This window comes from Nicotiana tomentosiformis, chromosome 3 (assembly GCF_000390325.3).
Source record: "Nicotiana tomentosiformis chromosome 3, ASM39032v3, whole genome shotgun sequence".
Lineage (NCBI taxonomy): Eukaryota > Viridiplantae > Streptophyta > Magnoliopsida > Solanales > Solanaceae > Nicotiana > Nicotiana tomentosiformis.
In genome coordinates this window covers 89,392,113-89,464,201 of record NC_090814.1, presented here as the reverse complement: position 1 = coordinate 89,464,201, position 72,089 = coordinate 89,392,113, and the positions used below count along the sequence as shown (strand labels likewise).

General features: G+C 39.8%; 2 protein-coding genes across 4 annotated transcripts; one reads left to right on the top strand and one right to left on the bottom strand.

The window, feature by feature from the left end:
- The first annotated feature begins 9,783 nt into the window (after positions 1–9,783).
- On the top strand, positions 9,784–22,248 carry LOC104109800 (probable plastid-lipid-associated protein 14, chloroplastic). 3 transcript variants are annotated; one of them, XM_009619163.4, is made up of 14 exons: positions 9,784–9,939; positions 10,151–10,481; positions 10,598–10,641; positions 11,264–11,342; positions 11,439–11,555; positions 11,830–12,012; positions 12,103–12,189; positions 17,647–17,753; positions 17,844–17,931; positions 18,006–18,086; positions 18,893–18,969; positions 19,772–19,907; positions 20,949–21,011; positions 21,401–22,248. In XM_009619163.4, exons 2-14 carry the CDS (start codon positions 10,164–10,166, stop codon positions 22,040–22,042), a joined length of 2,022 nt encoding a protein of 673 aa, XP_009617458.1. In that variant the 5' UTR covers positions 9,784–9,939; positions 10,151–10,163; the 3' UTR covers positions 22,043–22,248. The 3 variants fall into 3 exon arrangements, with proteins under 3 accessions (XP_009617458.1, XP_009617459.1, XP_033515483.1); XM_009619164.4 differs by lacking the exon at positions 9,784–9,939 and adding an exon at positions 10,021–10,038; XM_033659592.2 differs by lacking the exon at positions 9,784–9,939 and having other exon boundaries at positions 10,062–10,481.
- Positions 22,249–32,409: 10,161 nt separating this feature from the next.
- On the bottom strand, positions 32,410–33,081 carry LOC138908148 (uncharacterized). Its single transcript, XM_070198792.1, has one exon. It carries the CDS (start codon positions 33,079–33,081, stop codon positions 32,410–32,412), a length of 672 nt encoding a protein of 223 aa, XP_070054893.1.
- Positions 33,082–72,089: the final 39,008 nt, after the last annotated feature.

Genomic DNA, 72,089 nt, shown 5'->3' with positions numbered 1-72,089 from the left:
ATCCATACCCAAGATGACATCAAAATCTACCATATCAAGAAGTAAAAGATCCACACTAGTCTCAAGACTACCAATAGTAATCACACACGAATGATAGACATGATCTACTACAACAGAGTCTCCTACCGGTGTAGATACACACACAGAAGCACTCAGAGAATCACAAGGCACAACCAAATATAAAGCAAAATAGGATGACAAATAGGAATAAATAGATCCTGGATCAAATAGAACTGAATCATCTCTATGGCAAACTGGAATAATACATGTGATCACAGCATCAGATGACTCGGCCTTAGGCCTAGCTGGAAAAGCGTAAAATTAGGATTGGGCCCCATCACTCTGAATTGCGTCTCTAGGACAGCCTTTAACTGGTTGGCCTCCACCTCTAACGGTCTGACCTCCACCTCTAATGGCCTGACCTCCACCTCGAATGGCCTAACCTCCACCTCTAGCTGCCTGACCCATACCTCTAGCTGGCTGAGCAAGCGATGTAGCAACCGGTGCCGGTATGATGGTACGAGAATCCTGCCGAGATCTGTTACTCGCCAATCTAGGGCAATACCTCCTGATGTGACCAATATTCCCACACTCATATCACCCATCTTGATGTCGTGGCTGCTAAAATTGAAGCTGACCCGAATGGGCTGGATCACCGCTATAGTAACTATAGAGTGGCGATGCACTGATAGGAGCTGAATGTGCACTAAATGATGGTTGTCCATAGTAAGGCATAATAGGACCGTGACTCCCTAAAACACTGTGAGATGCATGAAGTGCTGAATGAAACGGTCTGGGAGGATGACCCCTACCAAAATTACCCCTGCCTCCAGACGAGGCACCACTAAAACCACCAAACTGACGAGGCCTCTTATCTGACCTTTGCCCTCTCTCTTGTGCAAGAACCATCTCGATCCTTCTCGTGACATTAGCAGCCGCCTGAAAATAAATCTCACTTCCGGTCTCCTTGGCCATCTGAAGCCTGATAGGGTGAGTGAGTCCCTCAATAAACCTCCTCACTCTCTATCCCTCAGCAGGTAGTAAAAGGAGAGCATGACGAGCCAAATCTATAAAACAGGACTCGTACTGAGTAACAGTCATACTGCCCTACTGTAGACGCTCAAATTGCTTGCGGAAGTCCTCTCTCAGTGTGATAGGAAGGAACTTCTCCAGAAATAGCTGAGAGAACTGCTCCCAGGTAAGTGCAGGCGATCCAACTGGTCTAGTCAATGTATAATCCCTCCACCACCTCCTGGCGGAACCCGTCATCTGAAATACAGCAAAATCAACCCCATTGGTCTCAACTATACCCATGTTCCGCAGCACCTCATGGCAGCGTTCAAGATAATCATGTGGGTCCTCAGAAGGTGTACCACTGAAGTGAACTAGAAAGAGCTTAGTAAACTTATCCAGTCTCAATAAGGCCTCAAAAAACATAGAGAGCATATCGCTGGTTTGTGCCGCAACAACTGGCTGAACTACCCCAACTGGCGGGGCTGCTGGAACCTGATTTTGGGGAGCCATCTGCTACGGAGCAGGAGTGGTGGGAGTTTGTGCTCCTCCCCCAGCCTGTGAAATGGCTGGCGCCATTGGAAATGTACCATTATGGGCCAAGCCCTCCATAAGACTCACCAAACGGACTAGAGCGTCCTGAAGTACTGGAGTGGCTATGAATCCTTCCGGGACCTGAACTGGTCCAACTGGTACATTCTGAACTAGAACTTCCTCCTGAAGATCCACCTGAGGTTCTATAACAGGTGCAGCTACTCGAGCTCTGGACTGAGCTCTACCTCTGCCTCTGCCTCGACCTCTAGCACGACCTCGACCTCGACCTTTACCCCTGGCCATAGTTGCCACTGGGGGCTCTGGTCCCTGTCAATCAGTAGAGGTATTACGTGTTCTCACCATCTGCGAGAGAATAAGAGTAGAATGATACAATCATCGATGATAGAATAAATTCGCATGACAGAATAAGAAAGAAGTGATATTATTCCTAAAATTTATAGCCTCTAAGAGATAAGTACAGATGTCTCCGTACCAATCCTTCAGACTCTACTAAGCTTGCTCTTGACTCGTGAGACCTATGTAACCTAGTGCTCTGATACCAACTGTCACGACCTGAAATTCCTGTCTTCGGACCGTAATAGCGCCTAACATTTTACTTGCTAGGCAAGCCAATGTTAGAATAATATTATCCATTTTTAAAACAATTTTTTTAATTTATTAATAATCAAAGAAACAAATGCGGAAGTAAAGTCTAAAATATAGTGAATAATCCATAAAAACAACAGTGTCTAAATACCATCCCAGAATTGGTGTCACAAGTGCACGAGCTTCTAGAATAATAAAAATAAGGGTCTGAATAAAATAAAGTTTTCTAGAAATAAACACACAGCTAAAGTAAAGTAGATGGGGACTTCAGAAACTGCGGACGCCGTGCAGTTATACCTCAAGTCTCCTTTAGTAGCTGAAATCCGAGCAATTCTATGGTACGCTGCTGAGACCAACTCCGAAATCTGCACAAAAAGTGCATAGTGTAGTATCAGTACAACCGACCCCATGTGCTGGTAAGTGCTGAGCCTAACCTCGACGAAGTAGTGACGAGGCTAAGGCGTGTCACTTACATTAACTTGTACGCAATATTAGTAACAACAACAAATAATAGAAATAAATCAGATAACTCATTTATAATAATTGAAGCCAACTCAGCAATCATAACCAATTATCATTTTTATCAATTTCCGTTGCAGCTTGCAACCCGCTCTCACAATATATTCATATTCAATTCTGTTGTAGCGTGGAACACGCTCCTCCAATATATTCATTTTAATTAAGTTTGTTGCGGCGTGCAACCCGATCTTCCAATATATATATATATATATATATATATATATATATATATATATATATATATATATATATATCGACTTTTTATATAAGTCTATTGCGGCGTGCAACCCGATCCACCAATATGGACTTTTAATAAGTCTGTTGCGCCGTGCAACCCAATCCTCCAATATGGACTTTTAATAAGTCTGTTGTGGCGTGCAACCCAATCCTCCAATATATTCATTTCAATCAATTTTGTTGTGGCGTGCAACCTGCTCCTCCAATATATTCATTTACCAATTCTTATAGAAGAAATTACCCCAATGAGTGCAACAATTAATATAAAATTTTTAAGACATCAAGCATACAATAATTATGATTTAATTATGAAACAAACAATGACAAATAGCAATTTATTGAGGAAATCAGGGAGAAAATAGGCAGTTTAATGTTAAATATGCTAAATGTCAAGTAGCAATTAACACACATAAATCAAATAGCATGTAACAATTATTGCAAGAATTCAAGAATTAATATTTGTCAAACAATAGGAAAGAAGCAATTTTTATAACAATTAATTCATGATTAAAATAATTTATGATTTTTTCAAGTAAATATGCAAACAATTAATTTGACGACGTATAGACACTCGTCACCTCGCCTATACTGTAATGACCCAACCGGTCATTTTAACTTGTAGAAACTCGTTCCCTAAAATAATACTCTTCGAACATGCTTTTAATGATTATTGACTTGCGGGAATGGTTGGTTCGGTATTTGGAAGCGTTTAAGCCTTGTTGACGGCTATTTATGGGCCGTATCTGCCCTTTGTTTATATAGGTTAGATATGCATCTTTATTTAGATTAGGTTGATAGGTGTTATTTGAACTTGGTTGATTTTGGTCTTTTGCCAAGTTGGGACCGAGGGCCGAAAGGTGTTGTTCGAGTTGGGTCAAACTTTACCTTTTATTAAATTACGGCCGATGGCCGATAGGTGTTGTTCAAGCGTGGTCGAACTTATCCTTTTTTTAAATCGTGGCCGAGGGCTGATAAGTGTTGTTCGGGCATGGTCAAACTTACCCTTTTATTAAATTACGGTCGAGGGTCGATAGGTGTTGTTTGCGCGTTATCAAACTTAACCTTTTGTTAAATCGTGGCCAAGGGCCGATAGGTGTTGTTCGCACTCGGTCGAGCTTAACCTTTTATTAAATCGTGACCGAAGGCCGATAGGTGTTGTTCGCGTGTGGTCGAACTTAACCTTAACACAAGAAGGTGTCCTGATAAATGTAAGTTTATTATTACTTTGACGTTGTTGCTCTTGTTACATTATTGGAGAGAGTTACAGATTTTGGGCGTTGGCTGGCATTCCAATCCCAGTTCCAGTCTACCTAGTCCCTTCATTGTTTGACTTGGAGAGTATTGAGGAGTCGGGCAATGAAAGATAAAAATAGTCCTTCCTTTGCGTACTTTGACTCGAAGCATTCCCTTAGCCGCCTCGTTAAAAACCTCTTTGAGAAAACCCTAATGGGACAAAACTCAAGTGAGGGAAAAAGAGTACGACTTGGGGACACTTCTTCCTCTAGAAGTTGAAGTATTTGAGGTGGTTGATGTTCCAATTGCTCGGTAGTTGCTTTCCTTTTATTGTCTCTAATTGGAACTAACCTTTGTTTGCTTTGGCTGTGATTTTGTACGGGCCGTCCCAATTGGTTCCCAACTTGCCTTCTTGTGGATATTTGCTCACTTGAGTTTTGGCTTTGAGCATGTAATCCCCGACTTTGAGCGGCCAGACCTTTGCTTTCTTGTTATAATAGCGTTCTGCTTGCTGTTTTTGGGCGGCCATCCTTATGTACGCCATATCTCTCCGTTCACCAATTTCATCGAGTTCCTGCCTTTTACTTTGATCATTACTAGTACCGCTTTCGAGGGAGTACCTTAGGCTGGGTTCTCCGACTTTGATCGGTATCACTGCCTCGGTCCCATAGACCAAAGAGTGGGGCGTCTCTCTTGTACTCGTCTTCGGAGTAGTTCTATACGCCCATATTACTTTTGGAAGTATATCCGGCCATAGTCCCTTGGCGTCTTCGAGCTTTTTCTTCATGATGTTTAATATGGATTTGTTGGAGGATTCTGCCTGACCGTTACCCGCTGGGTGATACGGGGTTGAAAGTATCCTCTTAATATGCCATTTCTTGAAGAATTTGGCGGTTTTCTTCCCCATAAATTGGGGTCCGTTGTCACAACTGATCTCCTTGGGTAGGCCGAATCGGTAGATGGTTTTCCTCCATATAAAGGTGATTACCTTTTGTTCGCATATTTGAGCGAACGCACCTGCTTCCACCCATTTAGAGAAATAGTCAGATTAAATCAAAAGGAATCGTACGTTACCTCGCCCTGTTGGGAATGGGCCTACGATGTCCATTCCCCATTTGATGAATGGCCATGGAGAGGTGACTGAGTGGAGATGTTCGCCTGCTTGGTGAATTATTAGGGCGTACTTCTGACATTGCTCGCATTTCTTCATGAGCTCTGAGGCGTCCTTTTTCATTGTGGGCCAATAGTATCCTGCCTGTATGTAACACCTAATGAATGCTCGGTTGCTAGAGTGAGCACCGCAATGGCCTTCATTCACTTCTTTGAGGACGTGCTGGGTTTGGTTTGGGCCCAAACATTTTGCCAGAGGGCCGCCGTATGTCCTCTTATACAGGTCTCTATAGAGGAGACTGTATCTAGCTGCTTGCATTCTCAGTTTCTTGGCTTCCTTTTTGTCGTTTAGGAGTGCGTCGTCCTGCAAATAGGCAATAATACGATTGCGCCAATCCCAAGTTAAGCTTACAGTTCTTACCTAGATTTGGTCTAGCGATGAGTTGAGGAGGTAGACTACACTTTTAACCCCGGTCATGATTCTTTTGGTAGCTGCAACCAATTTGGTGAGGCCGTCCGCTTCGGCATTCTGTGCACGCTGGATCTGGTCGAACTGGAATTCGTCAAACTCGGGTAGCAGCTTACAGATCTCGGTCTGATATTTTTGCAACCTTTGTTCATTGATTTGGAAAGTCCCTGTGACTTGGTTAACTACGAGCTGGGAATCACATCGGAGTTTCAACCGCTTCACCCCATACTTGAGTGCTAGCCTCAATCCTATAATTACGGCCGCATACTCGGCCAATTTGTTAGTCATATCCGAGAATCTTATGGACTGGCGAATTACTTCGCCTGTAGGGATCTCGAGTACAAGTCCCAGTCCTGATCCAGAAGCGTTGGATGCTTCGTCGGTGTATAGGACCCAAAGGTCTTGTATTTGGAGGGAAGCTTGGATGGCTTCCTTCTCGACTTTAGGCATTATCTTTGCACTGAAGTCTGCGAGCACTTGCAACTTTATCGTCGTTCGCGGCTAATATGTGATATCATTCTCTCTTAGCTTGATGGCCCACTTGTCCAGCCTCCCCGATAGCTCGGGTTTATGCAAAATGCCTCCTAGGGGAAAGGTGGTAACGACCGAGATAGGGTGGCACTGGAAATAGGGCCTAAGCTTTCGTGAAGCTATGACTAGTGCCAGGGCTAGTTTCTCGAGGTACGGTTACCTCGTCTCAGCGTCGACGGGTGTTTTGCTAATGTAATAGATAAGAGATTGCGTACCTTTGCTTTCTCGGATCAGGACTGCACTTACTTCTACTTCGGAGACGGCTAGATAGACGAGGAAATGTTCCCCGGGTTCGGGCTTTGCAAGCAGAGGTGGTGATGACAGATATGCCTTCAGTTCTCGCAGAGCTTGTACGCACTCGGGTGTATTTTCGAGACCATTGTCCTTTTTTAGCACACCGAAAAATTTGTGACATCTATCAGACGACCGCGAGATGAATCTCGATAAGGCGGTGATTCGACCAGTCAACCTTTGGACTTGCTTCTTGGTATTCAGGAGCTCCGGTATCCCTTCGATAGCTTTGATTTGGTCTGGGTTGACCCCGATCCCCCGTTGTGACACTAAGAAGCCCAAGAACTTCCCAGAGGCTACGCCAAACGCGTATTTCTCCGGGTTTAGCTTCATTCCGTACCATTTTAGTATGTCGAAAGCTTCCTCAAATGGTCGATATGGTCCTCTGCCTTTACGGCCTTGACTAGCATGCCATCGATATATACTTCCATGGTTTTGCCGAGCTAATCTTTGAACATCCTCCTGACCAGTCTTCGATATGTAGCCCCCGCATTCTTCAGCTCAAATGGCATGACCCTATAACAATATGTTCCTTAGTAGGTGATGAACGTAGTTTTCTTCTGGTCCTCTTTTTCCATAAGTATCTGGCTATAGCCTGAGTACGTGTCCAAGACACTCAACAACTCGTGCTCGGCCATTGCATCGATGAGTTGGTCAATGTGTGGTAACGGGAACGAATCCTTCGGGCATGCATTGTTCAGGTTCGTAAAATTCACGCACATCCGTCATTTTCCATTTTTCTTTTTTACCATCACTACGTTGGCGATCCATTTGGGGTACTTCGACTCCCTGATGGAACCATTTTCTAATAGTTTCTCCACCTCCCCACAGACGACGCCAAACTGTTTGACCAAAAAGTATAGATCTAGGTCCAACCAATCAGATTTATGCAAAAATGAGTTAATCTTAGTTAATAATAATATCCTAAAGACAAAATTGTCGTTGCTGTGATAAATAACTTGTATGTTTGTTCGGATGGAAATAAATGTAAACAATAACAACAGTATTCAATGATCCAAAAAGATGGAATATGGCATTAAATAGTAATAAATAGCAATAAGTGACATTCAAGTAAATAAAGCGTGTGAGTCACCCGAAAAGGGATGAGATCAGTGGATATTCTTTTTGCCAATGATGAATGATTGATGAGCCTTTGAATACTTAGGTTGCTCTTGGATCCAGTGAAAATGCTAGACAAGAATCTTGGTGAAAAATGTTCTTTTTGTATCCTTGTGATAGAATCAGATCTGCTCTATAAAGTCAAAGTATATTTTACAAATGAATATCTCATGTCCCCTATCATTGTGTCTCTTTTTATTTATAGGGAACATGTTCCTAGAAACCCTAATAGTATATGTGCAGAGAATATCCACTAGAATATTTTTTTTATGTCATATCTTAGTATTAGCCGTTATAATTCTATCTAAGATGCTCGACCTCGACCTTGAACTATGGTGACTTTTCGACCGCATCTTTCATTGCTTCGAGGCTACTTCGCCCCGATGCTAATCTTGGTGGGAACCTCACTGATAGCACGTGGCGGTCGATGAAGGCTATAATAATACTGATGTGGCTAGCCCATATCAAAGATATTTTTTAGCCCATACACCTAACATAACTTGTGTTAGTTGTACGAGCCACGTAACAAAGCTTCACGAGAGAAAGAAAGAGAACATTTTCATAATTAATTATAGATTAAGTTTATTTAGTTAGACAAAAATAATCAAAACTTGTGATGATTATAAGCGATGATAGTGTCTTATTTCCTTTGCTTTTCCATCTTGAGACATCCAAATTAGGAGTTAAAGTAGAAGTAGGCAAACCCGAAATGCAAAACTTTTGGATTTTTTTTTGGATTTTAGATTTAATTTAAAAAAAAATTAGATTTCAAAATTTGGGACTTTAGATTTTCGGATATCTTATCCATTAAATATTAGCTCATATATCCAATACTAATTACTAAGTTCAATAACATATACCCTACTAAATTCAATATATGGTTTTTTTTCTTTCTTATTAGCGCCAATTTCCATTTTCTGCATTTGTGAACACATACGGCTGAAGCCGCGTTACTATCTAATTTGGTATGGTCTTATTATATTTAACTTGTTAATTCGTAGGGCCTTATTAATGTTTTATTGTATTTCCTTAGTAATAAAAGTTTCATTACTTGCATGAATACTTTATCTGGATGATTTTGGTAAGAATGATGAACTATTAAGCAATTTGACATGAATACTTTACATGTATGTTCCTTTTTTGTACGAAGAACGTATAATTTTAACTTATCGGTTCAAAATTAAAAATTTAAAATATCCAATTCGATTAATCCGAAAACGATCGAATCCGATCTTACTTGGATTGTAATTTTTTCAATTCGAAAATCAAATATTCAAATCAAAATTTTCATATACAATCCAAATTAAAGTGATCGAAAGTAAAAAGTTTAATTGCCATTCCGGCTTGACGAGTCCATTCCCGAGCGAAGTGTAGCAATAGCCACTTTTAAACCCTCTATTTAAAATATATCCACAATTTATAATGTATTTAAAGACTAGCTAATTATTTTTGAGCTGCTAATTTGTACTGAATTTCTGAACTATTAATTTAAAATTCAGGACATAAAATTCGAACTTTAGGACACAATTTTCGAACTTTAGGACACGATGTATTGAAATTTGAATTTTGAGGTTTAAGGACGTCATGTCATGAAGTTTGAGTGAAATTGGCTAATTTTTAAATATATTGTAAATTGTTGGTATATTTTAAACAATATACTTAAAAGTGGTTACTGTATATCATTTCCACTCCATTTCCATCTCCTCTCTCGATCTAATCCAGACAAAAGATATATCTCCTAAAAAAAAGGGATTGTTTTCATTTTCATCCTACAAGTCTATTACTCCCTCCGTTTCAATTTATGTGAACCTGTTTGGCTGGACACGGAGTTTAAGAAAAAATAAAGACTTTTGGAATTTGTGGTCCTAAACAATTCAAACAGGGGCTCAGAGTAGTTGTGTGGTTATAAAAACTTCTCATTAAGTGTAGAATTATAAATTTAAGCAAAACTATTTCTAAATTTAAAAATGAATATTTTTTTTAGAACGGACAAAAAAAAATAAGTTCGTGTGAATTGAAATAGATATAACTAAAACTTACATAGTAGTACTAGTCTAGTATAGTTAATATGGTTAGTAACTTGAGAGAGCATTTTAATATAGACTAGTAGTGTAGTACTAGATATTTGGGGAGGCGGACGTAGACACACGGTAGACTCGTGTCGAAATGCCTCGAACTTAGTCTTACACGCCACTCTCACAAGTTTCCTTTTCTTCCCTGCAACTCTCTCCTACTATTTATACACACAATTTCTACTTCCCTCCTCCTCTCTCTATTTGGTAAGTCAAAACTTTCTTTTTCTTTTTCCTTTTTTGTTATTTTTTTTAATTACTGTACGCATATGATACAACACTGTTGCATCAGCTCAATCTAATTTAGTTCTGTTCTATTTTCTTTTGTTTTTTTCCTAATTTTCACTTCAAATTCTTTTGTTTATTTGTTATTTTGCACTTTGTGATATAACTATTGGTATATCTCTTTGATGTTTAGGATTCGACGTAAAATGGCGTGTACGGAAGTATATTCAATTTCAAGTCCAAAAATGGAATATGTTGAAGGACGGTGCTTCAGTTTTATTAATTCGTCGACTAGTCTAAAATTATGGCCTATGATTCGGAGAACGAACTCTCCAATTCGGAGAAAAAGAAAATTAGGTGTGAGTTGTTCATTGCCAAATACTTTGTCTCCATTAGGATCGGAGGAGGATGCAAGTGCTGTACCTAGCAGTCACTCCTTAGAAGATGAGTTTAGCCACGTCACGAAGTTCAAAATGTCCGATTTTAAGATACGGAATCGTGTCAGCATTGACCTTGGTGGCAGGGTAATTAAATTTCCTATGATTATTCTGTTGGAATAATAAGGGAGTCTTCGTCTTGAAATGAAGATGTAATAGCTATTTGATGTTTAATCTTCGCTTGCATTTTGCAATTGTGGCAGGGCGATGAGATAGTGTTTGAAGCTATGGTGAATGATTCTCATAGGTGAGTATTTCCGTGTATTCCCTCCTTTTCAATTTATGTCAGTCAAACAAATCAAATTTTGAAACTTGTGGTCTTAAACATGTTACTCCCTCCGTTTCCAATTTAGATAACTCCCTCCGTTTCCAATTTAGATGAGTTAGTTTGAATCGACACAAAGTTTAAGAAAAAATAAGAAGATTTTTGAAACTTGTGGTCTTAAAAGCTTAGGTAAAAGTTTTGTGGCGCCATGACATTTGTGTGGCTATAAAAACTTCTCGCTAATGGTAAAATAGGTAAAATGAAGAGTTTAAAGTTGAATTATTTCCAAATTTAGAAACGTATCATTTATTTTGGAACAAACTAAAAAGGAAAGTACCTCATCTAATTTGAAACGGAGGGAGTATAACATACTTTTGAAACTCGTGGTGTTTATCATGCTATAACATTTGTGTGGCTATACAAGTTTGTCATTAAGGATAAAATGATAAGTTTAAGTTAAATTGTTTCTAAATTTAGGAAAGGGTCCTTCTTGGAACAACTTAAAAAGGAAATAGGGTCACATAACTGGTACATGGAGCATAATTTTCAGCAGACGACCAAATTAACACAAACTTACTTTTCCTGATTTCATCAATACATGCAGTCCATTGTATAAGACCAGAGTTGTACTTAGGCAACTTATTAGTGCTCGAGCAAAGCGGAGAGGACGTCGTGCGATAGAGGTTTGTTGCACCTAGCCATCATTTTTTAACTCATGCATCGGTTCTGGAAATGTCCGTGATTTGTCCAATATTAATGATTGCATTTCTGTGTGCTAGGTATTGAAGAGACTGGCACGTCGTAAGCTCATGTATCATTCATACTCGATGCAAGTTCATGGGTATATCTGCTCATCCATGATAGATGAGAACAGTTCATTCACCTTAGTCCTTGGGGTATGCTGATTTTGATGTTAAGCTGATCCTTTATTTTCAAGGGACTATTCTGACTTGATAACATTACTATGATAAGTATAACTAGCTTCGCATGCTTGTTCTCTTAGGTGCTTGAGGAATAACTTAATGCAAGTACTATGGACCTGTTTCAGTGAACATCAGAAGCTTTTTTTCTTTGCGTACAGTTAGCAGTAGTAAATAAACTATCTATGTGTTCCTATGTTAGACCTTAAAATAGCTGACATCTTTGAGGACCTTGGTTTTGTTCTCTCAGCATCATGGAAGTTCTTCACTGAGACATTGGCTTCAACGATCTGATTGGCTTCCAACTCTAGAAGCTACTCTTTCTCTAGATCAGGAGTCTGTTAGAAGGGTGGGGGATGATACAATAGGAGGGCCAGCTATTTCTCGACAACTGCGACTAATCCGGATCTTAATGAGGGATCTCTTGATTGGAGTATGTGTTATGTGTCTTTCATTCTTATCTGATCAGGTACCAGATAGCAAGTTCTCTGTTTGCTGATTGATCCTTGATTCTCTCTCTCAGGTGAACTATGTGCACAGTCATGGTCTTGCACATACAGAGTTGAGGCTTGAAAATTTGCACATCAGTCCAGTGGATAAACATATTAAAGTGAGTGCCCCTTCATCTTACCTGTTGTAGTAGGAATTGGACGGTACCGGTACATTAGGGGACAAAGTACCTGCTGCTAATGTTACAATACTATTCAACATGCTTAACCTTGGTGATAGGCATATAACATAAGACCTTCACCTTCTACTGTAAAGGAAAATGTTCAATTACCATGAAAATATTAGTCCCGCCAATATTGCTGTATTTGTAAATAATAATTCTGCAAAATATAAGTTAACGTAATGAAAGAGTATTTAATTCGAGCCCACTGAATTCACAGTGTTTCCTTAAGGAATTTAATCCCCTCCTAGTACCCAAGGTAATGGATTATTTTCTCCCAGGATAGAACGAATCATACACTGGTGTAGCGGTACTTCAAACCCCAGTGTTTCAGCGAATACAAAGTTCGGTAGCAAATCACACTTACAGTTGCTTTGTTTGAAGTTAAAACAATGCAGAACGAAGGAGTAGAAACTCAGAAAATCGTATGGAAATGCTGAGAGGAAGGAGTGCAATGTATAGCCAAATTTGTTGAGCGATTTCAGTTCGTGTCTTTTGTGTTGTGTGTGTCTTTCTTCAACAGCTGCTGCACATATATATAGCAGCCAGTGTTGAAGAAGACCAATCGTCCACCCTCCATGGTGGAGCAAGCATTAGCTTGTTTGTGGAGCAAGCACATTCATGGTGGGAAGAGCATTAGGCGGCTGCCAAATGGTCAATACACGGATTAGAAAATATCCGTTACAAATGCGGATAATCTTACGTTAATATTTACTATTAACAAATAAATTTGGTCCAAAAAATTAATCAATCAATCGATCATTTGACCAAATCCGAATCCGAATCCGAATCCGAATCCGAATCCGAATCCGAATCCGAATCCGAATCCGTAGCCGTAGCCGTAGCCGTAGCCGAAGCCGAGCCGAGCGAGCGACGACGACGACGGCGCGAGGCTTGCTTTCTTCTTAACTCTTTAAGAGCTACAAGAAGAGCAATTATATATATACCCACCAAAAATCTTTTCCTCTTCCAATATGGGACAATGTCTCATTGTCAAGGGGGAAACTTAAAATTTTACTCAAAATTTTATTTTTCCTCCATTTCCCATTCACCCTCATTTTAAGACTATTTCATCTTAAAAACAAAACCTCAACAATCCCCCACATGAATGAGAAATGGCTATATCACGGAAGTATGCATGGAAAAACTGTGTGATTTACAAGCAAGGATTAATCGCATTTGGATAAGTAGGTTTCCCTTTGAACTTTCCGTAGTAAACTTATGTCGGATATACTCGGTCAATCGGTAGATTTGATATCTTTGAACCGTCGATCTTTGGTGTACACCTAGACAACCATAAGTCACACAATCAACCCTTAACCGTCTTTGGTTCTCATTGTTGTGTTCGTTTCAGCCATGAACACCGCCTGGTTTCATAAGTGCGTAGAGAACTGGCCTTACAAAGTTCTCCTTGAAGCGGCTAACACTTCACACTTACATAGGTGATTCCTAAACGTGTCATCCTGTAGATACACTATTTGATATACCCCGTATCAAATTTAGAAATCATTAAAAAGCCTTAATGCTTTATCCTTGGTACTGAACATTGTCTCATCACGAGAACGGACTAAAATTTTATTTGACAATGTTGAACCGTCATTAATGACTTTGTTTGATCTCCTTGAACCTAGATCTTGGGATCTCCAGTCTTCTAGGTAGAGTTACCGCCACAATGACTTGTTCTCGGCCATAGCCCCATTCCCCTTGATGATTTCTCAACTACCTCTCTAGTTAGGCCTTTTGTAAGTGGATCCGACACATTATCACTTGACTTTACATAGTCAATCGTGATAATTCCTCTAGAGAGTAATTGCCTAACGGTTTTATGTCTTCGTCGTATATGACGAGATTTACCGTTATACATAACGCTCCCAGCCCTTCCAATTGCCGCTTGACTATCACAATGTATGCATATTGGTGCCAACGGTTTGGGCCAAAATGGAATGTCTTCCAAGAAATTCCGGAGCCATTCAGCTTCTTCACCGGCTTTATCTAAGGCTATGAATTCAGCCTCCATTGTAGAGCGGGCAATACATGTTTGTTTGGACGACTTCCAAGATACCGCTCCTCCACCAATAGTGAATACATATCCACTTGTGGACTTAGAATCAGTTGAACCGGTGATCCAATTTGCATCACAGTATCCCTCAATCACCGCAGGGAAATTACTGTAGTGCAATTCAAAGTTTTGGGTATGTTCTAAATATCCCAAAACTCGTTTCATTGCCATCCAATGAGATTGGCCTGGATTGCTCGTATATCGACTCAGTTTACTTATAGCACAAGCTATATCTGGTCGTGTACAATTCATGATATACATTAAGCATCCCAACACACGAGCATAATCCAATTGTGATATGCTTTGGCCTTTATTCTTTGCTAATGCAAGATTCACGTCAATTGGAGTCTTTGCAACTTTAAAGCCCAAGTGCTTGAATTTTTCAAGTACTGTCTTAATATAATGAGATTGTGACAATGCCAGACCTTGAGGAGTCTTATGGATCTTAATTCCCAGAATTAAATCAGCAACTCCCAAGTCTTTCATATCAAACTTGCTATTGAGCATACGCTTAGTAGCATTTATGTTGGCAATGTCATTACTCATTATCAGCATATCATCCACATATAGGCAAACAATGACTATGTGATTTGGAACATTTTTAATGTACACACATTTATCACATTCATTTATCTTAAAACCATTTGACAACATTGTTTGGTCAAATTTCGCATGCCATTGTTTGGGTGCTTGTTTTAGTCCGTAAAGAGACTTAACAAGTCTACATACTTTCTTTTCTTTACCTGGAACCACAAACCCTTCAGGTTGTTCCATGTAAATTTCTTCCTCCAACTCTCCATTTAAGAAGGCCGTCTTAACATCCATTTGATAAATTTCAAGACTATACACTGCAGCTAATGCTACTAACATCCGTATGGATGTAATTCTTGTAACTGGAGAGTATGTATCAAAGTAGTCTAGACCTTCTCGTTGTCTATACCCTTTGACTACGAGTCTTGCCTTGAATTTATCAATAGTGCCATCATCTTTGATTTTTCTCTTAAAAATCCATTTAGAACCCAAAGGTTTATTTCCAGGAGGAAGATCAACCAATTCCCATGTATGGTTGTTCAATATGGATTCTATTTCATTATTGACTGCCTCTTTCCAAAACAATGATTCCGAAGAAGTCATAGCTTCTTTAAATGTTTGAGGCTCATTCTCCAATAAGAAAGTCACAAAATCTGGTCCAAATGAAGTAGACGTTCTTTGACGTTTACTACGTCTTGGATCCTCCTGATTATATGTACTTTCTTTTGTTTCTTCCCGAGGTCGTTTAGATCCTTCACCAAACGACTCACATTCCTTTTTTTACGGATATATATTTTCAAAAAACTCAGCATTATCTGATTCTATAACCGTATTATTATGAATGTCGGGATTTTCTGATTTATGAACCAGAAATCGATATGCTTTACTATTTGTCGCATATCCTATGAAAACACAATCAACGGTTTTCGGTCCTATCTTTACCCTTTTGGGTTTAGGAACTTGCACTTTTGCTAAACACCCCCACACTTTAAAATAATTCAAGTTGGGCTTCCTTCCTTTCCATTTTTCATATGGAATGGATTGTGTTTTGCTATGGGGCACTCGATTTAATATTCGATTAGCCATAAGAATGGCTTCCCCCCACAAGTTCTGTGGCAAACCAGAACTTATCAACAACGCATTCATCATCTCCTTTAATGTGCGATTCTTTCTTTCCGCAATCCCATTAGATTGGGGCGTGTAAGGGCTGTTGTTTGATGAATAATTCCATATTCTAAACATATTTCTTCAAAAGGAGATTCATATTCACCACCCCTATCACTTCTTATCATTTTTACTTTCTTGTTAAGTTGCGTTTCAACTTCATTTTTGTATTGCCTGAATGCGTCTATTGCTTCATCTTTACTATTCAGTAAGTAAACATAGCAATATCGAGTACCATCGTCAATAAAAGTTATGAAATACTTCTTTCCACCGCGAGATGGTATTGACTTCATGTCACAAATATCTGTGTAAATTAAGTTTAAAGGATTTGAATTCCTTTCAACTGACTTATAAGGATGTTTAACATACTTAGATTCCACACATGTTTGACATTTTGATTTTTCGCATTCAAACTTGGGCAGTACTTCCAAGTTAATCATTTTCCGCAAGGTTTTATAATTGAGTGCAATGTATAGCCAAATCTGTTGAGCGATTTCAGTTCGTGTCTTTTGTGTTGTGTGTGTCTTTCTTCAACAGCTGCTGCACATATATATAGCAGCCAGTGTTGAAGAAGACCAATCGTCTACCCTCCATGGTGGAGCAAGCATTAGCTTGTTTGTGGAGCAAGCACATTCATGGTGGGAAGAGCATTAGGCGGCTGCCAAATGGTCAATACACGGATTAGAAAATATCCGTTACAAATGCGGATAATCTTACGTTAATATTTACTATTAACAAATAAATTTGGTCCAAAAAATTAATCAATCAATCGATCATTTGACCAAATCCCAAGCCGTAGCCGAGCGAGCGACGACGACGACGACGACGGCGCGAGGCTTGCTTTCTTCTTAACTCTTTAAGAGCTACAAGAAGAGCAATTTTATATATACCCACCAAAAATCTTTTCCTCTTCCAATATGGGACAATGTCTCATTGTCAAGAGGGGGAAACTTAAAATTTTACTCAAAATTTCATTTTCCCTCCATTTCCCATTCACCCTCATTTTAAGACTATTTCATCTTAAAAACAAAACCTCAACGGAAAACAGATAGGCTTTACTCTCTGTAGGTTCCAACTTGTCTAGTGGAAGAGACACGTGATGTCAATATTGGGGTTTTAGGCTGTGTGAATCCAACTCTACCCAATCCCGATAGTGTGGGAGCCTCGTGAACTATCAACAGTTCCACCTAAGAATCAATTAGATAAACCTGGCTAAACTTCCTCAGAAAAGCACGATGTCTTCGGTGAAACTAGAGCTATGAAACATGTCTTAATCATTAGATATAGAATACATGCATAATGCATACATTTGACAATGCTTCATCCATATTGCTTAGTTATGCAAAATCCTTTTATGAGTTCATCGAGATGCTACTTTTTGTGGTATTACAAGAGTGCTTTTTTAGATCAGGCTAGTCTCTGGTTTTCCCAAAAGGAAGCGCTCTCTACATTTTGTTTTTCTTCCAATAGGGGCACTGATGGCTACGTTGGTAGTTGTGATACTTTTTGCTAATATGGTCCAGTTTGGAATCACTGTGAACCTATCTATGTGTTTTCGGAGGTTAACAACTCAACTATACCTCCTTGGGAAGAAGAATTTATTTTGATTTGTCTTGATTGTTCAATTGATCACTTCTTATCAGGTAGGTATATTGGGAAATGCTGCTGACTTTAATGAGGCTGATACTGTGGATGGCACATCATATGACAATATGGATAGGAGGAGAATGATGATTGCATTTGACATGAGGTATGACATGCATGCTTAAATATTTATGTTTTTTGTTTAGCGTGAAGCAAGTTATTTATGATTTTCTATCTGCTTTTACCTGTTGCAAAGATGTGTTGGATTCATCATGGCAAAAATGGTTTTGAGGGAACTCATGGACCCAACGACATTTGCCAAGTTCAAAGCATTCCTCACCAAGGTTGTACACTGTTTTTGGATGTTCTGCAAAATACATGCTTTCACATGCAATAACTTAATTCATGCCATCTTCAGGGAAATGATTCCTCCTGTTTGCGAGAGTTTCTTCTGCATGATGTAAAAAGAAATTCTTCAGCTGGAAATTTTGGTATACAAGTTAGTACCTTATCCCTTGTTTATGTTTGACTCTTCCATTGTCGTTTGCTGAAAGTCAAGAGAATTAATATAGTGATAAATCAATTATGACTAATGAATTCTTTTGTAGACCATGTTTTTATTAACTTCATCTATTTCTTTCCATGAACATAACTATGAAAGTTCTTTTATGCTAGTCAACTACCCAGTAGTGTCACTTATCACATTTCTCAAAAGGGCGGCAAATGGACGGTTATGAAGATAAAGTGGTTTACTTAATAAATGAGTCATGACTCAGCTCGTGCAAAACTTTCTTAAGTCAAGATGGACTAGTAAGGGGGTTATTGCCCAATAAGATGGAATATAACGTTGTTTGCTGTAAATCAAGAGAATTCATAGAGTTATAACTTATAAATCAGGAGATATATTATTTTCTCTTCCAATTATCCGAGGACTCTAATGAGGTGGTTTTGTTCCTGCTAGATTCAAAAATTGAGTTATGATAGAGTGGATTCAGAGATATTAGAGATGAAGGTGGATGTACATAATATTAATTTTTATCACATATTTCATCGTGCTACGACGAAGCATGAAGATTGTGACACATGGTAAAACATTTACAATGTGTAGCCTTATTTAGGTAATTTACTTGTTAAAGGTGGACGTAATTCATGTTATTTAGGTAATTTTCCTTATTTAATAACTTTTCTTATTTCATGTAGTTTAATCTCCTCTAATTTCAATTCAAAACTTAGTTCTCTCTCCTATTGCTCCACACTGTTTACTTTCCATTTTAGGTAATATAGTAATATTTGTTCTTCTTTCAGATACTTGATAGAAACTGGGGTGCAGGTTGGCATTTGCTCTCATTACTCCTTGCACCTAAACCTTTGGACAGGATAAGGTAAACTCAATCATTATGGTTGATGATGCCTTTTGGAAACTGCATACATGCATCAGATATTAGTTTTTCTTACAAGCTATGCAGGATTAATGAAAACCAGCTTATTAGATAGCTTATAGCCTAGAGGCTAGAGGAAATTTTCTAGAAGATGAGTTAATTGGTTAACGGAATTTGGAACTCTTCTGATGGCTTTCTGTAGGAGCCCTAGCAACTTAAGTATTTGAAAGGCTTTTGGAGAAACATGTATCATTTTATCAGATCTTCCAAAAATTATTTTGGGAAGTGATCAAGGGGAAGCAGATTTTAATGTTGATGAGCTTCTAGGTAAAGGAGCGAGCTTCTGATCTCTAATCCAGTTGTTTATAAGAATCTTTAGATTAAATTAAAAGCAAGACCCATGTGCCTAGCATTCAATGAAGTGGGTGAAAAATCTTGGAGACCACGGTTCAATTCCCACAAAGACAAAAAAATGCTAGGTAATTTCCTCCCATCCACCTAAGTTTGGGTGGTGGGCAGAGTTACCCGATACATGTACTGGTGAGAGATAGCAGGTACCTAGTGCAATAATTGAGGTGCGAAGCAAGATAGCACGGGCACCATCATTTAAAAGAAAAATTAAAAGCAAGACAGATAAATTACATGTACATTATTTTAGATACTTCACGGACTGAGCTTTCATAGTGCTGATTGTTGTTACTCAAACAGCATGTGTAAATTAAATCGGTCTCATAGATAATCAAGTCAAAGATGACAATGTATAATTACATCATAATTAATGAAGATCTCCACTAATATTTCACAGTTGCTTAAATGCTCTGAGGCATCCCTTCTTGTGTGGACCAAAATGGCGTGTAAACCCATCTATTGAGGTAATCAGATGGAGTCTTGGCTCAACTACTGTTCGAATTGCAGAGGAGTACATTTATGGGCAGCAGCAGGTAATAACTGTTGGCTGATCATGAAAAGTATTTCTTCTTTTTCAGTGGTTAAATGGTTGATTTGATACTACGAAGTGTTTGAGTATTTCATGTTTCCTATTTCCCCCTCCTAGTTTCCCAACAGTACATTTGATAAACAAACCTCCTTATTTTAGCTGGAAGTCTGAATGTGCGTCACTGCTTTTGTCTGTTGTTAAGCTTGCTTGCTTCTTAAGTATTAGTTCTTATTACTCCAGAAATCTATGGTGGCACAAATAGCTTGCCTCCCCATTTATTTTCAATTTCGAACTTTTCCTTTTCAGAATGGTTGGTTCATCTGACTTTCTTTTCTTGTTTTCCTTCCTCTTTGGCCGAGTATATTTATATATGCTTCTTATGTTTTCACTCGGAGTTTATAATTATCTTTTTATCTCAATATATTGTCATTGTTTGTCTTTCTACTCAAGGTGGCCCCTTTCTTTAGAATTTTTGTTTTACCTTATTTTTTAAAAATGCAGAAATAATAGTAGCAGTGTACTTAAATGCATACTAATCTAAGATCCGGTGTTTGTCATCGCGAAAACCACTAAATAAAGAAAAGTATCTTCCTAAAAATATATTAAGAGAGCACCCAATTTGGATAGGGTAAGTAGATCTATAACTTTGCTTGACTATCTGCACTTTAGTCCTTAATGAAAATATGGGTCATAATTCATAGACACCAATTGCTTTTTTAATCTGGATAAAGGGACACCCTTACGTGAGACTTTAAAAAGGGACGTATGGTGTTTATCCCAAAAAGGGGTAAAATGGAAGCAACATATTCTTCTACAAAAAATAAAGACTGTCATGACTTACTAGGATGTGTCCTCCCTCAAATTCTTTCTTCAAGTATTATCAAATAATAATTCTACTCAGCTCTTTAAACAGATGAGTTTAATTCTATTTAGCTCATCGCTACTGTATTTTTTTCATTAATTGTCTGCACCTTGCTGAAATCTGTTAGCAGGATCAGAAAGTAAAAGAGTTGCTAATATATTATTTCTCTTCTGTTTTTTCCAGCGGAGTAGGCTTGCTCATTTCATTGAATTAATGGAGATGCTAAATCCTTATCCAAAACCAAAGGTGAAGAATCTCTCTTCTTTTATTATGAGTTATTTTTTTAATTCTCTTTGGTTGGTGAAGAGCGTCTCTCATCATCTGCTTCTCATTTATAGCACTTTGACAATATTTATTTTACAGTCTCTCCCCTAAAGATTCACAGTATTTCACACATTGTGCATTTCATGCTTGTCTACAATGTTTATTTTACAGTTTCAAGCTTTGTTTATTATATTATATATGCAGTACTCTGTCTTTGTATATTTGTTGCACTGCGTTTGTTGTTATTTAGGGTAAGTAGTGATGCATGCTTGCATTTTTTTTCAATTGGGAGGAATTGCCTCAAATGATACATTATGCCTTGAGCAATGTGCTCACCATTTGCAACTGAACGAGTATCTACTGATCTGCAGCATTGGCTGGGATCGTTTCCTGGAAAGTGGCGTCTGTTATACTGTACTGGTAGACATATAGGATTGACCCTTAGACAGCCTTCTGTTAGAGTACTCATTGGGGAAGTGTACCTAACAATATCTAAAGCATCAACACCTAAAACAACATTTTCAGCTGCCTCACATATAAGCTTCACTGTTATGGCTGGTGGGGATTGGCCTCATGACAAGTCTGGTGTAGGTGGAAAGTTGCAAGTGAATACCTATTTCAGATTGAGAGCTGGGAGACGGTTATATCTTAAGGAAGAAACTGACACCTCGAAGTTTCCCTCTGCTACACCAGATGCTCAAGCTTCTGCAGTGAAAAGGTTATCTAGTAAAAAGTGGAGGAAAGCCATCCCCGTAAATGAATTTCCTTCAAGCCTTTCTGTAGCTAAACTTGTGTCCACTGAAACTGAGGTAACAATGAGTCTGGATAAACCACTGAGTGGTAACATTGAAGTGGCACAGAAAGCACTTCAAGAGGTACGCACTCAAATACCTCCAGAAATGTTTGATCTGTCAAAAATCGTTTGTGGAACATATTTGGATTCAAGATTGCTTGTCCTGCGAAGTGTAAATGGATCTGCACTCGTTTTAACAAGATGTACAAATGATAGTTGATTGTAGTTTAAAAAAAAACTTTGTTGATTCACTTTTTGTAAATAGAATCATATTTTTATCTTTCCGTATTTGGTCAGAGGGAGCAAAAGATTGGTAGAAGAATAGAAAGCTTAATTCGTGTATTTAAGGTCACAGAGATTCTTTTTTACCATGTTACCAATTTTCCAGCAAAATATATATATGTTCATCACATTGCAGAAGGGAAATGCTGCGCCCCTGGACACTCAGAGGAAAATTTTGCGCATCAACTAATCCCAAACTAGTTAAAACCAATCGAATTCATTAATTATAACTATTCCGCTGCATCTAAGTTCATTTCATTTTAACAGGAAATAAGTTACCTTTTTAAAACACATTGAAGTTCTAGTATTTTTTAGAAATGTAAAATTCATCTCTACAGTAGTCCTTAACCAGGCAACAAATACTCGTTACAAGCACTTGTGATCCCAAAAAAGTTGCAGTCACGCTTATGGAGATTTCAGTAAACATATGAGACTACGTATAGAATTTGGCAGAGAACTTGAAAGAACTCGGCAATCAAGATGCACCAGCATGCATTAATTTACCGTACAATTGTATGGCACTAAAGAGAAGATAATAGCAATGCAGTCAGAGAAATATTTGGCTATCTTCGTCGGAACCCCAGACGGCCTGTGAAAACATCACGACCAAACACCACGACTCTGTTCTGAAAATAAATGTAATCTAGTAATAACATTAGCCTATCTAAAGACATCCTCGCTAATATAAATACATTTCATACATTTCAAATAGAGGCTTCTGTCTCTTGTCCCTCTCCCTCTTGGTGAATTCTAACATTCAAATTGCACTTTTGAGGGGCAGGTGGATACACCAACAATCGCTTGCTCAACCAAAATCAAGAAATCCGGTCTGTCCAATATCTAGGATAAAGAAAATGCATAAGCAAAAGGAGCAGAAACATTTCCACAATTCCACCCAGGTGAACTAAAACCAATAAAACAACATACCACCAAAGTGATTGAAAAGCTCTACAGAAACAAATCTAGATCAATCCATGGCGTTGTAGATCCGTATATGCCTTTTTATTGTAGATGTTGCCCTCTTGATCTTCATATTCCTCTTCAAGATCTGGGCGCCACTTATTCAGCCCTTGTTTTTCTTGGATTCTTTCCCAAAGCTGCTTGGCTTCCTGTGACACAACAAAAAATATGCATCAGAAGCTGCAGTAACAAAGGAAAAAGGAACAGCTAGCTGCATGCAACCAGGATTAAAATTATGCCAAAACAAAAGCTAGAAGCTGTTATACTAATTTGATTTGCATCCGTGGATCTAAGTACTAATATAACCAAGACGGGTAAAAAATAAGCTAAGACATGATGTAAGAGGGAAAAGAGGAAAAGAGAGCAGGGCTCTTCAAAGCTTAGTTGGCAGAAGCAGAAAATTCCATCCACTGAATTACCAAACTCCAGCTGCACTCTGTATCCTAACTATATTTATAGGAAGAACGGCAGCAAGAATGACGCCCCGAAGAAACACATCATTGTCTGCCCAGACATGTAAAGAGGTTCATAAGGTTATTAAACTACTGAATCACAATTTTAATCATTAATTCATGACGGATCAACAGCCGTATGTTAAAAAATACCAAAATTACAACTCGAGCTACATGCTAGGGGTCTGGCTCTTTGAAATCAGGCGTGGCATGGTCATGGCAAGGATTTGGCATGATGGCCTTGTCATTTGCCTATGTGCAGTTATTGCTTCCTAAGAAGCTCATAACTCTGTGAGGAGCAATCAAAAACCATCTGGAAGATTGCAAGCCTAAAAGAAATGGCCAAACAAAAAAGACAACACACGCCTAGTGATGAAGGGGGAAAAAATCAAGATGGGCCAAGTTGACCCTGCAAAATGACCTACTGTTTGAGTAGAATGTTAATAATGGACTTCTATCCAGATAGCTTAGAAATCAAATATCTAGCAAACTCATTTATACATAGTGATCACCATTCATCATGTTGATGATGGCTCCTTCACCATTCATTTTTCTCTCTCGTTTGTGTGGAGGGCGCGAGGCTTGCTCTAATCTCACGTTGTCATGAACCCGCCTAACTTCAACCTCAAAAGCTAGCTCATGAGGTAAAGGGTTGCGGACTGCTTATACGCTGCCCAAGCCTCCCTTTTGTCCAATGTGGGACAGGGTGTTATAATAAGCTGTGCTGACAAAGGCACAAAGCAAGTATAAAACTGTACACAGAGACATGGAAAATGGCTTGTGTCATCTATGTTATCAAAAGGCATATTGCTTTCTATGGAGCTGATAGATCTATGCGAGAAGTAATCAAAAAGCCTCTGGAACAATGCGAGCCTAAAAAACGGCCAAACAGAAAAGAAAACATATGCCGAGCAGCGAAGAGGTGCAAATCAAGACGGGCCAGAACAGTGAAGTTTACCACCCAAATGACATACTGTAAGTGTAGAATGCTAACAATGGATTTCTATACAGATAATTTAGGAACTGAATATCTATCTAACTCACTTATACATTAGTGATCACCATTCGTCATATTGATGATAGCTCCTTCCAGGCCATTCTGCCTTTCATCAGCATTATCATTGAAACCTTTCTGCAAAATATGAGGGTTGGTTAGTGTATTAGAACCAAAGACTAAACAAGCAGGGAAAAGAGCAGGAGGGATACTAAGGAAAAAGCTACTCTGTGAATCGCAAAAATTCACCAGTTCCAAGGTTTCAATTGCATAATTATCTCTTTTAAGCTATTATGCTTTTATCAAGGATATCCGCATCTATAAACTTCTTAGCACAGATTGTCTTAACTAGAGGTTCTTTCATGTTCTGACATATGTGCTAGAGAGCTCTATACACATCGGTTGAGCATTCTTGCAAAGAGCTTTTGGGTTCCAATTTTCTGCATTGATTTGAAATTAAAACACTAACTGCATAAAGACCACAGATATCTTCAACTTATCTGGTCAAAATGACTGACCTCAGTTTCAACCATGCCTCTTCTATTTGGGCTCTAAACTAAATGGTACCAAGTATCCATTTTGACACACATTACATATTTAACACCTGCAGCTAAAAACTTTTCAACAACTCGGGACCAGGAGTCAAGTAGATTGCTAAGTCAAAGTTGTACTTCCCAATAACTACACAGTATCTCACAAAATATTCTTAGCAGTGGCATCAAATTTAGCAAGTTATCTATACCCATTGGAAGCAAACAGAAAGTCCCGATTAAAAATGTCATGCTTAATGTGAATTCTCAGAACTAGGACAAGTTAAATCATTCCTTTGTGTGCCATAAAGACGAAGGGGAGAGTCGGAAAGACAAGAAATAAGAGTATTCCCTTCACTAGAGATTCAAAGACTCCAATACTAGGGGTTGAAAAGGTCCTTCACATTGAAACAACTACAAAGCAGATATAGGAACTAGATAACAAAGAAACTTGACCACAAAGCTTTTCTACAAGTGTGATGAATATACCTTTTTATTTAGACCATGAGCAGTCATAAGTTCATAGAACTTGCGCATCAGCATTTCTTCCTCAACCTACAAGCAGTCGACATGCCAAATTGATACATTAAATTGAAATGCAATGGAAAAATGGAAAGGAAATGAAAAGAAACAGCTAATAAGAAGGGCTTTGCTCTCACAGAAGCCAGAATATCAATACGACTTTCGAAATTATTGATGTGGCATATAAAACAACGAATGAGCCGAAAGCAGTGGTGCACGTAACTAGATTGAATGTGCCCCTAACCCAGGGCACTGCTATTAAGGGTTGAGTCTCTCCCTTCCCTTTCCTCCCCCAACCCAACTCCCACCACCTGAAAAAATATATCGTTTGAAAAATGTTTACGTGACTGCAGAAAGTTCATAACACATAACATCTGCACTACTATTCAACTACAAGTGTACATTACATTTTTTTTTCTTTCTTTATGATTTTCATATATCCATTGCTAGTATTTTTATCGTGCTCTTTCATTTTATGGCCATCCCAAAATAATGTCCTCTAATACATATTACTATATACACAAAGTAATAACAGGTCAAACCGATGTATCTGAAGATGCTTGGAGAGTACACAAAGGTTACTTGGAGAAGATTAATATGCAACGATCCAGGATCCCCTAAATGGCTGTTCATAGCGAATATGGTGGCTCATGGAAGGTTATATACAAAGGATCGACTAGCTCACTCGGGAATTGTGGTGGATCAGACATGACCTTTATGTCAGGTAGAATTGGAAAGTACTGAACATCTATTCTTCAGATGTTTTTGTATCTGCTTCTATTTGGGGAAAGCTACTGGAATGGCAAGGTATATCAAGGAATGCTATGGAGTGGACTGAAGAAATGCAATGGCTTGAAAGTAGTTGCAGAGAGAAGCGGGCAGCAGCCATCATATATAGAACAACCTTGGCAGCAACTGTGTATTTCATTTGGCAAGAAAGGAATATGGTGGTGTTTCAGAGCAAGAGAAGACAACCTGCAGAAATTATCAAGATGATCATTCAAGAGATCTTTGTGAGAGGCAGCATGTGCAGGAAGCTTAACAGTACATTAAATACAATGAACTTTTATCCTGCTTTGTAAGGATTGTAGGCTATTTGACATGATGAACTGAGTAGTGTTGGAGTGCAAAACTGTGGTAGTCCAGTTTGCTATTTTCTTTTATTCTTGAGCTGTAATTTTCTCAGTTGGTAGTAAAATTGCTTATGTACCCAAAAAAAAAGAAGGTCCAATTTTATTGTCAGCGCCACATGTTTTGTCAATCTATATTAAGCTCTCAATACGTGTGCAAAACCAAACCAAGATATCAAAGTAGGATAAACAAAATAATATTTTGTCCATCCATTTTTACATTTCGAAGTAGTCTAGGATGTTTAGCTAGAGTCTCAATATCTTAGCAACTTTACCTGGAAATACTTAAGAGATTCTCGCCTCAGGGCTTTGATAAAGTGGTAAGAGCACAACCCGTGATGTTTGATGTTTTTGTTAGGCGCATGTCACAGGCTACAGAAAAAAACAGAGGCGAATTCAGGATTTAAGCTCTATGAGGTCCAACCTTTAAGTTTTTTAGCCTTGAACCCATTATAATTTTAAAACTATGGGTTCATATCAGCCATTTATTGCACCTTTAGTGAAGTTTTACACATAAATTTATGTTCCATGTCAATAATACTACATGAACTCGATACTTATAAGCTCCATCCGACCCTGGCAAAAACCTGATATATTTGAGTGGAGGAGGATAGATAGACGGAACCATCATCCATGGAGTTTCAAACCGTGCACCATTGGCCCCAGTGGCGAAGCCAGGAATTTTGCAAAGATGTTCAAAGTTTAATATATACTTATAAAAAGTAATTTTTGACCTATATACATAGTATATATTTCTATATATTCGGTATAATTTTCGAATGAAGGGTGTTCAACTGAATACCCTTCACTCTATGTGGCTACGCCACTGATTGGCCCACCGGGATTTGTCGGTTATCAAAAAAAAAATTAAGAGATACTCTTATCTTGCAAGTTAATAGCTAGAGTTTGTACATCTATTTTTCCTATCAATATATGATTACTGTTCAAGTAGAAATGTTCTGCTTCTTCTTTTTTGGTAATTTGGTAAAAGAAGAGTAAAAGGTTAAAGTGAATACCTGAAGTCTGTGCAATTCATCTGACATTGATTTATGGGCATTCAAGAGTAGTTCACTTTCTTTCTCCAGATGCCTGTACCAAAAACATTACTCAGAAACCAAATTAAACACCCACATACAAAACCAAGAAAAGAAAACATCTTTCACACAAGCAGAACATTATGAAGAAAGAGGAAAGTAACTCAAAAATATAAATTACTTCAAGGTTTCTCCTGCATATTTGGGATCCATGAAAAAAATCTATCTGTAGCCACAAACCCTTAGTGGGTCGTAGGAATTCGCTCAATATCAGGAGAATCAAAGCTTCAGACTGATTCAGCAATCCCACGAATTCTAACAGTGAAAAGAATGATATTTTCGAAAAGAAGAAACGGATTATAATAGTTGAGCTGGATTTCACCGCCAGCAGATTATACCCAAACTTTGGTTTGGATCAAACTGGGCCGTACCAAAAACTAGACTGATATATAGTGGCCCAATACAAAAGATAAGGCCCAACGTGTTTCACAATAGCTTTATCCTTTTTGTTTTTTTAAGAAATAATAGCCGCCCACCAATGCTTAAATTAAAATTACTTGGTAGATGTATGATATATGTATAATCCATATATATAATATATAATCGTATATAATTAATGTAAAAGCTATGTATATCAGCTAGGAAAGGTAAATAGTAAATTTTGTCGGCTATTATATAAAGATTCTTTTTTCGAAGAATTATCTTATTCGGTCGGCTATTTGTATAAATATTCTTTAATATTTTTTGGGTTTTACCTTAAAATAAGTGTCTCATAGGATATTTGTTTTTCTTTAAAATTAGCAAACACCTTTCCTTAGAATTTTTTCTTGAAATTTTTATTAAGCGTGAGAAAATACAGAAGAAGGTCAAGGGTCTGTTTGAGAATCAACCTTGGCACTTTTTAGGAATAAGATAGTAGCTCGTCAAATGATTTATTACTTAATTCTCTTCTAAATATATCTTATTATGGCACGTGCACGATAACCAATTGCATTTTTTTTATCTCGATAAATGTAGTGTCCTTAGTCTTGAACTAAGCGCACGTGCGGCACTTGACAACTTACTTACGATCTTACACAATTCGGTCACGATCTTGATGTGCCAAGTCGGCCTAAAATGCTACACTCAAGATCGCTAAGGGAATGCTAGATAAGAAAGACAAGAGAAATTTGCCAAATGAAGTTTTTATTGTAGAGAGAACTTGATTGTTTTGCTTGATTGTTGAGTTACAAATGAATGCTCATATTTATACTAATCACCTAGGGGCTAGTGTGTAAATAATACTTGTTCCACAAGTCCTTCCATTTTTACAAATAAGTACACCCTCTAGAATTTTCTACACGACTAGAACATTCCAAGGCTTTCCAAAAGAGTCTTCCTACCAAGTCCATATATATCTAGAGTTTTCCCAAGGAAATTCTCCATGGTTCTAGAATATTCCACCATGAGCTAGTCCCTAACTTATGTAACCCTTCCATATGTCAAACATATATGCCAAGTGGCACCTACATGGCATGATGATGTGGCAGGCCATGATACTCACCCCCACCCAATTTTGTGCCGCCCTCAGCACAAAGCATTGACACGTACGTGCGCACCTCGCCTTGGCATCGCCGGAGATCTTTGTCCATTAGCTATGATGCTCTATGGAGCGGTTCGCCTTTCCATGTCACAAAGTACCGGTCACCTTTCTTCTTGCCCGACCACTAGCACTGATGACCTCGATCCTCCGCTCATCGGATGCCTCTCCTTACTCTTGGCCTGAATCTCCCCATGACTCAACCAAGTCTAGAAACTTCTGAAGCATCGGGTCCATGCTTCCACTCCCTTTTTGGCTGCCCTCTGTGGTCACAGCCTTGTTAGAAAACTTAAACCCTCTTCTTGATGCATCGTCCAAGTCTGATAGCATGTCATCACTTTGTAGCTCGCCATCCTCTTCAACTATGTCCGCCCAACGTTTCTTGCTGCCACCATGCTCCATTTGCATGGTGCCAAGATAGGCTTTGGAATCCCCTACTTTCGGCTTAGATTCCAAGCGCATACCCCTAATACAGGCGGTCCCTCTTGTGCCACCCTTGTGTGCTTGAGCAAAGTTCCCGATATTTGCTGCAAGCCTCCCCATATCTGGGCATTCACTTGCCCGATGTGATCCTTTACAGAAGTTGCATCTTCCCTTAGGCACGTACTCGCTACCATTTTTCAGCCTCTTGCCATTTCTCTTGGAACCCAGTCTTTTATGGGATGGCCCCTTGTCATTACCCTTGTATACCTCGGTTATGCCTTTCTCATTGTCCTCGTCATGATCTCCTTCACCCCTCTCGGTGTTGCCTTATTTGGACTTGGCAGGCTCTATCTTGAAGTCAACAAGTGACTCGGCTACCGCTATGGCCTTGTCTACATTGGCTACTTGATGTCTTCTTAACTCTTGTTTTGCCCAATATTGCAACCCATCCATGAAGTAGAAGAAGGAATCTTCCTCGGGCAACGACGAGATTTCCAGCATTATGGTAGTGAACTCGCGCACATACTCCCGAATTGTGGCCATCTGTCGGAGCTCCCTTAGCTTCCGCCTAGCTTCATACACCACATTCACCGGGTAGAATTGCTTCTTCAACTCTTTCTTGAACTGCTCCCACGTCTCAATCTTGCATAGCCCCTTCTCTATGTCAGCATACTTTCGACGCCACCATAACTCAACAATCTCTGTGAGGTACAATACAACAGTGTTGATCTCAGCCTCATCGTCCCTCACTCTACCGTGTCTGAAGTAGTTCTCCAAGTGCCAAAGGAAGTTCTCCACTTCTTATGCATCACGAACACCTTTGAACACTGGCGTTTTGGGAGCCTCGATCTTGGCCTCCCCCGTCACAACAATATTACTGTCAGCCTCAGTCACGCTAGCATTGACACGTTCCTCGAGTGCCTTTATCTTAGCCTTCATGGCATCGATAGTGCTCACCACCTCCATGAGTCTGCACTCCAAGGTAGTGATGGTTTGTCTTAGTTCCATCTTGGTCTGTGTGCATCCCTCCAAGTCATTTCGGATACTCTCAATCTCTTCAAGAGTGTGCCACTCAAGAACGATAAGGGTGCCTTCCACCTTCGCCAAGTATTGGACAAAGATCTCCATGACGTCCATCCCCACGTTCATCTTCATCACCCACTCTTTAGCGAGCGAGACGTCCTCGGGCAGGACCTCCACTTCATCCTTGCTTGCCTCAGTGGCATATGGTTCTTGTGATGTTAGCCCTTCGTTTGACACAACCTCGGGTGGCACCTCCTGGCTCTTGTTGGTGGCATTTCTCTTTTTGTTACGGTCGCTCTTGCCAGTAGCATCCTGGATGACGTTGGTTTGGGTGTTGGCAGCGTTAATTTCTCCGTCTTTCGCCATTCCCTTAGTTGCAACCATTGTTTTGATACCACGTTGTCACGTCCTTAGTCTTGAACTAAGTGCACGTGCAACACTTGACAACTTGCTTATGATCTTACACAATTCGGTCACGATCTTGATGTGCCAAGTCGGCCTAAAATGCTACACTCAAGATCGCTAAGGGAATGCTAGATAAGAAAGACAAGAGAAATTTGCCAAATGAAGTTTTTATTGTAGAGAGAACTTGATTGTTTTGCTTGATTGTTGAGTTACAAATGAATGCCCATATTTATACTAATCACCTAGGGGCTAGTGTGTAAATAATACTTGTTCCACAAGTCCTTTCATTTTTACAAATAAGTACACCCTCTAGAATTTTCTACACGACTAGAACATTCCAAGGCTTTCCAAAAGAGTCTTCCTACCAAGTCCATATATATCTAGAGCTTTTCCAAGAAAATTCTCCATACTTATAGAATATTCCACCATGAGATAGTCCCTAACTTATATAACCCTTCCATATGGCAAAAATATATGCCAAGCGGTACCTACGTGGCATGATGATGTGACGGGCCATGACACTCTCCCCCACCCAATTTTGTGCCGCCCTCGGTACAAAGCATCGACACGTACGCGTGCACCTCGCCTTGGCATCACCGGAGATCTTTGTCCATTAGCCACGATGCTCTATGGAGTGGTTTGCCTTCCCATGTCACAAGGTACTGGTCACCTTTCTTCTTGCCCCGATGGCTAGCACTGATGACCTCGATCCTCTGCTCATCGGATGCCTTTCCTTGCTCTTGGCCTGAATCTCCCCACAACTCAACCAAGTCTAGCAGCTTCTGATGCATCAGGTCCATGCTTCCACTCCCTTTTTGGCTGCCCTCCGTGGTCATAGCTTTGCTAGAAAACTTAACCCCTCTTCTTGGTGCATCGTCCAAGTCTAATAGTATGCCATCACTTTTTAACTCACCATCCTCTTCAACTATGTACGCCTAACTTTTCTTGTTGCCACCATGTTCCATTTGCATGGTGCCAAGATAGGCTTTGGAATCCCCTACTTTTGTCTTAGATTCCAAGCGCATCCCCCCAATACAGGCAGTCCCTCTTGTGTCACCCTTGTGTGCTTGAGCAAAGTTCCCAATCATTGCTATAAGCCTCTCCAGATATGGACATTCACTTGCCCAATGTGATCCTTTACAAAAGTAGCACCCTCCCTTAGGCACGTACTCGCTACCGTTTTCCAGCCCCTTGCCATTTTTCTTGGAACCCAGTCCATTATGGGATGGCGCCTTGCCATTACCTTTACATACCTAGGCTATGCCTTTCTCATTGTCCTCGTCATGATCTCCCTCACCCCTCTCGGCATTGCCTTCTTTAGACTTGGGAGGCTCTATCTTGAAGTCAACAAGTGACTCGGCTACTGCTATGGCCTCGTCCACATTGGCTACTTGATGTCTTCTTAACTCCTGCTTTGCCCAATTTTGCAACCCATCCATGAAGTAGAAGAGGGAATCTTCCTCGGACAACGACGTGATTTCCAGCATTAAGGTAGTGAATTCGCGCACATACTCCCGGATTGTGTCCATTTGTCGGAGCTCCCTTATCTTCCTCCTAGCTTCATACACCATATTCACTGGGTAGAATTGCTTCTTCAACTCCTTCTTGAACTGATCCCACATCTCAATCTTGCATAGCCCCTTTTCTATGTTAGCACACTTTCGACACCACCATAACGCAACAATCTTTGTGAGGTACAATACAACAATGTTGATCTTAGTCTTATCATCACTCACTCTACTATGCCTGAAGTAGTTCTCCAAGTGCCAAAGGAAGTTCTCCACTTCTTGTACATCACGAACACCTTTGAACACCGGCGGTTTGGGAGCCTTAATCTTGGCCTCCCTTGTCACAACAACATTACTATCTGCCTCGGTCATGCCAGCATCGACACTCTCCTCGGGTACCTTTATCTTAGCCTTCATGGCATCAATAGTGCTCACCACCTCTATGAGTCTTCACTCCAAGGTAGTGATGGTTTGTCTTAGTTCCATCTCGGTCTGTGTACGTCCCTCCAAGTCATTTCGGACACTCTCAATCTCTTCAAGAGTGTGCCCCTCAAGAATGCTAAGGGTGCTTTACACCTTCCCCAAGCGTTGGCCAAAGATCTCCATGTCATCTATCCCAGCATTCATCTTCATCACCCACTCTTTAGCAAGCGAGATGTCCTCGGGTAGGACCTCCACTTCATCCTCGCTCACCTCAGTGGCAGATGGTTTTTGGGATGTAAGCCCTTAGTTTGACAGAACCTCGGGTGGAACATACTAGCTCTTGTTGGTGGCATTTCTCTTTTTGTTACGGTCGCTATTGCCAGCAGCATCCTGGATGACGTTGGTTTGGGTGTTGGCAGCGTTAATTTCTCCATCGTTCACCATTCCCTTAGTTGTAACCTTTGTTCTGATACCACGTTGTCACGTCCTTAGTCTTGAACTAAGCGCACATACGATACTTGACAACTTACTTACGATCATACACAACTCAGTCACGATCTTGTTATGCCAAGTCAGCCTAAAATACTACACTCAAGATCGCTAAGTGAATGTTAGATAAGAAAGACAAGAGAAATTTTCCAAAGGAAGCTTTTTATTGTAGAGAGAACTTGATTGTTTTGCTTGGTTGTTGAGTTATAAATGAATGCTTCCTATTTATACTAATCACCTATGGGCTAGTGTGTATATAATAATTATTCCACAAGTCCTTTCATATTTACAAATAAGTACACCCTCTAAAATTTTCTACATGACTAGAACATTCCAAGGCTTTCCAAAAGAGTCTTCCTACCAAGTCCATATATATCTAGAGCTTTTCCAATGAAATTCTCCATAGTTCTAGAATATTTCACCATGAGCTATTCCCTAACTTATGTAACCCTTCCATATGGCAAATATATATGCCAAGTGGCACCTACGTGATATAATGATGTAGCAGGCCATGGTATAAAGGACACCCTTACGTGGGACTTTAACAAGGGGCGTATGGCATTTATCACAAAAAGTGGGGGAAATGGAAGCAACATGTTCTTTGACAAAAATTAAAAACTATTTTTTATTTGCTAGAATGTCTCGTGCCTCAAATTCTTTCTTCAAGCATTATCAAATATTAATTCTACTCGGCTCTTTCTTCCTATTAAATTAATTTTATTAGCTCATTACTGCTATATTCTTTTAATTATTAGTCTGCGCCTTGTTGAAATCTGTTAGCAGGATCAGAAACTAAAAGAGTTGCTAATACATTCATTCTCTTTTGTTTTTCTTCTTTCTTTCTTTCTTTTTTTCTCAGCGAAGTAGGCTTGCTCATTTAATTGAATTAATGGAGATGCTAAATACTTATCCAAAACCAAAGGTGAAGAATCTCTCTCCTTTTATTATGAGCTTTTTTTAATTCGCTTTGGTTGGTAAAGAATGTCTCTCATCATCTGCTTCTCCCCTAAAAATTAAGGCATTGTGCATTTCATGCTTGTCCTATGCACAGACGTGTGAGGACCTGTTTCTTCTATGTGTTACTTATACTATTGTTGCGGAAAGTAAAGAACACAAGTATTTTTACGTGAAAAATACCCTGCTCAAAAGGTTAAAAAATCAAGACCTACTACTCAGTAGGATTTTTCTCAACACTTCACTAAATCACTGAGCCAAATTAGCATTTACAAAACTCTTTGTAAACCTAAGAATTACCTCTAATCCCATTGTGGCAACCAACTTCTAACTGTTACGACAACTTTAAGTTAACTATAACTTGAATACTCAGAGTACCTAATACAATTGCCTCTAGATAAAGCTGAAATGTACAATTTGAAAAGCCCTACTACAATTGAACTAGAATAAAAGACAGGCACTTGGAAATGGTTCTTCTATCTAGTTCATGTAGCTTCAGGTTCGCACACTTGAATCACAGAAGAATTATTTTCAAAATGCCTTGCTATTTTTCTCTCAACTTAGGTTTAACTTCAGTGTTTATGCGTACCTGTAGAATGACAATATATAAAGTTAGTAGAATAAGAAATAACTAGAGTTCTAATGCTACTCTTCCTTGGTGGAAAAGATCTAGTTATCTTCAACTTCTAACTCCACCCTTATCTTGGATAAAGTTCTCTTCGAGTAAGGAGTCCTTCTCCTTATCATTTATGCAACCTTTTCGATCAGGAGATATCAGATATAACAAATTGAGCTTATCTCCTTCACGCGCATTTTTTATGCTCGAATCTGCATGTGTCTGTGTACAATGTATATGGACCTGATTCATGCTTGAGTTCCTTTATCAATCATCAAAACAAAACTTTACTTGGGCCAACAAATTACCCATTTTTGATGATGGCAAACTTTGTGCTTTTCATAAGCATAAGCCATGTATCAACTCAAATCAACTCAATATCAATACAAGGTTAGAACACTTTTCATTTTAAAGTCACTAATCATCAAGGACCAAATTTATTAGGTTATAAACATCACAGTCCAAAGTAAAAAGCACAACTTATCTTCCCTCTTTTGGCATTATAGAAAAGTTGCATAATTATATTAGATAACCAGATTTTAATGGAAATTACTCATGGCCACTGGGGCTACTTCAAATGCAATCATGAAGTCAAGCAGCATTTATCAATCTAATGATATTAGTCAACTAAGAAGCATCAACAAACAATTAGAGAAAAAACAGTTGATTATCATTGATACTACATATCCACAAAGCATAAAGAGAAATAAAAACACTGGATCATGAGCAAATTGATTAAAAAGAAATCCCATCCGAATCACTGGTTTGTTTAACTAGGCTAGGAAGGTTTTAAGGCTGAGAAGGACCAGGTTCTTGGTGCTTGGTTTGAAGCAGTTTCAGCATATCATGAAGAATGACATCATTCTTCTCCTTTTCTTTTGCAAGCTCAACTTAGAGAGCATCTCTCTCAGTTTCTACTTTTGCCAACTTCTTCTTCAGCCTTTCTATTTCAGCATCCTTAGCCCCACTTTCTTGTACCAAGGCTCGCACTTTACTGTTCATAGGCACCTTTTTGGATGAACCATGTTCTTTAGGAGTGGTGTGAACTTCATAGTCACAAGCAATCAAAGTGTTTGTGTCACGGACCAAAACCACGTGACCGGCACCTGGTACACTACCCGACTCGAGCGAACCAAACCATGTGATGCACCCAAATTATATGCATGAAAACCAATTTAACTGTGGAAGCTCCTTGAACATCACATACATTTTCAAGTTAAATGATAAAATATTTTTCAATTCAAAATCACACATGACGTCTTTCATGATAATAACAATGCGGCTAAGTAAAATAAATATACTTTAATGTATGTCGTGTATAACCCCATTACTATAACCTTTCACAACTATCTATGGAGCCTCTATACCAAAGAATAGAATCAAACACTTGGGTTAATACCTGACTAGCGTAAATTAAGAAAATAACATGATAGCTACCACGAAATAGGAGTGGTGCCTCACCATATACCTCGGGAAGAGAGTCATCCTAGCCCTGACCGTATGCCACGTATCATACCTCATCCTGAAATATGTAAAGTAAGCGGGACCCTGGAGGGGCCCCCCTAAGTGCTGAGTACACCACATCGGTACTGATAAGTGTATTTTCCCTGATCTTAACCAAATAATTTTTCTCAGTAAAAGTATAATATTATCATGTTTCTTCCATATTTTTAACTAAATTTTGCAAGAATGATTTTAGAAGAATTGTCGTACAAAGCAAGAGAAACTTCAAGAAAAATACTACAAAGAAGTAAAAGAGCAAGTTATGATGAAAAAAATAATTTGGCAAAGGAAAATGAACACATAAATGGCGTTGGACTTTGACGATGCACCAAATCCACACTTACCTTGAAGACATCTCAACTTTCAGGGACAAATTGAAGAGTTACATGACAAATCTAGATTTACATGATAAAAGCTCAATTTGTAAATGAGTAGTCAGATTTGCCATGACAAATCCAACTTACCAGTGCCAAATCGAGAAGATCATCATAATTTTCTCTCTTATATAAGAAGGGATTTACCAATCAGAAAGGGCATGGCAGTAGAGAGAAAGCTTAGAGCTAGAAGTCTGAATCCAAATTCTTAATAAGCTTCTATGTTTTATTTCTTTCACTAGTATCGAGTTATCTTTTCTTTTAAATCACAAAAGTGGTTTAGTTGTTGTTTCTAAATAAATTCAAGTGTAGGAAATTACTCTAGTTCCTGCTTTTAATTAAATAGGGGGAATTATTCTTCTTAAATAATTTTTTCTATTTTCTTATTTAATGAGTATGGAGTAACTTTTCTTGTGTTGGGAGAAAGGAGAATCTTAATATTTTTATATAATAGTAGATATTATTCCTCAAATTCACATGCTTGAGCTAAAATATATTTAATTTTTATCTGCTTTTACAGCTAGACATTATTTAATTTATTAACATCTATCTATCTTGTACTACATATTAACTGTTTATTAATTCTGTAATCAAGAGAGGCGGAAGAAATAATATAGTTAAGTGTAGTATTGATAGATGATAATATTTATTCAGTAACATCTATCTCTTTTATGTTATAATTAATTTTACACTTATTTGTAATTGAGAGAGACGAATAGTGTAATAATCAGTTATAACAAGTAGGGTAACCGAAAGGGACTTACTAACAAGAGCATGTTTTAGTTCAATCATATATTTCTGGTTCTTTAGTATTACTATTTTGAAGATTAATTTGTATAACCGAGAGGAGTGCAATTAATTATTCAACTTGAGTAATAATATATATTTGTAATCGCGAGAGGCATTTATACAATTTTGAGAAATAGAACTCGAGGAATAATAATTCTACCATATAATAAAATATTAAGTGAAATCAAGATCCCAACACCTCTTTATTATATTTGTGAAAAATAAAATATTTTCTATTGCTCTATTCATGCATTTTTAGTTAGTTAATTTATAACTTAACCCTTTCTGATTTTCTCAAATAGTAATTAAAACAAGAAACATCTGTAGAATAGATAAACGAATCTCTGTGGGTTCTACATCTTTATATATTATTATTTGACAGAGTACGAGTTAAAATTGTATATATGCCAGAAACTCGTCAAATTTTTGGCGCCGTTGCCGGGGATTGGCTAAAGTCTACTACAGATTAATTATTTTACTACTAATTTGAGATTTGTTTTATTGTCTAATTATTTTAACTTTTCTGCAGAAATTTCAAAAAGTGTATGACCCGTTCTTCTTCTAGAGAACTAGTCAAATACGATCCTTGAACATCACATACATTTTCAAGTTAAATGATAAAATATTTTTCAATTCAAAATCACACATGACGTCTTTCATGATAATAACAATGCGGCTAAGTAAAATAAATATACTTTAATGTATGTCGTGTACAACCCCGTTACTATAACCTTTTACAACTATCTATGGAGCCTCTATACCAAAGAATAGAATCAAACACTTGGATTAATACCTGACTAGCGTAAATTAAGAAAATAATATGATAGCTACCATGAAATAGGAGTGGTGCCTCACCATATACCTCGGGAATAGAGTCATCCTAGCCCTGACCGTATGCCACGTGTCATACCTCATCCTGAAATATGTAAAGTAAGCGGGACCCTGGAGGGCCCCCCCTAAGTGCTGAGTACACCACATCGGTACTGATAAGTGTATTTTCCCTGATCTTAACCAAATAATTTTTCTCAGTAAAAGTATAATATTATCATGTTTCTTCCATATTTTTAACTAAATTTTGCAAGAATGATTTTAGAAGAATTGTCGTACAAAGCAAGAGAAACTTCAAGAAAAATACTACAAAGAAGTAAAAGAGCAAGTTATGATGAAAAAAATAATTTGGCAAAGGAAAATGAACACATAAATGGCGTTGGACTTTGACGATGCACCAAATCCACACTTACCTTGAAGACATCTCAACTTTCAGGGACAAATTGAAGAGTTACATGACAAATCTAGATTTACATGACAAAAGCTCAATTTGCAAATGAGTTGTCAGATTTGCCATGACAAATCCAACTTACCAGTGCCAAATCGAGAAGATCATCATAATTTTCTCTCTTATATAAGAAGGGATTTACCAATCAGAAAGGGCATGGCAGTAGAGAGAAAGCTTAGAGCTAGAAGTCTGAATCCAAATTCTTAATAAGCTTCTATGTTTTATTTCTTTCACTAGTATCGAGTTATCTTTTCTTTTAAATCACAAAAGTGGTTTAGTTGTTGTTTCTAAATAAATTCAAGTGTAGAAAATTACTCTAGTTCCTGCTTTTAATTAAATAGGGGGAATTATTCTTCTTAAATAATTTTTTCTATTTTCTTATTTAATGAGTATGGAGTAACTTTTCTTGTGTTGGGAGAAAGGAGAATCTTAATATTTCTATATAATAGTAGATATTATTCCTCAAATTCACATGCTTGAGCTAAAATATATTTAATTTTTATCTGCTTTTACAACTAGACATTATTTAATTTATTAACATCTATCTATCTTGTACTACATATTAACTGTTTATTAATTCTGTAATCAAGAGAGGCGGAAGAAATAATATAGTTAAGTGTAGTATTGATAGATGATAATATTTATTCAGTAACATCTATCTCTTTTATGTTATAATTAATTTTACACTTATTTGTAATTGAGAGAGACGAATAGTGTAATAATCAGTTATAACAAGTAGGGTAACCGAAAGGGACTTACTAACAAGAGCATGTTTTAGTTCAATCATATATTTCTGGTTCTTTAGTATTATTATTTTGAAGATTAATTTGTATAACCGAGAGGAGTGCAATTAATTATTCAACTTGAGTAATAATATATATTTGTAATCGCGAGAGGCATTTATACAATTTTGAGAAATAGAACTCGAGGAATAATAATTCTACCATATAATAAAATATTAAGTGAAGTCAAGATCCCAACACCTCTTTATTATATTTGTGAAAAACAAAATATTTTCTATTGCTCTATTCATGCATTTTTAGTTAGTTAATTTACAACTTAACCCTTTCTGATTTTCTCAAATAGTAATTAAAACAAGAAACGTCTGTAGAATAGATAAACGAATCTCTGTGGGTTCGATATCTTTATATATTATTATTTGACAGAGTACGAGTTAGAATTGTATATACGCCAGAAACTCGTCAAATTTTTGGCGCCGTTGCCGGGGATTGGCTAAAGTCGACTACAGATTAATTGTTTTACTACTAATTTGAGATTTGTTTTATTGTCTAATTATTTTAACTTTTCTGCAGAAATTTCAAAAAGTGTATGACCCGTTCTTCTTCTAGAGAACTAGTCAAATACGATCCTGAAATTGAAAAATCCTTACGGTTGTTGCGAAAAGAACAAACCTTGCGATCTCAAATTTTCACATCAGAGGAAATGGAGAACGAAGAACTCAATAACCAACTTCCACCACATCAAGTAGAAGAACAGTTTGATGAGGTGGCACCACGACATGATAGAATACTCCGTGATTATGCAAGGGCAGATCATTTTGAAGGAGAATCAAGTGTGAGGAGACCACTAATTGCAACAAACAACTTTGAAATCCGCACAGTCTTAATTCAAACCATTCAACAGTCATGTCAGTTTACTGGTGATATGAGTGAAGATCCTCACACCCATCTAATTGATTTTCTTGAATTAGTTGAAACTTGTAGGTATAATGGAGTCACAACAGATGCTATCAGGTTGCGACCTTTTCCTTTTTCATTAAAAGGTGAAGCCAAAACATGGCTGCGAAGTCTACCAAGAGGTTCCATTACAACATGGGACCAAATGGCCCAAAAAATTCTTAATAAATATATTTCACCTACAAAAACAATTAAAATGAAGCAAGAAATCAATAATTTTATGCCGACAGATACTGAATCTGTATACCGGGCATGGAAAAGATTAGAAGCAATGTTAAGAAAATGCCCACATCATGGTATCCAAGACCTTGGCATTTTATATATTTTCTATCATGGTCACCCTCTGCTAGAAATATAATTGATGCAGCATCAGGATGATCAATAATGGGAAAAACTACTACAGAAGCAATGCAATTGCTTAATAAAATTTCGAAAAATGTTGTTCAATGGCCTTCAGACAGAATGATTATAAAAAAACAGCTGGAGTAAATCAAGTTGAAGCTTTGAATTCATTGACACAACAAATTCCGACCTTAACAAAAAAAATAGAGGCTTTTCAGGTAGGTGCTCACTCATCATCCCAACTTGAGAATTGTGATGTTTTTCAAGGTAGTCATCCGGATCATGAATACCAAGCTTCAACACAAAATGAGGAACATGTAAATGTGATTGGTTATAGAAATAATTACTTATTCCTTAGTTCCATGGCACAAAAACATCCAGGATTTCAATGGAGTAATCCTAATGGTGCTGAAAATCCTCAAAGATTTTTTTTATCAAAAGCAGCAGGTACAAGGACTGCCTGGATTTCAAAATCAAAATAGAGGAAAATAAAATTTTCAACAATATCAGCAGCAGTGTAATGACCCAATCGGTTATTTTGAATATTATAAATCCGTTCCCATATTTACTGCTCAATTTATGCTTTACAGTTATTTTATGACTTACCGGATTAGTTGGTTCGGGTCCAGAAGGAATTCGGAGTGAAACGAGACACTTAGTCTCATAATTAAAAATTTAAGTTAGAAAAGTTGACCAGATGTGAACTTATGTGTAAACGAACTCGGATTCGAATTCTGATAATTTCAATAGCTATGTATGGTGATTTTGGACTTAGGAGCGTGTTCGAAAAATTATTTAGAAGTTCGTAGTAGAATTAGGCTTGAAATGGCAATAGTCGAATTTATGGGAAGTTTGACCGAAGGGTTGACTTTTTGATATCGGGGTCGGAATCCAGTTCTGAAAATTTTCATAGCTCTGTTATATCATTTATGACTTGTGTGCAAAATTTGAGGTCAATCAAAATTGATTTGATAGGTTTCGGCATCGAATGTAGAAGTTGAAAATTCTTAAGTTTCTTAAGAATGAATTGGGGTATGATTCATAATTTTAGCGTTGTTTGATATGATTTGAGGTTTCAACTAAGCCCGTATGATGTTATAGGACTTGTTTGTATGATTGAACGGGTCCCGGGGGGCTTGGGTTTATTTTTTTAGGATCATTGGTTGAGAGACTAGTATGGTTAAGAAATTTAGGAGTTTGACCATGGTTAATATCGGGTCAAGATTACCTCTTTTCGGTGTTTTGAGTGCGTGAGCAGATCCGTAGCGTATTTTATGATTGAAATTCATATATGGATTGTGTCCGGGAGGTTTCGAATGGTTAACGGATCAAAAGTTGGACTTAAACAGCTGCTGCAATTTTTATTCTGCTGGAAATTCGGGGGGCAGGACCGAAGGCCGAGGGCATGGACAGAACTGTAAGTTATAAAGTAGGGGACTTCATTCTATTTTCCATTTTTGTCAAATTGGAGCTTAGGGAGAGGCAATTTTTGGGAGATTTTCAGAGAAAACATCGGGGTAAGTGTTCTTAACTTAAATATGGTTAGATTACTCGAATCCATCATTTGTTTTCACCATTTAATTAGTGTTTTGAGATTGAAATTTGGGAAAATTATAGAATCTTATAGAAACGAGTTTTTGAGATTTCATTATTGATTCGGAGTTGGATTTGAGTGAATCTAGTATGTTTGGACTCATAATTGAATGGGTTGTCGGATTTTGTGAGTTTCGCCGGATTCCGAGATGTGGGCCCCACAGGCGATTTTTGAGCTAAAATTCGGATTTTTATGGAAAATTAGAATTTTCTTATGGAATTAATTCCAATAAATTTTATTGACTGAATTGAATTATTTGTGGCTAGATTCGAGGCGTTTGGAGGCCAATTCACGAGGCAAAAGCTTAGCGGAATAAGAATTTCAGGATTTTTGTATCATGTGATTATTTTGGAGGTGACGAACATGCTAGGTGACGAACGTTTGGGTGTGTGCCGAGGGGATTGTTACTTTGTTCGTCCCATGAATAACTTGTTGTTAGCTATATGCTCTCTATGTATTGAAAAAAATTGACTGTAAATTGTCACGACCCGAAATTTCCCACCGACGGGACCGTGATGGCACCTAACATTTCATTTGCTAGGCAAGCCAACGTTAGAAAATCGTTAAACCAACTCCTTATTTCCATTCAGTAAATAACAATAATTAACTAAGATGAAATATAATAAGTACGGAATATTATAAAAATATATTAATTACTAACACCCGGATCTGGAGTCACAATTCACGAGCATTCTAGAATTTATTACAAGTAATAGTCTAGAAAAAAAATACAACTGTCTGAATGAAAGAAAACAGTAGGACATAAAAGATAGACGGAGACTTCATGGTCTGTGAATGCCAACAGATCTACCTTGAGTCTTCGGACAGTGGACCAATAGCAAATCTCGATCAACCTGAGCCGGTATCAAAATCTGCACAGAAAGTGCAGAGTGCAGCATCAGTACAACCGACCCCATGTACCGGTAAGTGTCGAGCCTAACCTCGGTAAAGTAGTGACGAGGCTAGGACAAGACACCCACATATAACCTGAACAATATAATCATGCTAGTGGCAACAACAGTAAATAAAGAAATAATGCAAAAATAATAGGAAGGGGACATAGAGTGGGGGAATACAACATAAAGAGTGAGAATAATGAAAAGACAGAAGTACACCGAAAATTCTTATACGAATTGAGCCATTAAAACAGCAAGGAAAATTTCACGACATGTGATCAAATCGCCAAAATAATACCTCAAACTACGAATTTAGCACCAAATCAAATGAAATTCTCAAGAACACTTTAAAATTTTTATTTTTTCAACTGAACGTCTGAATCACGTCAAATCAACTCCGTTTCTCTCCAAATTTCACAGATAAGTCTTAAATATCATAATGAGCTTGTACCGGACTCCGGAACCAGAATATGAACTCGGCACTAACAATGCCAAACATCAATCAATTCTTAAAAATAAATAATTCCCAAATTTTTAATTTTCATCAAAACTTCATAACTCAAGTTAGGGACCTTCGAATTCGATTCCGGGCACACACTCAGGTCCCATAATTCGATACGGACCTACCGGCACTGTCAAAGCACGGATCCAGGCCCATTTACCAAAAATGTTGACCGAAGTCAACTAAAATTAACTTTTAAGGCAAAAATTCTTATTTTCATTAGTTTTTAACATAAAAGCTTTCCGGAAACCTGCCCGGACTACCCACGCAAATCGAAGAGGGTAAAAATGAGATTTTTAAGGTTTAAGAGCTCAGATTCGAGTTCTAAAACATAAGATGACCTTTTGGGTCATCACATTCTTCACCTCTAAAACAATCGTTCGTCCTCGAACGGACATAGAAAAGTACCTGGGCTGGTGAAAAGGTGGGGATATCTACTCCGTATATCGGACTCGGACTCCCAAGTAGCTGCCTTAATAGGTTGACCTCTCTGTTGCACTCGAACTGAAAGGTAACTCTTTGATCTCAACTGACGAGCTTGCCGGGCTAGAATTGCCACCGGCTCCTTCTCATATGCCAAATCCTTGTCCAACTGGACAGAGCTGAAATCTAACACATGGGACGGATCGCCGTGATACATTCGAAGAATGGACACATGGAATACCGGCTGAACAACTGCTAAACTAGGTGGCAACGCAAGTCTGTAAGTCGCATCTCCCACTCTCTCCAGAATCTCAAAAGGTCGATATACCTAGGGCTCAACTTGCCCTTCTTTCCGAACCTCATTACACCCTTCATAGGTGATACCCGAAGTAACAATCTCTCTCCGACCATGAATGCAACATCACGAACTTTACGGTCGGCATAACTCTTCTGCCTGGACTGAGCTGTGCGAAGTCGATCCTGAATAATCTTGACCTTATCCAAGGCATCCTGTACTAAGTCTGTGCCCAACAACCGAGCCTCTCCCGGCTTGAACCACCCAACTGGCGACCGATACCGCCTACCATATAATGCCTCATAGGGAGCCATCTAAATGCTCGACTGGTAGCTGTTATTGTAGGCGAACTCTGCAAGGGGCAAGAACTGATCCCACGATCCTCCGAAGTGTATAACACAAGCGCGGAGCATATCCTCCAAGATCTGAATAGCACGCTCGGACTGCTCGTCCGTCTGAGTATGGAATGTTGTGCTCAACTCAACCCGTGTACCCAACTCACGCTGTACTGCCCTCCAAAAGTGTGAGGTAAACTGTGTACCTCGATTAGAAATGATAGACATGGGCACACCATGAAGACGGACGATCTCCCGAATATAAATCTCTGCTAACCGCTCCGAGGAATAGGTAACTACCACAAGAATGAAGTGCGCTGACTTAGTCAGCCTATCCACAATAACCCAAACTGCATCGAACTTCTTTTGAGTCTGTGGGAGTCCAACAACAAAATCCATAGTGATACGCTCCCAGTTCCACTCAGGAATATCTAACCTCTGAAGTAAACCACCTTGTCTTTGATGCTCACACTTTACCTCCTGGCAATTTAGGCACCGAGCTACATAGGCAACTATGTCCTTCTTCATTCGCCTCCACCAATAATGCTGCCTCAAGTCCTGATACATCTTGGCGGTGCCCGGATGAATAGAATACCAGGAACTGTGGGACTCCTCAAGGATCAACTCACGAAGTCCATCCACATTAGGCACACAAATACGACCCTGCATCCTCAAAACTCCTTCATCTCCAATAGTAACCTACTTGGCACCCCCGTGCCGCACTATGTCTCTAAGGACAAGTAAATGAGGATCGTCATCCTGCCAATATCTGATGCGCTCAAACAAAGAAGATCGAGCAACTGTACAAGCTAGAACACGGCTGAGCTCAGAAATATCTAACCTCACGAACTGGTTGGCCAAGGCCTGAACATCCAATGCAAGCGGTCTCTCACCAACTGGAATATATGCAAAGCTACCCATACTGACTGACTTCCTACTCAAAGCGTCATCCACCACGTTGGCCTTCCCGGGATGATATAATATAGTGATATCATAGTCTTTCAATAGCTTCAGCCACGTCCTCTGCCTCAAATTGAGTTCCTTCTTCTTGAACAAATACTACAAGCTCCGATGATCAGTGAATACCTCACATGGCACGCTGTAAAGATAGTGCCTCCAAATCTTCAGCGCGTGAATAATGGCTGCCGGCTATAGATCATGAACATGGTAATTCTTCTCATGAAACTTCAGTTCCCGTGAAGCATATGCAATAACCTTGCCACCCTGCATCAATACCGTACCCAGACCAATACGGGATACGTCATAATATACTGTATAAGATCCTAAATCTGTGGGTAACACCAATACCGATGCCGTAGTCAAAGATGTCTTGAGCTTCTGAAAGCTTGCTCCACACTCGTCTGACTACCTGAACGGGGCACCCTTCTGGGTCAATCTGGTCAACGGGGCTGCTATGGATGAAAACCCCTCCACAAATCGACGGTAATAGCCCGCCAAACCCAGGAAACTACGGATCTCTGTAGTTGATGTGGGTCTAGGCCAGTTCTAGACTACCTCAATCTTCTTAGGATCCACCTGAATACCCTCTGCTGATACCACGTCACCCAAGAAAGCAATTGAACTCAACCAAAACTTGCATTTTGAGAACTTAGCATATAACTGGTTGTCTTTCAGAGTCTGAAAAATGATCCGAAGGTGCTGCTCATGCTCCTCTCGACTGTGGGAGTAGATCAAGATATCATCAATAAACACAACCATAAAGGAATCCAAGTAGGGTTTGAACACCCGGTTCATCAAATCCATGAATACTACTGGGGCATTTGTCAGCCCAAATGACATCATTAGAAACTCATAATGCCCATTCCGAGTCCGAAAAGCTGGGAACATCAGATGCCCTAATCCTCAACTGATGGTAGCCAGATCTCAAATCAATCTTTGAAAACACCCTGGCACCCTGAAGCTGATCAAATAAATCATCAATCCTCGGCAATGGATATTTGTTCTTGATGGTGACTTTGTTCAACTGCCGATAATCTATACACATCCTCATCGATCCATCTTTCTTCTTCACAAACAACACAGGTGCACCCCAGGGAGAGACACTAGGTCTAATAAAGCCCTTATCAAGCAAATCTTGCAACTGCTCCTTCAATTCTTTCAACTTTGGCGGGGCCATGCGATATGGCGGAATGGAAATAGGCTGAGTGCCCGGAGCCAAATCAATGCAGAAATCAATATTCCTATCGGGTGGCATCCCCAGTAGGTCTACAGGAAACACCTCTGGAAACTCACGAACAACCGGTATCGAATTTATGGAAGGAACCTCCGCACTAGAATCGCGGACATAAGCCAAATAAGCTAGACACCCCTTCTCGACCATATGCCGAGCCTTCAAATAAGAGATAACCCTGCTGGCAGAATGTCCAAGATTTCCTCTCCACTCTAATCGAGGCAACCCCTGCAAGGCTAAGGTCACTGTCTTGGCGTGACAATCTAATATAGCATGATAAGGTGACAGCCAATCCATACCCAGTATGACATCAAAATCAACCATGTCGAGAAGTATGAGATCTACACGAGACTCAAGACTCCCAATGGTGACCACACACGAACGATAAACATGATATACAACAATAGCATCTCCTACTGGTGTGGACACATACACATGAGCACTTAAAGAATCACGGGGCACAACTAAATAGGAAGCAAAATAGGATGACACATAGGAGTAAGTAGATCCCGGATCAAATAGAACTGAAGCATCTCTACTGCAAACTAAAATAATACCTATGATAACAACGTCAGATGACTCAGTCTCAGGCCTGGCTAGGAAAGCATAACACCGGGGCTGGGCCCCACCACCCTGAACTACGTCCCTGGGAAATACTCTAATTGGCTGGTCTCCACCTCTAACGGCCTGACCTCTACCTCTAACAGTCTGGCCTCTACCTCTGGCTGCCTGACCCCTGCCTCTGGCTGGCTGAGCAGGTGGTGCAGCAACTGGTGTCTAGACCATGGCACGCGAACTCTGATGCTGTGAGTTGCCCGTTGCTCGAGGGCAAAATCTAGCAATGTGCCTCGGATCACCATAAGTATAACATAACTTCGGCTGCTATGACTGTTGACCCTGAAGCTGGCCCTGTCGACCTAAATAACCACCCTGATAACTCTCGAGTGGAGGTGCACTAATAGGAGATGGTGGTGCACTGTAGGCTAGTTGGTCGGAATAATGCATCTGAGGGCCACGACCACCTGAGGCACCGTAGGATTCCTGGAGCGCTGAATGAAACGGCCTGGGAGGATGGCCTCTACCAAAAGTACTCCTGCCTCTAGGTCAGGCACCGCCGAACTCATCGGAATGACGTAGTATCTTGTCAGACCCCTGACCTCCCTGAGTAAGAACCAGTTCGACTCGTCTGGCGACATTAGCAGCCGTCTGAAAAGAAATCTCACTCCCAGTCTCCTTAGCCATCTGCAATCTGATAGGCTGAGCAAGTTCATCAATAAACCTCCTCACCCTCTCTCTCTATCTCGGTGGGAAGCAGAAGAATAGCATGACGGGCCAAATCCACAAAACGGGTCTCATACTGAGTAATAGTCATACTGTCCTGCTGGAGGCACTCAAACTGATGGCGACGCTCCTCTCTCAATGTGATAGGCAGAAACTTCTCTATGAAGAGCTGAGAGAACTGGTCCCAAGTAAGAGCAGGCGACCCAGCTGGTCTGGTCAACAAGTAATCTCTCCACCATTTTTTGGAGGAACCAATCATCTGAAATGCAGCAAAATCGACCCCATTGGTCTCCACTATACCCATGTTCCGTAAGACCTCGTGACAGCTGTCAAGATACTCTTGGGGATCCTCCGAAGGAGCACCACTGAAGTGAACAGGAAAGAGCTTGATAAACTTGTCCAATCTCCATAAAGCCTCAGAAGACATAGCTGGCCCATCTTCGACCTGTGCCGCAATTATTGGCTGAACTAATCCGATTGGCTGAGCTGCTGGAGCCTGATACTGGGGAGCTATATGCTCCGGAGCGGGAGTGGTGGGATTCTGGGCTCCTCCTCCAGCTGAGAGACTGCTGGTGCCATGGGAAATGATCCAGTCTAGGCCACACTCTCCATAAGGCCCACCAAACGGACCAAAGTGTCCTGAAGTACTGGGGTAGCAATGAACCCCTCCGGAACCTGAGTTGGTCCGGCAGGAACAATCTGGGCTGGAACCTCCTCGTCAAGCTCTATCTGAGGCTCCATTGCTGGGGCTGCTGCTCGGGCCCTAGGCTGAACCCTGCCCCTGCCTCGGCCTCGACCTTTGCCCCGCGTAGGAGCTGTCACTGGAGGCTCTGGCTGCTGCTCAGCTGAGGAAGCGGTACGTGTTCTTGCCATCTGCGAGAGAATAAGAGTAGAAGAGTTCAATCAGTATTGAGAAAGCAAAATCGCACGATAGAGAAGAATAGAAGTGAAACTTGTTTCTAAACTTCATAGCCTCTGGAAGTTAAGCACAGACGTCTCCGTACCGATCCTCCAGACTCTACTAAGCTTGCTCGTGAATCGTGAGACCTAGGCAACCTAGTGCTCTGATACCAACTGTCACGACCCAAAATTTCCCACCGACGGGACCGTGATGGCGCCTAACATTTCACTTGCTAGGTAAGCCAATGTTAGAAAATCGTTAAACCAATTCCTTATTTCCATTCAGTAAATAACAATAATTAACTAATATAAAATATAATAAGTACGAAATATTATAAAATTGTATTAATTACTACCACCCGTATCTGGAATCACAATTCACGAGCATTCTAGAATTTACTACAAGTAATAGTCTAGAAAAAAAAATACAACTGTCTGAATGAAAGAAAATAGTAGGACATAAAAGATAGACGGGGACTTCAAGGTCTGTGAATGCCGACAGATCTACCTTGAGTCTCCGGACAACGGACCAATAGCAAATCTCGATCAACCTGAGCCGGTATCAAATTCTGCACAGAAAGTGCAGAGTGCAGCATCAATACAACCGACCCCATGTACTGGTAAGTGTCGAGCCTAACCTCGGCGAAGTAGTGACGAGGCTAGGACAAGACACCCACATATAACTTGAACAATATAATCATGCTAGTGACAACAACAGTAAATAAAGAAATAACACAGAATTAATAGGAAGGGGACATACAGTGGGGGAATACAACATAAAGAGTGAGAATAATGAAAAGACAGAAGTACACCGAAAATCCTTAAACAAATTGAGCCATTAACATAACAAGGAAAATTGCACGGCATCACCCTTTGTGCTTTTACTCTCAACCTCACCAAATAAATAAAAATAGAACGGCACGGCATCACCCTTCGTGCTTTTACTCTCAACCTCACCCAAATAAATAAATAGAACGGCCCGGCATCACCCTTCGTGCTTTTACTCTCAACCTTACCAAATAAATAAATAGAACGGCACGACATCACCCTTCCTGCTTTACACTCTTCCTCACAAATCACAGAATTAATAACAACGGATAGATAAGAGTATCACAAAGAAACCAGTATTTTTCCCATAATCAATAGCACAATGTAATCTCAACCTTGAATCAATATTCGAAAGTTACCAAACCTCAGTGAAACCAGATACGAGTCACCCAACATTTCAAATAACCCGCTAAGCATGGATAGTAGAATTTAAGGCTACAAAATAGACAAGAATAGAATTTCACTCACATGCTATGACTCGACAACGACGCATAGATGCTCGTCACCTCACCTATACATTGTATTTAATAACCAAACACATAACAAATGAACACATAATACCTATTCCCTCAAGCCAAAGTTAGACACGACACTTACCTCGCTCCGAAGGTCACTTAATTCTCAATCACAGCTTTTCCTTTGGAATTCACCTCCAAACCACTCGTATCTATTCAAAAATGACTCAATAATATCAAATATTGCTAAAGGAATCAATTAAATTTCATAAATTAAATTTCTCAAATTTTCCTCCAAAAAGTCAAAAAATTGACCCCGGGCCCGCTTGGTCAAAACCCGAGGTTCAAACCAAAACCCTTTTACCCATTCATCCCCGAGCCCGAATATATAATTAGTTTTGGAATCCGACCTCAAATTGAGGTCTAAATCCCTAAATTCCCGATATCCCTTGTTTCTACCCTAACCCCTAATTCTACCATGAAAACTCTAGATTTTAGGTTGAAAATTCAAGAAATATAATGGGTAATTGAAAGAAAATGGTTTAGAATCACTTACCAACATTTTGGGGAAGAAATGGATCTTGAAAAATCGCCTCTCACCATTTGGTTTTTGAGAAAATGATTTTTTGGCTAAAATCCCATTTTTGGATTCTGTCAAGTGCTGGGCGACAGTGTTCATCGCATTCGCGAGAGCACTATCGAGCTCGCGAAGGGTACTGGCTACCAAGCCTACGCGTTCTTGATACCCAGCTCGCGTTCGCGATGGTTACTCACCCTGTTCTTCACGTTCGCGAGACATTGCTCGCGTTCGCGATGAAGGAACGGCTGACTCTTCCCCTCCCCAATTCCTAACACTACGCGTTCGCGATGGGCTTGTCGCGTTCGTGAAGGGTAACGCCCCCATCGCTTCACGTTCGTGACCAAGCCTTCGCGTTCACGAAGAAGAAATCTTCAGCTGCCTAGTTTACTCTTCGCGTTCGCGAGAGTACCTTCGCGAACGCGAAGAAGGACATGCCAGAACACCCGCTGCAACAAAATACCAGATTTCCAAAGTCCAAAACATCCCGCGGCCTATCCGAAACTCACCCGAGCCCTCGAGGCTCCAAACTAAACATGCACACAAGTCTAAAAACATCATACGAACTTGCTCGCGTGATCAAATTTCCAAAATAACACCTCAAACTACGAATTTAGCACCAAATCAAATGACATTCTCAAGAACACTTTAAAATTTTTATTTTCTCAACTGGACGTCCGAATCACGTCAAATCAACTCCGGTTCTCACCAAATTTTACAGACAAGTCTTAAATATCATAATGAACCTGTACTGGGCTACGAAACCAGAATATGGACCCTGCAGTAATAATGGCAAACATCAATCAATTTTTAAAAACAAAGAATTTCCAAACTTTTAATTTTCATCAAAAATTCATAACTCAAGTTAGGGATCTTCGAAAACGATTCCGGGCATACGCCAAGGTCCCATAATTTGATACCGACCTACCGAGACCGTAAAAGCATGTATCCAGGTCCGTTTACCAAAATATTGACCGAAATCAACAAATATCAATTTTTAAGGCAAAAATTCTTATTTTCATTAGTTTTCAACATAAAAGCTTTTCGGAAAACCTGTCCGGACTGCCCACGCAAATTGAGGAGGATAAAAATGAGATTTTTAAGGCTTAAGAGCACAGACTCGAGTTCTAAAACATAAGATGACCTTTTAGGTCATCACATAAATCATGTTAGAAATCATACTTAGGCTATGTGATGGTACTGTTGGGACTCGCAGAGGTCGCGTACTTGTTGAATTTTTTGCTAATTGCTGTCTTGTATTCAGTCATGATTATACTTGCATATCATACCTCAGTACTTCTTGATTTTGCAAATACACTATGTTTTCTTTGTTTGGGTTGATCTTCGTGACTTCCGAGAGACGAGAGACTAGAGAGGTTGAGGACTAAGTCAGGCCGAGGGCCTGTCGGTGATGTAAGGATACTATGGCACGTGAGTTGTCTGTCCAGGATATTAAGCACGTGAGTTGTCCATGCGGATTATGGCGCTTGGGCTGTAGGAGCCTCTCCGGAGTCTATGCACCCCGAGTGAGCGCGGGTACCCATTGAGTGTGAGTGCTGAGGGTTGGGAGCCCAGTGAGTGATTGTTGTCCTGAGAGGCTGTACTTGCTTTTCATTTGTTGTTGCACTTAGTTTCTATCTATCTTTGTTGTGAAATTTTTTGAAAGATTTTATATCCGGAATACATGAACTTAAAATGTATAGAATTGATTTGACTTAAAATGCTGGATTTGAAAGCATGTCTATCCTTTGCTGGAATTAATGAAAATGAACTATAACTGTGTAACTCGTCACTATCTCCAGTTCCGTATTTATTATTGTTACTTACTGAGTTGGTTGTACTCATACTACACCATGCACTTCGTGTGCATATCTAGGTGTTCCCAGACATAGCAGGTGTTGATTATTTCGCGCAATTAATTTTTTGGAGATTCTGAGGTAGTTGCCGTATTTTGCAGACCTTGTCTCTCCTTCCCTATCTCCTTGTTTACTGTATTTGGTCTCAGACTATCATAGACCATATTTTCTAGACTTGTAATCATATTATATGCTCATGTACTCAGTGATACCAGGTTTTGGGAGTATTTATTTTTGTACTTGTGAGATTTCTTCCGCTGAATTTAATCATTCTCTTTTCAAATTTAAAAGAATACGTGGTTTATTGAGATTATCGGCTTGCCTAGTATTGAGAGAGGCGGTATCAAGACGGGTCAGATTTTGGGTCGTGACAAGTTGGTATCAGAGCCTAGGTTATATAGGTCTCACTAATCATGAGCAGGTTTCGTAGAATCTTGCGTATCGGTACAGAGTCGTCCGTACTTATCTTCGAGAGGTTGCAGAACCCTTAGGAAAATTTTACTTTCTTGTATTTTGTCATGCGAATTTGTTGATTCCGGAAACTAAATTTCTGTTATTCTATTCTCTCACAGATGGTGAGGACACATACTACCAGATCAGACGGTCAGCCACCAGTGCCACCAGTTAGGAACGCGCGAGGTCAGTGCCGTGGTAAAAGTCGGGGCCAAGGTAGAAGTCAAGGTGTAGCTCGTACCACAGTTGGACCAGCACCTGTAGTACCACTAGTTGCTTCAGCTCAGGAGAAAATTCCAGATATAGCTGAGCCGACAGCACCAGCTCACGCACCAGCTATGCCCATCGAGATTCCAGGATTTCAAGAAATTTTGGCCCTGATATTGACAGTTTGTACTGGTCTTGCTCAGGTGGTTTCGGCTCAGGCCGCACCTGCCACTTCTTAGGCCAGGGGAGGTACTCATATCCCTGTTTCCCGTACTCCAGACCAGGTAGTACAAGGACTTCATATACCGGGGGCACTACCAGCCTAGCCGATTGCACCTGCTCAGGCCTCGATAGTTACTGTTATGGCAGATGATGAGCATAGGAGATTTGAGATATTTGAAAGGCTTCGACCTCCACCATTTAGCGGTGCTGAGTCAGAGGATGCTCAGGGTTTTCTGGATAAGTGTCAACGGATGCTTCAGACAACGGGTATTCTGGAGACCAGTGGGGTCTCTTTCACTACTTTTCAATTTTCTGGGGCTGCCTTCAGATAGTGGGAGGCATACGAGAGGCGTAGGCCGGTCGGCGCAACACCCCTAACCTGGAAGCAGTTCTTTGATCTATTCCTGGAGTAGTTCGGGCCATAGTCCCGCAGAGAGGAGCTGCACAGACGGTTCGAGCAACTTCGTCAGGGTGATATGTCCGTGACACAGTATGAGATGAGATTTTTAGAGTTGGCCCATCATGCTATCTAGTTGATTCCCATAGATAGGGAGAGGATCGGGAGGTTCATAGATGGCTTCACTTTTCAACTGCGATTACTCATAATTAGAGAGAGTGTCTAGTGCTACTTTCAACGAGGTTGTCGACATTGCTCGATAGATTGAGATGGTTCGCAGCCAGGAGCGGGTTGAGAGAGAGGCTAAGAGGCCTCGTGGTTCAGGTGATTTTAGCGGTGCTCCTTCAGGGAGTCAGTTTTACTGAGGTAGGGGTCGTTCTTATAGACACGCTCAGATGGGTCGTCCAGCTCATCGTGGTGCATCACTAGCCACGGTTCTTACAGTGCTCACTCAGGCCAGTCTCCATCCAGTGCACTACTAGCGTAGAGTTCTCATCATGCCTCGTCCGCTCATGCTTAAATAGGTAATTCTTCGGGTTATCAGGAGCAGCAGTTTCGTCAGATGAGGGGTTGTTCCGAGTGCGGAGAATTGGGTCATTTCAAGAGAGATTGTCCTAGGCTGTTGAGTGGGGCTCTACAATAGAATTCTCGACCAATGACACCAGCACCAGCAGTTACACCACCCGCCCAGCTAGCTCGGGGTGGGGGTCATGCAGCTAGGGGTCTCCCAAGAGGGAGAGTCTGATCAGGTGGCACTCATGCCCGATTCTATGCTTTTCCTTCCAGGCCAGATACTGTTGCTTCAGATGTAGTGATCACATATATTGTTTCAATGTTCCACATGGAAGCTTCTATATTATTTGACCCTAGTTCCACTTATTCATATGTATCATCGTATTTTGATCATTATTTGGATATGCCCTGTGAGCCCTTAATTTCACCTGTTTGTGTATCTACACCGGTGGGTGATATTATTACTATGGACCGTGTGTATCGGTCGTGTGTGGTAACTATTGGGGAACTGGAGACTAGAGTTGATCTCTTATTACTTGGTATGGTTGATTTCGATGTAATCCTGGGTATGGATTGGTTGTCTCCATGTCATGCTATTCTGGACTGTCACGCAAAAACCATGATGTTGACGATGTCGGGGTTGCCAAAGGTTGAATGGAGAGGTTCTCTAGATTTTATTCCTAGCAGGGTAATTTCTTATTTGAAGGCCCAACGTATGGTTGGAAAGGGATGTTTGTCATATTTGGCCTTTGTGAGAGATGTTGATGCTGATACTCCTATTATTGATTCAGTACCGGTCGTGCGAGACTTTCGGGATGTATTTCCTGCAAACCTACCGGGTATGCCACCCGATAAGGATATTGATTTCGGTATTGACTTGGTGTAGGGCACTCAACCCATTTCTATTCCTCCGTATCGTATGGTACCAACTCAGTTAAAGAGTTGAAAGAGCAACTTCAGGAACTCCTTGAAAAGGGGTTTATTAGGCCTAGTGTGTCACCTTGGGGTGCGCCGGTTCTATTTATAAAAAAATAGATGGTACTATGCGGATGTGCATTGATTATAGGCAGCTGAACAAAGTTACAATCAAGAATAAATATCCCTTTCTGCGTATTGATGACTTATTTGACCAGCTTCAAGGACCGAGAGTGTTCTCCAAAATTGATTTGAGATCTCGATATCACCAGTTAAAAATTCGGGATTCGGATATTCTAAAGACGACATTCAGAACTCGTTATGGCCACTATGAATTTCTTGTGATGTCTTTTGGGCTAACCAATGCCCTAACAGCATTTACGCACTTGATAAACAGTGTATTCCATCCATATCTTGATTCATTTATTGTAGTATTTATTGATGATATCCTGGTGTACTCACGTAGCCAGGAGGAGCATGCAAAACACTCGGGTTATTGTATTACAAAGATTGAGAGAGGAGAGACTTTATGCCAAATTATCTAAGTGTGATTTCTGGCTTAGTTCGGTGGAATTCTTGGGACACATAGTGTCCAGTGAAGGAATTAAGGTGGATCCGAAGAAAATAAAGGCAATTCAGAGTTGGCCCAGGCCATCTTCAGTTACGCAGATTCTGAGTTTTCTCGGCTTGGCTGGTTATTATCGTCACTTCGTGGAGGGTTTCTCGTCTATTCCATCGCCTATGACTAAATTAACCAAGAAAGGTGCTCCGTTCATGTGGTCGGATGAGTGTGAAGAGAGCTTTCAAAAACTCAAAACAGCTTTGACTATAGCTCCAATATTGGTGTTGCCTACAGGTTCAAAGTCTTATACTGTGTATTGTGACGCGTTGCATATTGGTCTCGGTGCAGTGTTGATGCAAGCCGGTAGGGTGATTGCCTATGCATCCAGACATTTAAAGGTACATGAGAAGAATTATCCAGTCCACAACCTTGAGTTAGCAGCTATTGTTCATGCCTTGAAGATTTGGTGGCACTATTTGTACGGTGTCCATTGTGAGATTTATACCGATCATCGGAGTCTATAACATCTGTTCAAACAGAAAGATCTTAATTTGTGGCAGCGAAGGTGGTTGGAGTTGCTTAAGGATTATGACATTACCATTCTCTATCATCCCGAAAAGTCCAATATAGTGGCCGATGCCCTGAGTCGTACGGCGGAGAGTTTGGGAAGCTTAGCATACTTAATGGTAGCAGAGAGGCCTTTAGCCTTGGATGTTCAGAGCTTGGCTAACCAGTTTGTTAGATTGGATATTTCGGAGCCGAATCGAGTTTTGGCTTGTGTGGTTTCTCGGTCTTCTTTATATGATCACATTAGAGAGCGCCAGTATGATGATCCATATCTGCTTGTCCTTAAGGACATGATTTAGCATGGTGATGCCAAGGAAATCACTATTGGAGATGACGGTGTATTACGAATGCAGGGCAGGCTATGCGTGCCTAATGTAGATGGTTTGCATGAGTTGGTTCTCCAGGAAGCTCACAGTTTGCGGTACTCCATTCATCCAGGTGCTGCGAAGATGTATCAGGATTTGAGGCAACACTATTGGTGGAGGTGAATGAATAAAGATATAGTTGGGTTTGTAGCTCGGTGTTTAAATTGTCAACAGGTGAAATATGAACATCAGAGGCTGGGAGGATTGCTTCAGAGACTTGAAATTACGTAGTGGAAATGGGAGCGTATTACCATGGATTTCGTAGTTAGGCTTCCACGGACTTTGAGAAAGTTTATGGGAAGTTTGACCGAGGGGTTGTTTGATATCGGGGTAGGAATCCAGTTCTGAAAATTTTCATAGCTCTGTTATGTCATTTATGACTTGTGTGCAAAATTTGAGGTCAATCGGAATTGATTTTGATAGGTTTCGGCATCGAATGTAGAAGTTGGAAATTCTTAAGTTCCTTAAGCTTGAATTGGGGTATGATTCATGGTTTTAGCGTTGTTTGATATGATTTGAGGTTTCGACTAAGTCCGTATGATGTTATAGGACATTTTTGTATGATTTGACGGGTCCCGAGGGTCTTGGGTGTATTTTTTTAGGATCATTGGTTGAGAGACTAGTAAGGTTAAGAAATTTGGGAGTTTGACCATGGTAAATATCGGGTCAAGATGACCTCTTTTCAGTGTTTTGAGTTTGCGAGCAGGTCTGTAGCGTGTTTTATGATTGAAATTCATATATGGTTTGTGTTCGGGATGTTTCGGAAGGTTAACGGATCAAAAGTTGGACTTAAACAGCTACTGCAAAAGCAGCTGCAATTTTTATTCTGCTGGAAATTCGGGGGCAGGACCGAAGGTCGAGGGCCTGGACAGAAATGTAAGTTATAAAGCAGGGGACTTCGTCCCATTTTTGTCAAATTGGTGCTTGGGGAGGCGATTTTTGGGAGATTTTCGGAGAAAACATCGGGGTGAGTGTTCTTAACTCAATTATGGTTAGATTACCTGAATCCATCATTTGTTTTCATCATTTAATTAGTGTTTTGAGATTGAAATTTGGGAAAATTATAGAAATCTTATAGAAACGAATTTTTGAGATTTCGGTGTTGATTCGGAGTCGGATTTGAGTGAAACTGGTATGGTTGGACTCGTAATTGAATGAATTGTCGGATTTTGTGAGTTTCGCCGGATTCCGAGATGTGGTCCCCACAAGCGATTTTTGAGCTAAACTTCGGATTTTAATGGAAAATTAGCATTTTCTTATGGAATTAATTTCAATAAATTTTATTGACTAAATCAAATTATTTGTGGCTAGATTCGAGGCGTTTGGAGGCCAATTCACGAGGCAAAAGCTTAGTGGAATAAGAATTTCATGGTTTGAGGTAAGTAAAAGTTATAAATCTGGCCCTGAGGGTATGAAACCCCGGATTTTTGTATCATGTGATTATTTTGGAGGTGACGCACATGCTAAGTGACGGGCGTGTGGGCGTTCACCGAGGGGATTATGACTTGGTCCCTCCCATGAAACTGTAAAGTTGAATAACTTGTTGTTAGCTTTATGCTCTCTATGTATTGAAAGAAATTCATTGTAATTAGAAATCATGCTTAGGCTATGTGATAGTACTGTTGGGACCCGCAGAGGTCGCGTACTTGTTGAATCTTTTGCTAATTGCTGTCTTGTACTCAGTCATGATTTTACTTGCATATCATACCTCAGTACTTCTTGATTTTGCTGATATGCTATGTTATCTTTGTTTTGGTTGATCTTCGTGACTTCCGAGAGACGAGAGACTAGAGAGGTTGAGGACTGAGTAAGGCTGAAGGCCTGTCGGTGAGGTAAGGATACTATGGCACGTGAGTTGTCCGTCCAGGATATTATAGCACGTGAGTTGTCCGTGCGAATTATGGCGCTTGGGCTGTAGGAGCCTCTCCGGAGTCTGTTCACCCCTAGTGAGCGCGGGTACCCATTGAGTGTGAGTGCTGAGGGTTGGGAGCCCAGTGAGTGATTGTTGTCCAAAGAGGCTGTACTTGCTTTTCATTTGTTGTTGCACTTAGTTGCTATCTATCATTGTTGTGAAATTTTCGGAAAGATTTTATATCCGGAATACATGAACTTGAACTCTATAGAATTGATTTGACTTAAAATGCTGGATTTGAAAGCATGTCTATCCTTTGCTGGAATTACTGAAAATTAACTATAACTCTGTAACTCGTCACTATCTTCAGTTCCTTATTTATTATTGTTACTTACTGAGTTGGCTGTACTCATACTACACCATGCACTTTGTGTGCATATCTAGGTGTCCCAGACATAGCAGGTGTTGATTATTTTGCGCAATTAATTTTTCAAAGATTCTTAGGTAGTTGCCGTATTTCGCAGACCTTGTCTCTCCTTCCCTATCTCCTTGTTTACTATATTTGGTCTCAGACTATCATAGACCATATTTTCCAGACTTGTAATCATATTATATGCTCATGTACTCAGTGATACCAGGTTTTGGGAGTATTTATTTTTGTACTTGTGAGATTTCTTTTGCTGAATTTAATCATTCTCTTTTCAAATTTAAAAGATTATATAGCTTATTGAGATTATCGGCTTGCCTAGTATTGAGAGAGGCGCCATCACGACGGGTGGGATTTTGGGTCGTGACAAGTTGGTATCAGAGCCTAGGTTACATAGGTCTCACTAGTTATGAGCAGGTTTCATAGAGTCTTGCATATCGGTATGGAGACGTCCGTACTTATCTTCGAGAGGTTGCAGAACCCTTAGGAAAATTTCACTTTCTTGTATTTTGTCGTGCGAATTTGTTGATTCCGGAAACTAAATTTCTATTATTCTATTCTCTCACAGATGGTGAGGACACATACTACCAGATCAGACGGTCAGCCACCAGTGCCACCAGTTAGGAACGCGCGAGGTCGGTGCCGTGGTAGAGGTCGGGGCCGAGGTAGAGGTCGAGGTGTAGCTCGTACCACAGTTGGACCAGCACCTGTAGTACCACTAGTTGCTTCAGCTCAGGAGCAAATTCCAGATATAGCTGAGCCGACAACACCAGCTATGCCCATCGAGATTCCAGGATTTCAAGAAACTTTGGCCCTGATATTGACAGTTTGCACTGGTCTTGCTCAGGTGGTTTTGGCTCAGGCCGCTCCTGCCACTTCTTAGGCCAGGGGAGGTACTCATACCCCTATTGCCTGTACTCCAGACCAGATAGTACAAGGACTTCATATACCGGGGGCACTACCAGCCAAGCCGCTTGCTGCTGCACAGGCCTCGATAGTTCCTGTTATGGCAGATCATGAGCATAGGAGATTTGAGAGATTTGAGAGGCTTCGACCTCTACCATTTAGCGGTGCTGAGTCAGAGGATGCTCAGGGTTTTCTGGATAAGTGTCAATGGATGCTTCGGACAACGGATATTTTGGAGACCAGTGGGGTCTCGTTCACTACTTTTCAGTTTTCTAGGGCTGTCTTCAGATGGTGGGAGGCTTACGAGAGGCGTAGGCCGGTCGGCGCAGCACCCCTTACCTGGCAGTAGTTCTTCGGTCTATTCCTGGACAAGTTCGGGCCACAGTCCCGCAGAGAGGAGCTGCACAGACGGTTCTAGCAACTTTGTCAGGGTGATATGTCCGTGACACAGTATGAGATGAGATTTTCAGAGTTGGACCATCATGCTATCTGGTTGATTCCCACAGAAAGGGAGAGGATCGGGAGGTTCATAGATGGCCTCACTTTTCAGCTGCGATTACTCATAATTAGAGACAAAGTGTCTAGTGCTACTTTCAACGAGGTTGTCGACATTGCTCGACAGATTGAGATGGTTCGCAGCTAGGAGCGGGTTGAGAGGGAGGCTAATAGGCCTCGTGGTTCAGGTGATTTCAGCTGTGCTCCTTCAAGCCCCTAGTTTTACCGAGGTAGGGGTCGTTCTTATAGACACGCTCAGACGGGTCGTCCAGCTCATCGTAGTGCATCAGCTAGTCACGGTTCTTACAGTTCTCACTCAGGCCAGTCTCCATCCAGTGCACTACCGGCGCAGAGTTCTCATCATGCCTCATCCGCTCAGGCTTATATAGGTAATTCTTCGGGTTATCAGGAGCAACAGTTCCGTCAGATGAGGGGTTGTTCCTAGTGCGGAGAATTGGGTCATTTCAAGAGAGATTGTCCTAGGCTGTTGAGTGGGGCTCTACAATAGAATTCTCGACCAATGACACCAGCACCAACAGTTATACCACCCGCCTAACAAGCTCGGGGTGGGGGTCATGCAGCTAGGGGTCGCCCAAGAGGGGGAGTCTGATTAGGTGGCGGTCAGGCCCGATTCTATGCTTTTCCTTCCAGGCCAGATGCTGTTGCTTCAGATGTAGTGATCACATATATTGTTTCAGTGTGCCACATGGAAGCTTCTATATTATTTGACCTTGGTTCCACTTATTCATATGTATTATCGTATTTTGCTCATTATCTGGATATGCCCTGTGAGCCCTTAATTTCACCTGTTTGTGTATCTACATCGGTGGGTGATATTATTGCTATGGACCGTGTATATCGGTCGTGTGTGGTAACTATTGGGGAACTGGAGACTAGAGTTGATCTCTTATTACTTGCTATGGTTGATTTCGATGTAATCCTGGGTATGGATTGGTTGTCTCCATGTCATGCTATTCTGGACTGTCATGCAAAAACCATGACATTGACGATGCCGGGGTTACTAAAGGTTGAATGGAGAGGTTCTTTAGATTTTGTTCTCAGTAGGGTAATTTCTTATTTGAAGGCCCAACGTATGGTTGGAAAGGGATGTTTGTCATATTTGGCCTTTGTGAGAGATATTGATGCTGATACTCCTATTATTGATTCAGTACCGGTCGTGCGAGACTTTCGGGATGTATTTCCTGCAAACCTGCCGGATATGTCATCCGATAAGGATATTGATTTCGGTATTGACTTGGTGCAGGGCACTCAGCCCATTTCTATTCCTCTATATCGTATGGCACCAACTGAGTTAAAGAATTGAAAGAGAAACTTTAGGAACTCCTTGAAAAGGGGTTTATTAGGCCTAGTGTGTCACATTCGGGTGCACCGGTTCTATTTATAAAAAAACTAGATGGTACTATGCGGATGTGCATTGATTATAGGCAGCTGAACAAAGTTACAATCAAGAATAAATATCCCTTTCTGCGTATTGATGACTTATTTGACCAGCTTCAAGGACCGAGAGTGTTCTCCAAAATTGATTTGAGATCTCGGTATCACCAGTTAAAAATTCGGGATTCGGATATTCTAAAGATGACATTCAGAACTCGTTATGGCCACTATGAATTTCTTGTGATGTCTTTTGGGCTAACCAATGCCCTAACAGCATTTACGCACTTGATAAACAGTGTATTCCATCCATATCTTGATCCATTTATCGTAGTATTTATTGATGATATCCTGGTGTACTCACGTAGCCAGGAGGAGCATGCAAAACACTCGGGTATTGTATTACAAAGATTGAGAGAGGAGAGACTTTATGCCAAATTCTCTAAGTGTGAGTTCTGGCTTAGTTCGGTGGCATTCTTGGGACACATAGTGTCTAGTGAAGGAATTAAGGTGGATCCGAAGAAAATAAAGGCAATTTAGAGTTGGCCCAGGCCATCTTCAGTTACTGAGATTCTGAGTTTTCTCGGCTTGGCCGGTTATTATCGTCGCTTCTGGAGGGTTTCTCGTCTATTCCATCACCTATGACTAAATTGACCCAGAAAGGTGCTCCGTTCAGGTGGTCGGATGAATGTGAAGAGAGCTTTCAGAAACTCAAAACAACTTTGACTATAGCTCCAGTATTGGTGTTGCCTACAGGTTCAGAGTCTTATACTGTGTATTGTGATGCGTTACGTATTGGTCTCGGTGCAGTGCTGATGCAAGACGGTAGGTGATTGCCTATGCATCCAGACATTTAAAGGTACATGAGAAGAATTATCCAGTACACAACCTTGAGTTAGGAGCTATTGTTCATGCCTTGAAGATTTGGTGGCACTATTTGTACGGTGTCCATTGTGAGGTTTATACTGATCATCAGAGTCTACAACATCTGTTCAAATACAAAGATCTTAATTTGTGGCAGCGAAGGTGGTTGGAGTTGCTTAAGGATTATGACATTACCATTCTCTATCATCCCGGAAAGGCCAATGTAGTGGCCGATGCCCTGAGTCGTACGACGGAGAGTTTGGGAAGCTTAGCATACTTACTGGTAGCAGAGAGGCCTTTAGCCTTGGATGTTCAGGGCTTGGCTAACCAGTTTGTTAGATTGGATATTTTGGAGCCGAATCGAGTTTTGGCTTGTGTGGTTTCTCAATCTTCTTTATATGATCGCATTAGAGAGCGCCAGTATGATGATCCACATCTGCTTGTCCTTAAGGACATGATTTAGCACGGTGATGCCAAGGAAATCACTATTGGAGATGACGGTGTATTACGGATGCAGGGCAGGCTATGCGTGCCTAATGTAGATGGTTTGCATGAGTTGATTCTCCAGGAAGCTCACAGTTCGCGGTACTCCATTCATCCCGGTGCTGCGAAGATGTATCAAGATTTGAGGCAACACTATTGGTGGAGGCGAATGAATAAAGATATAGTTGGGTTTGTCAACAGGTGAAATATGAACACCAGAGGCTGGGAGGATTGCTTCAGAGACTTGAAATTCCGTAGTGGAAATGGGAGCGTATTACCATGGATTTCGTAGTTGGGCTTCCACGGACTTTGAGAAAGTTTGATATTGTTTGGGTGATAGTAGATTGGTTGACCAAATCTGCACATTTTATTTTAGTTGGTACTAATTATTCTTCGGAGCGGTTGGCTGGGATTTATATTCACAAAATTATTCTCCTACACAGTGTGCCAGTGTCCATCATTTCAGATCGGGGCACGTAGTTTACATCACATTTTCGGAGAGCAGTGTAGCGAGAATTGGGCACAAAGGTTCATTTGAGTACAACATTTCACCCTCAGACGGACGGACAGTCCGAGCGCACTATTCAGATATTGGAGGATATGCTACACACTTGTGTCATTGATTTTGGGGGGTTTTGGGGATCAATTTCTGCCACTCGCGGAGTTTGCTTATAATAATAGCTACCAGTCAAGAATTCAGATGGATCCGTATAAAGCTTTGTATGGGAGGCGGTGCCAGTCCGTAGTGGGTTGGTTTAAGCCAGGTGAGGTTAGGCTATTGGGTACTGACTTGGTTCAGGATGCTTTAGAGAAGGTTAAAGTGATTCAGGAACAGCTTCATACGGCGCAGTCTATACAGAAGAGTTATGCCGGCAGGAAGGTTCGTGATGTGGTTTACATGGTTAGGGAGAAGGTTCTGCTCAAGATTTCACCCATGAAGGGTGTGTTGAGGTTCGGGAAGATAAAAAGTTTAGCCTTCGGTATATTGGGCCTTTTGAGATACTTAAGAAGATTGGAGAGGTGGCTTATGAATTTGCTTTGCCACCTAGTCTATCAAGTGTTCATCCAGCATTCCATGTATCTATGCTCCAAAAGTATGTTGGGGATCTGTCTCATATTCTGGATTTCAGTACAGTACAACTGGACGGTAATTTGACTTATGATGTTGAGCCGGTGGCTATTTTAGACCGGCAGGTTCGAAAGTTGAGGTCAAAGAACATAGCATCAGTGAAGGTACAATGGAGAGGACAGCCAATCGGAGAAGCTACTTGGGAGATTGAGCAGGAGATGCGGAGCAAATATCCACACCTATTTGAGACTCCAGGTATTATTCTAAACATGTTCAAGGACGAACATTTGTATAAGAGGGGGAGAATGTAACGGCCCGGTCGGTTGTTTTGAGTATTATAACCTTGTTCACCCATTTACTACTCAATTTATGCTTTACAGTCGTTTTATGACTTACCCGATTAGTTGGTTTGGGTCCGGAAGGAATTCGGAGTGAAACGAGACACTTAGTCTCATAATTGAAAATTTAAGTTAGAAAAGTTGACCAGATGTGGACGTATGTGTAAACGACCTCGGATTCGAATTCTGATGATTCCAATAGCTCAGTATGGTGATTTTAGACTTAGGAGCGTGTCCGGAAAATTATTTGGAAGTTCGTAGTAGAATTAGGCTTGAAATGACAATAGTCGAATTTATGGGAAGTTTGACCGAGTGGTTGACTTTTTGATATCGGGGTCGGAATCCAGTTCTGAAAATTTTTATAGCTCTGTTATGTCATTTATGACTTGTGTGCAAAATTTGAGGTCAATCGGAATTGATTTTGATAGGTTTCGGCATCGAATGTAGAAGTTGGAAATTCTTAAGTTCCTTAATCTTGAATTGGGGTATGATTCATGGTTTTAGCGTTGTTTGATATGATTTGAGGTTTCGACTAAGTCCGTATGATGTTATAGGATATTTTTGTATGATTTGACGGGTTCCGAGGGGCTTGGGTGTATTTTTTTAGGATCATTGGTTGAGAGACTAGTAAGGTTAAGAAATTTGGGGGTTTGACCATGGTAAATATCAGGTCAAGATGACCTTTTTTCAGTGTTTTGAGTGTGCGAGCAGGTCTGTAGCATGTTTTATGATTGAAATTCATATATGGTTTGTGTCCGAGATGTTTCGGATGGTTAACGGATCAAAAGTTGGACTTAAACAGCTGCTGCAAAAGCAGCTGCAATTTTTATTCTGCTGGAAATTCGGGGGCAGGACCGAAGATCGAGGGCCTGGACAGAACTGTAAGTTATAAAGCAGGGGACTTCGTCCCATTTTTGTCAAATTGGAGTTTGGGGAGGCGATTTTTGGGAGATTTTCAGAGAAAACATCGGGGTAAGTGTTCTTAACTCAATTATGGTTAGATTACCTGAATCCATCATTTGTTTTCACCATTTAATTAGTGTTTTGAGATTGAAATTTGGGAAAATTATAGAAATCTTATAGAAACGAATTTTTGAGATTTCGGCGTCGATTCGGAGTCGGATTTGAGTGAAACTGGTATGGTTGGACTCGTAATTGAATGGATTGTCGGATTTTGTGAGTTTCGCCGGATTCCGAGATGTAGTCCCCACAGGCAATTTTTGAGCTAAAATTCGAATTTTATTGAAAAATTAGCATTTTTTTATGGAATTAATTTCAATAAATATTATTGACTAAATCGAATTATTTGTGGCTAGATTCGAGGCGTTTGGAGGCCAATTCACGAGGCAAAAGCTTAGTGGAATAAGTATTTCACGGTTTGAGTTAAGTAAAAATTATAAATCTGGCCCTGAGGGTATGAAACCCCGAATTTTTGTATCATGTGATTATTTTGGAGGTGATGCACATGCTAGGTGACGGGCGTGTGGGCGTTCACCGAGGGGATTATGACTTGGTCTCTCCCATGAAACAGTAAAGTTGAATAACTTGTTGTTAGCTATATGCTCTCTATGTATTGAAAGAAATTCATTGTAATTAGAAATCATGCTTAGGCCATGTGATAGTACATTGGGACCCGCGGAGGTCGCGCACTTGTTGAATTATTTGCTAATTGCTGTCTTGTACTCAGTCATGATTTTACTTTCGTATCATATCTCAGTCCTTCTTGATTTTGTTGATACACTATGTTATCTTTGTTTGGGCTGATCTTTATAACTTCCAAGAGCCGAGAGACTAGCGAGGTTGAGGACTGAGTAAGGCCGAGGGCCTGTCGGTGAGGTAAGGATACTATGGCACGTGAGTTGTCCGTGCGGGATATTATAGCACGTGAGTTGTCCGTACAGCACGTGAGTTGTCCGTGCGGATTATGGTGCTTGGGTTGTAGGAGCCCCTCCGGAGTCTGTACACCCCCAGTGAGCGCGGGTACCCATTGAGTGTGAGTGCTGAGGGCTGGGAGCCCAGTGAGTGATTGTTCTCCTGAGAGGCTGTACTTGCTTTTCATTTGTTGTTGCACTTAGTTGCTATATGTCATTGTTGTGAAATTTTCTGAAAGATTTTATATTCGGAATACATGAACATGAACTGTATAGAATTGATTTGACTTAAAATGCTGGATTTGAAAGCATGTCTATTCTTTGCTGGAATTACTGAAAATGAACTATAATTGTGTAACTCGTCACTATCTTCAGTTTTTTATTTATTATTATTACTTACTGAGTTGGTTGTACTCATACTACACCCTGCACTTCGTGTGCAGATCTAGGTGTTCCCAGACATAGCAAGTGTTGATTCTTTCGCGCAGTTGATTTTCCGGAGATTCTGAGGTAGTTGCCGTATTTCGCAGACATTGTCTCTCCTTCCCTATCTCCTTGTTTACTGTATTCGGCTTGCCTCATATTGAGATAGGCACCATCATGATGGGTGAGATTTTGGGTCGTGACAAGCAGCCTCAAAGAGCTCATCAACAAAGCCTTGAAGACATGATGTACAAATTCATTAAAGCTACTGACGAGAAGGTTGAAAGTCAACATTCAGCCATCAGGAATTTGGAAATTCAGGTAATCCAATTAGCGACCCTCATGTATGGACAAATTCAAGGTGCTCTACCAAGAAACACTGAGAAAAATGCAAAAGAACACTCAAAGCCATCTCTCTACGATTAGGTAAATTTATTGATCATCCATATGGAGATAAAGAAGGAAAGCCACAATAAGTGGAAAAGGTAAATGACGATGAGAATAAAATGGAATCTAAGTTTCCAAAAGAACAAAAGAATAAAGTGAAAAATGTACAAGAAAAGGAATTGATAACAAATCCTCACTCTCTACCTCTCCCTTTTCCCCAAAAGATGAATAGAGAAAAGCTTGACAAACAGTTTTCAAAGTTTCTAGATATTTTGAAGCAACTTTACATTAGCATATCTTTCACAGATGCTTTGACGCAAATGCCTTCATATGCTAAATTTCTTAAAGAAATTTTGTCAAGTAAAAGGAAATTGGAAGAAGTTTCAGTGGTTAAGCTTACAGAAAAATGTAGTGCTATACTTCAAAATAAGCTCCCTCAGAAACTTGGTGATCCAGGAAGTTTTACAATTCCTTGTACCGTGGGAGGTGCTCATTTTGAAAAGGCGTTATGTGATTCAGGTGCTTCAATAAATCTAGTGCCCTTTTCAATTTTCAGGAAATTAGAACTTGGTGAAATGAAAGATACTAGTGTGTCTCTTCAATTAGCTAATCAAAGTACTAAGAGACCAAAAGGAATTATTGAAAATATCTTTGTTAGAGTTGACAAACTTGTATTCCCGGTAGATTTTATAGTGCTTGAAATGGAAGAAAATACTGAGGTACCATTAATTTTAGGTAGACCATTTCTCGCAATAGGAAGAGCAATTATTGATGTTCATCAAGGACAATTAATATTGCGAGTTGATGAGGAAAGAGTCATTTTTGACATGCAGAAAATGATAAAATTTCCTGGGGATGAGTCATCATCATCTTGTTTTTAAATTGACTTACTAGATGACATTGTAGACGAATACAAAGATAATCAGTTAATTACTTATTCATTGGAGAGATGTTTGGCTAAGTCAGGTACTATAAGTGATGATAACCCCATAATTAGAGAACAAGTTGAAATACTAGAAAAAGAGTCAGAGAATGAGAAAGTCTCACAAGGAGTTCAATTAAAAATTGAACTCAAAGAACTTCCTTCTCATTTAAAATATATGTTTCTTGAACTTGAATTATTTCCAGTAATCATTTCATCTTCTTTGACTATAGAACAGGAAAACAAACTGATTGAAGTCCTGAGAAAACGCAAAAGAGTCTTAGGGTGGACTATATTCGACCTCAAAGGAATCAGTCCAGCTATTTGTATGCACATGATTCTTATGGAGAATGATTATAAGCCAATAGTTCAACCCCAAAGGATACTAAACCCAGCAATGCAGGAAGTAGTCAAGAAAGAAGTGGTGAAACTTCTAGCAACATATATCATTTATCCAATATCTTACAGTCCTTGGGTAAGTCCTGTACAAGTAGTACCAAAGAAAGGAGGTATGACAGTAATCAAAAATGAAAATAATGAATTCATACCTACTAGAACAGTCACAGAATGGAGAGTTTGTATTGATTACAGATGACTTAATGAAGCCACAAGAAAAGACCATTTTCTTTTGCCTTTTGTTGATTGAAAGAGTTGCAGGCCATGGTTTCTACTATTTTCTTGACGGATATTCTGGGTATAATCAGATACTAATTGCTCTAGAAGATCAAGAGAAAACTACATTCACATGCCCCCAAGGTACGTATGCTTAACGAAGAATGCCATTTGGACTATGCAACGCTCCTGCTACATTTCAGCGTTACATGTCGGCAATCTTCTCAGACATGGCTGAAAAGTTTCTTGAAATCATTATGGATAATTTTACACTTTTTGGTAAGACATTTGAAGATTGTCTCTATTATTTAACTTTGGTGCTTAAAAGATGTGAAGAGACAAATTTGGTTCTTAATTGGGAAAAATGTCACTTCATGGTAACAGAGGGAATTGTTTTAGGATATAAAATTTCTGCTAAAGGAATAGAAGTTGATAAAGCTAAAATTGATCTAATAGTAGGATTACCCCTTCCTACCACTGTTAAAGGCATTAGAAGTTTCTTAGGGCATGCAGGTTTTTATAGAAGGTTTATAAAAGATTTTTCAAAAATTTCAAAACCTCTAACTAACCTACTGATGAAAGATGTGAAGTTTGAATTTTCAGATAATTACAGGAAAGCATATGAGATTCTCAAGAAACAATTGACTAATGCTCCAATTGTTGTTTCTCCTTATTGGAGCGAACCATTTGAAATAATATGTGATGCAAGTGATATAGCAGTTGGAGCGATATTGGGACAAAAGAGAGACAAGATTATTAGGCCTATTTACTATGCCAGTAGAACCCTCAATGAAGCTCAAAAGAATTATGCAACAACTGAGAATGAGCTACTTGCAGTAGTATTTGCATTTGACAAATTTCGTTCCTATTTGATAGGAATAAATGTTATAATTTATACTGATCATGCAGCTTTAAAGTACTTCTTAGCAAAGAAAGATGCTAGATCAAGATTACTAAGATGGATACTCCTTTTGCAAGAATTCAATCTTAAAATAAAAGATCGAAAAGGTTCTAAGAATTAGGTAGCTGATCATTTGTCTGGTTTGGAAAATCCACCTACTGAGATAAAAGATATCAAAGAGGAATTTCCTAACAAACATATATTTTCAGTCACAACCGTTATAAATCGACCATCTTGGTTTGCTGATATTTCCAACTACGTGGCTGGAGGATGGATTTCAAAAGAGTTTTCTTATGAACAAAAGAGAAAACTTAAAAAAGAAGCAAGACAATATTACTGGGAAGAATATTACTTGTTTAAATTTTGTGCAAATGACATAATCAGGAGATGTATACCGGAGAGAGAAATGAACAACATCTTAAGTCACTGCCATGATGGGGCTGTAGGAGGACACTATGGAAGAAGAAAGACAGCAGCTAAAGTACTTGAATTTGGATTTTTCTGGCCTACTCTATTCAAAATGCAAGGAATTATGTCGCCACTTGTGATAAATGTCAGAGAATCGGTAACATTTTAAAAAGGGACAAAATTACTCTTAACTCTATTTTTGTGTGTGAAATCTTTGATGTATGGGGCATTGATTTTATGGGTCCTTTTTGTAAGGCCCCGTAAAAATTTCCTATTGATTTAAGTTTTTAAAGTGCATCAACGATATTTAGGAATAACGTATTTGAGTATTAAATGAGACCTATGGGATAGAACCACATCATTTTGAATTGATAATGTGTGTTTAAGGTGTGTTGGAATATACTAAGGAGTTTTGGGAATGACAAGAACTTGTGTGGAACAAGTTGGACACATTAAGTGGAAATGATATTTCAATTGGCATAATACCCAACTTCATATGAATACAACTCCCATAATATAATGACCTAGATGGTGATATACCTATTAAATTAAAACCCTTTGATTCTAGTTTCCAACACATCAAACTGTTTGTCATTTGGATATTTCTACAGAATGTTATGGCCATTTTACTGGACATGTGTCATATGCGCGCCCAGATGCGCGGCCGCGCATATTTGAGAGTTTCTGCCTCAGGTGCGTGGCCGCGCACGTAGGAGCTCATTAAATAACCTCAAGGCCGGGTAGAGAGAGGGGTTAAGTCATTTTTTACCTAAAACCTGATATTTTAGAGAGAAGTGGGTGTTCTAGAGAGAGGAAGTAGATGAAGTATTTTGTTCATCAAGATCTTGTTCAAGCCTTGAAATCCAACAAGAAAATCTCACAAGATCTTCACTCAAGAGGTAAGATTCAAACCCCTAGTCTTCAATTTCGAGTTTGGGGTAAAAGATGGGTGATTTGGAGTATGATTTTTGGGTGTAAGAGTATTAATTATACATGCTTGTACCAATAAGGTTTGTGGGAAGATTGTTGAGCTAAAATAAGTAAAGATTGGGTTGTGGAATGAAGGAAATCTTGTAGAAAAACCTTGTAGCCAAATTTGCACATCTAGTGTTTGATAAAATGCTCAAATGAGCTGAAACCATGAATATCTCCCTAATTTGTGTTCAATTTTGTTATGTCTCAAATAGATTGAAATTGCCAGAATTTCCGGAACGTTGTAGTAATTTAAGAAAATCTCAAAGCGAGGTATGTTGGCTAAACTTCTTTCCTAGAATTGAA

Coding starts and splice junctions, on each gene's coding strand:
- LOC104109800 (XM_033659592.2), top strand. CDS start 10,143: ATGTTTAGGATTCGACGTAAAATGGCGTGTACGGAAGTATATTCAATT. Junction 12,190..17,646: donor CAGTGGATAAACATATTAAA/GTGAGTGCCCCT, acceptor ACTTCTTATCAG/GTAGGTATATTGGGAAATGC. Junction 18,087..18,892: donor CTGGAAATTTTGGTATACAA/GTTAGTACCTTA, acceptor TTCTTCTTTCAG/ATACTTGATAGAAACTGGGG.
- LOC138908148 (XM_070198792.1), bottom strand. CDS start 33,081: ATGAAGGCTAAGATAAAGGTACCCGAGGAGAGTGTCGATGCTGGCATG.